Source organism: Miniopterus natalensis, chromosome 1, assembly GCF_054644295.1.
Source record: "Miniopterus natalensis isolate mMinNat1 chromosome 1, mMinNat1.hap1, whole genome shotgun sequence".
In the NCBI taxonomy this organism is placed as follows: domain Eukaryota; kingdom Metazoa; phylum Chordata; class Mammalia; order Chiroptera; family Miniopteridae; genus Miniopterus; species Miniopterus natalensis.
In genome coordinates this window covers 1,797,065-1,858,012 of record NC_142081.1, presented here as the reverse complement: position 1 = coordinate 1,858,012, position 60,948 = coordinate 1,797,065, and the positions used below count along the sequence as shown (strand labels likewise).

At 64.4% G+C, this 60,948-nt stretch overlaps 1 protein-coding gene across 1 annotated transcript; it reads left to right on the top strand.

Moving 5' to 3' along the window:
- The first annotated feature begins 516 nt into the window (after positions 1 to 516).
- On the top strand, positions 517 to 39,861 carry KIF26A (kinesin family member 26A). The gene is made up of 16 exons (XM_087817891.1): positions 517 to 654; positions 3,248 to 3,493; positions 14,838 to 15,290; positions 21,762 to 21,937; positions 27,757 to 27,946; positions 31,459 to 31,671; positions 32,274 to 32,367; positions 32,685 to 32,947; positions 33,052 to 33,235; positions 33,327 to 33,483; positions 33,780 to 33,942; positions 34,517 to 37,271; positions 37,782 to 37,984; positions 38,086 to 38,106; positions 38,447 to 38,597; positions 38,785 to 39,861. Exons 1-16 carry the CDS (start codon positions 517 to 519, stop codon positions 38,964 to 38,966), a joined length of 5,589 nt encoding a protein of 1,862 aa, XP_087674017.1. The 3' UTR covers positions 38,967 to 39,861.
- The last annotated feature ends 21,087 nt before the right edge of the window (positions 39,862 to 60,948 follow it).

Here is a 60,948-nt window from a genome sequence, read left to right as displayed (position 1 = left end):
CAAGGTCACTGTGCTCTGTACACGTCCCCAGGGACTGAGACCCCAAGGCGCCGAGCGCCCCGGCCCACGGGAGGGGAGGGGCTGCGATGTGCTCCCGGTCGGCGGAGGCTTCTCCGAGCCCAGCGCAGCGGCGCGGCCCCTCCTTCCCTGCGCCTCGGGGCCAGGGCACCGGGCAGGGGCTCGCGAGGCGGGGGGTGAGCACCCACAGCGAGGGGGCCCGGGTCCCCTCCGGACCCTCCTCCTCGGGCCGCGTGTCGGGGCGTCTGGCGCGCCGCCAGGGCGGAGGGGGGCGCTGTCGGCGCCGGCGGGCGGGGCCGGAGCGCGGGGACGCGCGGCGCGAAGCGAGCGCAGGTGCCGCGGGCGCGGGCCGGGGAGGATTGGGGGCCTGGCGGGCGACTCCGCGCCGTGCGGGGCGCAGCGGCGGCGGGCGCGCGGCCAGTGCACGCGCGGGCGGGGAGGCGGCGGCGGCGCGGCGGCGGGAGGAGCTCGGAGCCGCTCCCCGCGCTCCGCTCCTCCATGGCGCTGCCCCGGCCGCCCGAGCAGCCCCGCGGCGCGCCCCGCAGGGCGCCCAGCCTGCTGGAGATGGGGGCGCTCTGCCTGGACTCGGAGATCATCCTGGGCTTCACCAGCCACCTCCTGAGGCGGCGAGCCAAGGTGAGCGCCGGGCGGCGGGACCGGGATGGCGGCAGAGGCGCTGTCCCGCGACTTTGCGGCGCGGCTCCCGGGGAAGGGGACGCGGGTGCTGAGCAGCGTCCCGCAGCCCGGGCCTGGGACTCGCTGGCTCACTTTCCCCCATTAGTGCTGCCCTGTCTCCCGCTCCCCTCAAGGCTGCATCCTGAGCGGGAGGCACCGGGCCGGGGCGGAGAGCGCAGCGCAGGGACTCGGGCTCCCACCGCGCGTCTTGCTGGGGTGGGCGAGGCGCGGAGTGGGAGTCTCGGGGCTGAGCCTGAGTCCCTGAGGTGACTCCAGATCCCGCGTGCGCCTCTTGGATCTGCGGGGGCTGTGTCCCGGCCCCCCTCTGGGGAGCCGGGTGCGGGGCGTGAGCGTGCGCTTCGCCAAGCGCCGCAGTGGTGCGTGCGGACGACCGAAGTTGCGGGCGTGGCTGGCCCAGGTCTTAAGACCCGGGCTCCGCGTCGGTGTTTCTGGGGACGCATGTGGGCAGTGAGTGCATGTGCGTGTGTGTGTGCGTGATAGACAGCCGTGCTCCCCGGGCCCGGAGTGTGTCTGGCCCAGAGCAGTTGGGCGGCGGGAGCGGTGCTGCGGCGTCGGCGGTGTCCCGGCGTCCCGGGGTCCCGACATCCGTTTGGGGGCTGACGCCCGTTGTCCTCAGGGAGGCTGCGACCAGACAGGAGATGGGGGTGCTTCTGGCCGTCGGGCCGGGTGCGAAGGGGGACCACAGAGTGCGAGTCCACTTTATTCCTGCCCACTCCCGCCACGTTGCAGGCCAGAAAGGACTCGGAACGCCAGGAGGAGAGGATCCGCCCCTCTTTTAGGAGGAGCCCGTGCATGGGGGTGGGGGTGGGGGTGGGGGTGGGGGGGGAGGACTTTCCAAGTAAAAGGGTGGCGGGCGAAACGTAATGAAGAAGGTAGCTTTGGGGGCCTTAGGAGAGGCGGGGAGCGACTCGAATCTGTGTGAGGGTCTCACCGTTTGCGCGGGGAGCTGCGGGCCGCGTCCTCCGCCTGGACCACCGCCCGCCGGCCGCCCCGCTCGGGCTCCGCGGCTTCTGGTCCTCCGGGAGCGCCCCTGGCCCGGGACGAGCGGCGCCAGGTCTCTCCAGGCGCCGGGCGGCGGTGGCCAGCAGGGGTCGCTCGCGTCACGGGAAGGGGGCGTCCTCTCCCGCCGGCCGGACCCGGGTTTCGGGCCGACCCGACCCGAACGGGGACTCGGAACCTCTCGCCGCCTCGGACGGCGGCGACCCTCGGGGCCGGGCTGGAGCGGGAGCAACTGGTCGCCGGAGAGGGAGGGGGAGACCTCCCGGCCGGAGACAAACAGGCAATTAATTCCCGAGCCAAGTTCCCATCTGCCAGGCCGGCTGACAACAGGTCCCGCGCACACCCCGGGGCCAGCCGCGCCGCCGCCTCCCGCGGCCGCCGCACGCAGCGCGCACACCCCCCTTCGTGCACACGCGCGGCTGCAGAGACACGCGGGCTGCTCGCAGACACGCCTAGACACAGACACACCGCCAGGGGCATTGCACGTTCCGAGGCGCAGACCGCGAGTCATTCACCCACGCGCGACAGTCAGACCCAAAGGGTGGCCCGCGACACGCGGAGTGCACCGGGATTTGCAGGAAAAAAGCGCCTGGGCATCTGGGGGGCCTGGGTTCGGCCCCTTCCTCGTCCCACCGTGGGCGCTGTTGGGCAAGACCTCCGGCCTGGCCTCGGCGTCTCCCCCGCAAGGTGAGGAGTGGGCGGGTGCCTCCCAGGAGACGCGCAGACCCCAGGGTCCCGGCAAAAGAGCAGGAAGGCGCATGCGCGAGCGCGCACCGCGTGGCCTCGAGCGGCCCCCGGCGCCCCTCCCCGCGGCCGGGACTCGCGCGGCAAGTTGGGGTCCTTGGAGTGGGAGGGGCCGCGCCGCGGTGAGGGTCCCCTCCCCCACGCACCGTCCGGCCGAGGGCGGGGGCGGGGCAGCCCCCCGGCGCCGCCCCGCAGGCCCGGCCCCGCCCCGCCCCGCCGCCCGGGCGCGCTCTCCGCGGCGGGCGCACGCTCTCCGCCACTCGCCTCCCGCGCCTCCAACTTCGGAGCGGCCGGCGGGACCATGGGGGCGCCCCGCGGCCGTATCACGTAGCCGCGCGGCCCCGAAGCTCGCGCCCGGCCCTTCCCGCGCCCCGGCCATGGGCGGCCGCGGCGTCCCCCTGTGCGCGGCGCAATCCGCGGTACGCGCGGCCGGGCCCCGGGAGCGAGGCGGGCGGCGGGGGGGGGGCGGCGGGGGCACCGCGGGGCTGAGTCCTAGACCCCCGGGATGGTCGCGGGGTGCGGGGCGCCCCCTCGGGACCCGGCCTGGAGGGGGCGCGGGGGCTGCCGGGCCTCCTGCTGGGAGGGTCGGTCCCCGGACCTACCGGGATGGAAGGAGAGGGTGGGCGGCAGGTCCGCACCCAGCGCTCCTAACTTTGTCGAGCGTCCCACTCGGGGTGGGGGTGGGGGTGGGGGGCGGGACGCGCTGAGTCTGGAGTCACCGGTGCTGGACGTCGGGGCTGTGCCGCAGTGGCCGAGGCTTACTGTCCCCTTCGACACTCCCTTCCCGCAGGTGCCAGAGGGTGGCCCGGCCCGGGAGCCGCTGCAGCTGGTGGAGGTGCCCCCCCGCAAGAGGCTGCCCGCCGGGCCCGAGCACGACCCATGTGGCAACCGCCCTGCGCCCGAGGGCGCCGGGGCCGGCGCAGAGCAGGGCCACTTGGCCGTTGGAGGTGGCTGGTGCCGCCACTGCCACACGAAGCTCGCCGAGCTCAAGCGACAGGCGTGGAAGCTGGTCAGCGGGCCCGGCACACCCCTCCGGGTATGTGACCTTTCCAGTGGTTTTGGCTAGCCCCTTCTCTCTGGGCCTCAGTTTCCCCTCCTGGAACAGTGGGTGTGAGTTGGGGTGGCAGGATTGGAGGGGGTTGGGTGGGCGTTTCTGCCAGAGCTGCAGGAGCTGCAGATGTCCCACAGCTGGAACCGCAGTCTGTTTGGGAGGGGGACGGGAGGGAGGGAGGTAGATGGCAGGGACTCCACCCAGGGCAGGACAGCTCTTGCCCTGCCAGCAGCAAGAGGCTACTTGGTGTGTTGCTGCCCTTGGAGCACCTGGGCCCCCAGCCGGGTGTCTGGAAATTGTACACTTGGCACAGGAGGGCTTGGAAGACCAGAGGGTGGCCCTGCCTGCTCCCTCCTAGCATCAGGGATAAGAATTATGTGTGGGACACAGCCGGGGCTCTGTCACTTTAGGCAAGTGGCCACTCATCTGGGAATTGAGTGGCTGGGCCTCTGGGTTCCCCAGGCTTCCGTCCCAGCTGCCAGGGTGTTTGCCACGGGTGGGGGGGGCGCAACCTCCAGCCAATGGGCTTGCCTGGGTCTTGGAAGGAGCTGGGACTATTGTTCAAGGAACAATGCACCCTGGAATTTGCAGAGCCTGGGAAGGTGGGGGTCTCCAGAGGAAGCCCTTCCCGCCTGACCTTCAGTGTTTCTGAAAGCGTTCCTGGGAAGTCCGCATAATCCCATTGAATCTAAATATAGTTCTCCTAGGAGGCCACGTGGCCTGGGGGTGGGGCGGAACCCAGGCTCTTGGGGTCCCACGTGTTCCCTGTCTGGGGCAGGCAGGGTGGCCTGAGTCTGGTTTCTGCTCTGGGCACTCTGGCAAATGGAGGGGACCTGTGGCCTGTCCAGGGGTGGTGCTGGACTCTCCCCCACTCTGCTGTGATCAGGGTGAAGCCTCTCCAAGCTCTGTGGCCCAGATGTCCTGCATCTGGTTGAAAAGATGCCAGCGGACCTTCAGGCCTCAGGAGGGTGTGGTTCGGGACAGACTCCCGGGGGCCTGTCAGAGCTGCAGAGCTGTCTTGCTTCCCCATCTGGGGAGACTGAGGCCAGAGAGGAGAGGGACTTTATGACAGCTGGGCTTCGCCTGGTTTCACTGGGCATGTGGCCAGCTGGCCGCAGGGGGTGGGGATCCTGGTGGAGAGAGCCGCAGGTCACACCAGTCACTGGTGAATTCCAGGGTCCCTCTAGGGGGGTCTTAGTGGTCTCTTTCTGCAGACAGCTTATCAGGGAAGCCCCCAGACCACTCATCTCCCACCTCCCCTCACCTTTCCCAAGTTTGGTGTTTGACGCTGGATACTTCTCAGTGCCAGGTGGGGCTCACCCCCTTTCCCTGCCTTCCCTGGCACCCAGTGGCCTGCTCACCCAGCATACCAGGGTCCCAGGCTTTGTTCCTGCTTTGTGCGCCCCCCCCCCGCTGCTTCCTCCTGTGTGAGATGAGGGTGATCTCCAGGGGCTGGTCTAGGAGTGCTGTCCAACCTGTAGGGTGCTGTGTCCCAGGGAAGGAAGACCCATTGTCCACTGCTTGTCCAGAGAGGATGGAAACAGGGCCATGGGGGGCTTAGCCACCCTGGGCCATGGGATGTGGGGGGTTGGGCCAGCAGCCCTGGGACGTTGGCGGGCGTCACTGTCCTGTGCGACCTGGACTTCCCCCCGTGTCCTGGCTGACTTGCAGCCTGCAGCTTGGCCCGGCTTGGCCCAGAGCTTCCTCCAGGGAGGCGGGGAGGCGGTGTCCGGATGGACGCACACGCAGCTGCTTCTGCTTCTGCTTCTGGTCTGGAAGGGAGGGCTCTGTGGGGCAGCCGGGGTGGGGAGCTGACAAGGCACGGGGCACACAGACCTGCTGTCTGATTTCCCTAGGGACCTTTTCTTATTTCTCAGCATGAGATGAGCTTCATGAGGACAGCACGTCACAGTTTACAGAGAACGTTGCCTGTGTTTTCTCAGTCCTGGGGGCTTGCTGGGCTCCCACAGCTGGGGTGGAGCTGGAGCTGGGGCCACAGTGGCCTGTGGGGTCCATGCCTGGTCTCAGGTATAGACCCCAGTTGGCTCCTTGCCCACGCTCCTACCAGCAGACAGGTCTCTGCTGAGGGACCTTGGGCAGGTCCTCTGAGAGCTTGGGCCTCAGTTTCCCTCTCTGTACTCAGGACAGCCTTTGTACCGATTTCACAGGTGCATTGAGCAGTGCCCAGCAAGGGCGGCTTGCACACCTTAGCCCCGGTTGCTTTTGCTGGGATGTGGGCTCGAGGGTCACGGCCGTGATGGTCTTTGGTGGCTGGGGGGCGGGGGCGGGTGGTCTGCCAGCTATCAGTCAGCCTGGGTGTAAGGCCTGCCTGTCTCCTGCTGCCCTGTGTTCTCTCCTCCCTGTGTCTGCCTTGGTTTCCCTATCTGGGCAGTCAGGGTGACTATGGTCCCCACCCAGGACCCCACTCAAGATAGGGCCGTACCCTGCCCCCTTTCTGAACCCTGATGCCCTGGAGTGTAGGGAGGGGGCACATGCTCTGCCACCCAGGCTGGAACCTGGGACACTGTCCTTCCTGAACTGAGCATGACAGGTGGGGCTTCCAGGCTGAGCACCCCCCACTGTGCCACCTTCTGATCTTGCCAAGGTCTCCGGGTGACCCCTTCAGGACCCCTGCGTGTCCTGGAGCCACACCCTCTGGACTGTCCTCCTGAGGCCTCTATGGGCCCCTCTCGCAGGCCCTGCCCCAGGCACCCTCCTCCTCTCCCGACCCCCAGCTGCCCTGGGTGTTTCCTGCCAGTTCCTGTCCTTAGCCCTCTGTGCCCCTCCAGGTGCCCCTGCCTCTGACAGGTCTCTCTGGGAACTCATGGCGGCCCCCGCTCAGGGTCCAGAGCCAGGCCCCCTTCGGCTACACCCTAGTGCCCCAGCTTAGCTCCGGCCTATGTCCTCCTGTCCCTGAGCAGAACCTGGCGCCACCCAGCCCTTCTTGCCCCATGTTCTCACCCAACACAGCGGACTGGTCACCAGCTTCCTGCTGACCCCTTTCCTTGTGTCCCCAGCCCAGCCCCCAATGCCTGCCCACTCCTAGCTGCCCAACCTCAGGGCAGCCGGGGGGTACTCGCCCAAGTATGGACCTAGCAGGAGGAGTCTCCGGCCAGTCCCTGGCCCTACTGTCCCAGCCTGGCCCCACCCGACTGAGGGCCTCACTCTCACTTTATCCCATGATGGTTTGTCACAAGCACCCCTTTTGCAGACCCCAACCCCCCTGTCCTCCCCATACTCATCTGGCAGAACCACACTTAGGGTCACCTGGTGTCCCGTGGCCTGGTACCTGTGCAGCTGACTGTGGCGGGGGACTCTGACCCCGCTGACCTGCCTCACTCTGAGTTTATGGCCTGGAGCTCTGGCGCTCCCCACGTGCATCCAGGCTCCCCACCCTCCAGTTCCACCCGCCCCTCTTCCGAGGCACCCCTGGTTCTCAGCCTTTCTCAGCCCTTTCCACACTCCTCGGCCACTGTGTGGACTCTGTGTCCAGGGTGCCACCCCCAGGTGGGAGCTCTGCCAGGGCGGGTGCAGGGTCCAGGTCACCCAGCAATGTTTGTTGAATGACTGAGTGACCAGGCTTTTCCTCCTGAGCCCTCTGTGTTCACCCCAGGGCTGCTGGGCTGATCCCAGCTCTCTACCCCGCCCCCCACCGAGGTGACAGCCCCATGGAGGATGGTGGTTCCTGTCTCCTGGCCGCAGTGGAGGCAGGGATCCTGACCTTGGGGATCTGGTCCAGCTGCCACCCAGATGCCTAATGACAGAGGTGACTGCTCCTCCAGAGACCCATGATATTCGACATTCGAGGTGTCAACACAGGTGCAGAATTGATTAGTGCCCCCGGAAGTGATCAATTCTCATTTAGCTCTTGCAGATCTCTCTCTCACCTCAGCCAGGTGACAGCTTGCCCCTAGTTACAGCTCGGTGACGTGACCTGTCCCTAGGGCTGGAGGCTTGGAGACCGTCCTGTCTCTGGGGCCTGGCTTGGGTGGGGGTGGCCCTGCCAGCTCTCCCTTCCCTGATCATCACCCCCAGGAAACTTTCCCGGCCCTCTGTTCCCACAGCTGCCACTGTGGGTGTCACCGGTGCATGATGGTGGGGTCCTGGGGCTATAGTCTGGCCGCTGTGGCCCTGGGTAGGCAGGGGCTGCTGAGCGCAGCCTGTGTTGGCCTTTGCTGCCTGGGAGAATCCCTGGCCCCAACCCCCCACGCTGTTTGGAGTCTGGCCTGAGCTCCAGCAGCTCCTGGGACCACCCCGAACCAGGGGAACCAGGGCCATGGTGTCTGCCTTGGGGCTCTGGAGGGTGGGGCACTTGGCCCTCAGCAGTGTTCCCCAGCTGAGCCAGGTGTTGGCAGGCTCCAGAGGCAGCCAGGGAGGTGTGAAAGAGGCGGGCACTGCCTGGGGCTGGCTGTTGGGCAGCCTCCCAGCTGGCACGGGACTGGATGACTCAGCCGGGAAGGGATCTGTCTGTGGGACTCCAGGCCTCTAGGCCACTCGGGGGACTGAACCTGGCAGGCGAGAGAGGAGGCTGGGCAGGCCTGGCTTCTTATCCGACCTCTGCGAGACCTCAGCCGGCCCCTCCGCAGCCTGGCTGGCTCCCTCCTTCCTCCCTAGATGGATGGTGGTCTAGTTGGTTCTCCATGTCCCTGGGGACTTACTCGGTCCAGTGATGGAGTGACGGGCTCCTTGTGGTCAAATTTTTGCTGGTTCCAGGGTTTCAGGGTGAAGGTGGACAGTGGGGGTGGGATTGAGCAGGATTGATTACCTCCCGACATCAGCCAGGGCAGAGGTGGGGCATCAGGAGCCAGCGGAGGTGCAGGAGCTTTGGTTCTTGCTGGAGGGGTCCAGCTGCTGTCAGAGATTGGGGCTGAGCAGAGACCTGAGTGGTGACTGACCTCGCTGCCCCTCTGCTGAGAGGGGGGGAAGGGCTACAGGCCACCCCTGAACCTCAGGCTGCTCAGAGGCTGCCTGGGGGTTTGTGATGGGTTAAGGGAACCAGCCTGCGGCCTTCCCAAGGCTCCCTCCAGTGTCCTGAAAGGATCTCATATTTGAGAGTTTGAAGAACTGGGTTTTTTCTCAAATAGTGAGGGAAGTCTAGTTTCCCTTTTCCTTTGCCTGCCAGGAAACTCACAGCTCTTCAGCTTCCACCAACCACATGGGCCCTTTCTCACATGTCTTATGGGCACTGATCACTGTCATGGTTCTAATGTGACTGACTGTGGTCATGTGGTTCTGTCTTTAATTTGCGCTGTGTTCCTGGGAGCCACCATGCAGGTTTTGTGCAAGAAAGTTTGGGGTATGGTAAATAAATGAAGTAAAAGTTGGTTGAGTGTCTGGCCTCTGTCTACGGTGAAGGGGAGTGGCAGTCAAGGCCAGGCTGTCCCTTGTTAGGTTCCTGGTGGCAGCCAGGCTGGGTGGCCCGGCCTCTGGCAGCTACTTCTTTCCTGTCTGCCCCGAGCTCTGAGCTCTGGGTTCTCTCTTCCCTCCAAGTGAACACAGGGCTGACGAGATTCTCCTGGGGGAGAGGAGAGGCTGGGGCACCATCCCATGGCATGGTCACTGCTTTCCAGGGTCTCAGCCTCCCCATTTGTGAGCAGGGTCCTTGGACTGACCGTGTCATTTTCCCTCCTCCCCCAGGTTAGGGCTACTCTCACTTCTGGTGTCATGTTTTGTGGCTGGGGAACCCCTGTGGGGCTGGGTGGCCTGAGGGATGTCTGCAGGGATCCTGGTGCTCTGTGGGAGGGGCCCCTGGCCCTGGCCTCTTGGCAGCACCCCAGACTGTGGGGCAGGGTGGGTGGGCTCCGCCAGGCGCCTGGGGCTGGCAGGTTTATGGTCCTGCCTGCTCGGCCCAGCGCCAGCTGCTCCACGCCCGCTGTGTCCGGTCTCAGGTGGATGTCCTTACACCGCTGCACGTTACCTCTGACCCCGTGTTTCCAGGTGGAGCGTGCCAGGCACCGGCCCTGCCTCGTGTCCTGCTCGGGTGTGGGCTGCAGGCTTGGCCCCTCCCTAAATGTCTTATTCTGGGCTTCCCTGTCCCAGTCCTGCCCTCCACAGCCCAGCTCTGCCTCCTGGAACTCCCACCAGCCATCAAAACTTGGCCCATCCAAAACCCAAGGAACTGCCGGGCAGCCATCTCGGCTTGGCCCGCCCAACAGCTGCCCTTTGCTCAGCCACAGACCCTCCTGGTCTTGTTCCTAGGGCCCCCTCTCCTTGGCCCCCATCCCTTCCTGTGCCTCCCACACTTTGAGTCTCAGCTCTGCTGTGTGGCCTGAGCCAAGTGTCTTAGCCTCTCTGAGCCCCAGTCTGTAAAGGGGGCATGCTCATGGTAGCCAGCATGTAAGGGGGTTCCCAGTGGGGTGGGTGTCTGTGGAGGCGGGTGCCCTGGCACTCTGAGGGGACTTATCCAGCCAGCACAGGGGGCTGCGGGAGCCTGGGGGTGCCTGACAGTGGTAAGTCTGGGTGTTGGGTCTTGAGATAGTGACAGGGGCCCATCCTGCCTGGTGTCTGCCTTCTCTTTGGGGTGATTGTTGAGGATGGCCTGCAGGGCGATGCCCCCCACCCTGGAGGAGAGATCTGTAGCCCATGTTCAGATGAGGAGATGAGCCATGTTCGGCCCACGGAGCTGGGCCGGAGCGTGTCCGGGTGAGTCCAGGCCCCTGAAGCATGCCAAGCCCCTCCTCTGAATGGCGGGTGTCCTGATGGAGCTGCCTCCCCACTACCCCCACCCCGCTAAGGCTGTCCTGCTGGTCTGGCCTTTAGCCCCCAGGGGTCCCTTTAGTGGCATCGGGCAGAGGACAGGGGGGACCATTGACGAGAGGAGGTCTCAATGGACTAGTGTGTGCCCCCAGCTGCCCAGCTGGCTGGCGCCTGGCACAAGGCCTTGGGGACGGGTGCTGGTCAGTGCTGGGTAGCTAGGCTGGGCCCCCTGCTCCCCACCCCTCCCCCCAGCAGAGAAGGGAACCTGGGTCAGCTCCGGGCCTCAGAACTACTGACTGATGGGGCTGGAGTGTCGGACAGGAGAGGTCTGCTGGGGGTCTCTAGGTCCTCCCTGGGAACTGGCAGGCTCAGGCGGGCAGGGCCCTGGGCTGGGTGCTGGGCCCTCGATGGGAGGGAGTGGCCTGAGCATAGTCTGGCAGTTTCTAGGCTGGAAAACTGAGCCCTGATCCCTGACCTACCCCAGTCCCGCCAGGCTGCACGCGACATAGGAATGTCCTCAGTCCTGGACAGCAGTGCTCGAGAGGCGGTGCCTGGCCCAGCAGCCAGGGGTCCTTTCCTGGACCTGTTGTCAACTCCGGAAGCGGTGGATGCAGGGTCACTGCCTGCACAGGGCCACTGCCTGCATGGGGTCACTGCCTGCACGGGGTCACTGCCTGCCTGGGACCGCTGCCGGCGTGCTCTGTTTGGAGGGAAGGGGGGGTGAGGCAGAGGGATTGCTGCCAGTGAGGACCCCAGCTCCCTGCCCACATGCATGCTCACCTACACAGTGTGGCACCCGGGGAGGGGAACCCCGGGCTCGGGTGCTCCTCCAGGCTGGGCATCTGGTCCAAGTTCCCTTCCAGTGGGTGCTGGCACCCTCTTTCTAAAGACGGGGTGATGGGGGCTCAGAGAGGGTCGTCTCATAGTCCTGAGGTCTTGGGGCTTCTCTGAGTTGGGGAGCAGACCCCTCCCGTCCCCCTCCCATGGTGGCCTCAGCTGGGGATGTGGTCAGCTCCTGTGGGACCTCATGGGTGGGCCTGGTAGGCTGGGCTGGGGGAACCTCTCCTGTTAGTGGTGATGGGGCAGCAGGTCCTGGTGAGGTCCCTCTGGGCCCCCAGTGTAGGGAAGATGGAAGGATTACTTACAGTAACTCAGAGACCCCAGAGCTGCAGCGAGAAATGGAAAGTCATCTTAAAGGGGGGAGGCTCCCTAAAACTGGGTGGCGTGCAGGTAGGTGGTATGCAGTGCTAAATTGAGTCAAATTAAGAAAAACTCTTTTTAAGTGCAAATAAAATATCTGTTTAATTAGACCTTAAAGAGGAAATTAAAAATAATATTTTGCAGCCAGGTGATTACTGTTTTTCTGAAGGTGCTGGGCTCCAGGAGGGAGGGGTAGGGGGTAGGCGGGGTGGGGGCTGAGCTTTCAGGGCCTGGCATTCCTGCGATCTGGGCTGTGACCCTGCAGGGGCTGGGGCCTGTGGACCCCCTGTGGCTGGGAGAGACCTGTCCTTTCAGAAGGGATGGGGAAAGATCAGTGGCTCCTCAGGTGCCTCCAGCCTGCTGTGCTGAGGTCTGACACTGTGGGCCTGTGCTGTGGAGGCCCAGAGAGGGCTGCCCAGGGCCTCGCGTGGTGTGGAAGGTGGTGTCTGCCCCTTGCCCATTCTGGGCTTGGCCAATGCCAGTCCCTGGGAGAAAGCCCCCCCCCTCACCCCATCTGGAGTCCTGAATGCTGGGCCAGGGTGCTGGGGTGGAGAGCCCAGCGCTGGGTCTGTCCTGCCCAAAGCTTGCTGGCCCCCAGGCTGGTCAGACAGACTGGAGAGGCCTCGGGTGCCTCAGGTGCAGGGTGCATGGCTCTGAGTGACCTGCTTGCCCTGAGTGTTGCATGCTGCTCAGGGGTCCAAGGTCTAGCCCCAGCTGCCTGGACTGCCTGCGAGGCTTGGGGCAGGGCTTTCAGCCCCACTGGGCACCCATGTGGTGGCCTCAGGCAGGTCTCTCCTGGGGGGGGGGGTGTTCTGCCATCTCCAGTGTGTGACCTGAGACAGAGGTTGGAGAGCTGGCCCCTGCCCCACGTCTGGAGCCCCTACAGCCAGGCTGTCTGCAGCTGTGATTGTGGGGGTCCCTGAGAGGGAGGCTTGGTGGCCAGTGCTGGCTGGGCTTTGATCATGGGGTGGGGCCCTGGTGTGTCTGGGCGGGGCCTCCTGCAGCCTGGAAAGCAGGGCTCCCTCCCCTGTGGCTGTGAGAGAGCAGGGCTGGGCGGGACCTGGGGGGCTGTGAGCACTAAGCCCCCCGCTGTGGGCTCGCTGAGCAGGTGACCAGGCAGCCGGGCTCGTCTTTCTGTGACAGGGGTGCTCACCCCCCAGGGCTTTGATCAGTGCCCCAGGCCTGAGTGGGCCGGGGCCTCCCTGACAGCTGCTGTCTGAATTCCTGATGACACAGCTGGGCGGGGGCTGGGGGGCTCGGCTGGAGTAACTGGGGCGTGCTGCCCTGGCTTCCTGTGGCCTCCCCCCAGCCTCTGTGCCTGGCTGGCTGTGTGGGGTGCTGGGGGTCTGGTGCATGCCCAGGTCAGCCTCCCCCTTCCTGCCTCCTCCTTTGTAGCCCATGGAGGGGGGCTGGGGGCTCCCCAAGAGGTCTGAGGCCCCTAAGACAGGCAGAGGCCCTAGAACAATGGGCTGCTGGGGCCCGGCGGGCAGGGGCTGGGCAGCCTTTCAAGTTGGGTTAATGGCTCTAGCAGGCACTTCCTTCCCCTCATCCCGGCCACCATTAGTGGCCTCCTGCTGAGTGGAAAAACCAGAGTAATCAGAGCCAGGACCTGGAAAACAGGGGGAGTGGCAGGCCTGGGGGACAGGGCGTCTGGATTCCATCTGCGCCAGGCCGGCCAGCCTGCCAGCCCGAGTGGGGGTTCCTGCAGAGTGTTGCCATGGCCCCCCCTCTGCAGGGCTCCCGAGGCCACCTCGGTGAATTCCCGCAGGGCTGCAGGAGGGAGGGGGTTCGCTAATCTGAACCAGGCTCACAGGCACGTCAGAGGCTCAGAGGCCCTCCAGCCCAGCTGGAGAGAACCCAGGCCTTCCGGTGGCCCGTCTCAGGTAGCTGGACTCGGCATGGCTGGGTCACCCTTCCATTTGACCTGTCTGCCTGGGTGTGGGGGGACAGTTCTGTGGCCTACACTGCCTGGAGCATGGGTGGTCCTGGGGACATAGGTGCAGGGGGACCTCTTGCTCACATTGGACTGGAGCAAGGCCACCACTGTCCCTTGAGCCTTCCCAGGCATCTGTGGACACGGGCTCAGCCGCCACAGGTCAGGCTCGGGGAGCTTGGGTAGATGGATGAGATCCGCCTTCTTGTCTGAGAAACGGTTGTGTTGGGGAGGCCTTGGTTCCTTTTGTGGTCAGCAGGGCAGCTGGACTGGAGCAGGCTGCCCCTTGGGTGGTGTGGCCAGCGGTGAGCAGGGCGGCCCGGGGCTGGGGAGGCAGGAAGCCCTGGCTCTACACTCCACACGTTTGCTGCAGGTTTGGGCTGGGGGCTGAGGGAGGGGTTCGGGCTGGCGAGGCGACCAGCTGCTGAGGTGGAGACAAGGGGCCTGCATTTGGGACCTGCTTTGCTGGGTTGGCACTGGGACAGTCCTGGGTGGTCACAGCCGGTGCTCCATTGAGGGGCTGGCCCCAGCTCAGACCCTGACCCCTGTAGGGCTGTCCTGGGAGGTGGCGAGGTGGAGTCGGGTGGGGCGGTCGAGGGGCAGGGGATGGGCCCTCCAGTTAGGTTCTTCCTGAGAATCGATGCCTGCTTCTCATTCCAGGGTATCACCTCCTCCAGGAAGCCCTCTCTGATCTCCAGGCTAGGCAGGGTCCTCTAGGTTCCCCTCGCTCCTGTTCTTAGTCCTTTCTGGACACCAGGCTCATGGTCAGGGAGACTTGTGTGTCCCCCCAGTGTGGGGGAGCGGGCGCTGGGCTGCAGGGGCAGCTACCAGTCAGCATGGCTCCGTGATGGAGCGTGGTGGGCACCGAGCCTTGCCTCCCTCCGCCCTGCTGGCTGGCACTTGTGGCCCCGGACTGCCCGGCTCACTGCCGAGTATCATCGTAGGACATTGATGCAGGACCGCATTTCATTTTCCTCCTGCTCCCTCCGGACTAGGGCCGGAGACTTCGCAGAGGCAGGGAGAGGGTCCCCAGCCGCCCAGGCCCGCATCGGCCAGGGCTGATCCGGGGAGGCCATTGTGGCTCTGGAATAGACGTGGCTTTGCACGGGGGCCCTGGGGTGCGGGCCAGCCCAGCCTTGTGGAAGGCCCTGGCGGGGGGGGGCCTGGCCCTGCTCTGCGGCCTCCTGGCGGCTCCTCAGCTGCGTGGCCTTGGCTGTTCGTGGCCAGGTTGCCGGGGAGCACAGATGTCATGTTAGCATGAGCGAGCCCGGTAGTGACGGCGGGAAGGTGGGCAGTGTCAAGGGCACCGCGGGCCACACTGTTCAGTCCGATAATTATTTTCCTGCTGGGCGCGTGCAGACGAAACCATTTGGGGCTTATTAACCAGTTATGGATTACGCCACGGCCGCAGCAGGCGTTGGCTGCAGCGGGGGATGGGGAGGATCCGGTGGCCGGTCCTGGTGCCTGGGCCCTGACCGCCTCTGTCCCTTGTTCCCCCAGGACCCTTGCCTGTCTGCTCTGCTCCTTGACAAGCTGCCGGCGCCTGGGGCCCTGTCATCGTGCCACCCAGAGGCCGAGCGCCGCTGTGACGCCTGTGCCACCCACCTGAACCAGCTCACACGGGAGGCCCTGCAGCTGCTGCAGACACCTGCCGGCCATGAGGACCCTGACACCCCTCATGGAGGCCCCAGCCTCACGCTGTCCAGCCCCAGCACTGTGACCAGCCCGAGGAATGGACCGATGGTGGCCGGCGCGGCCAGCAGGCAGCCGGGCCACATGGGGCCGGACAGGAGGAAGGGGCTGGCCTGGCCACCCGGGCCCAGCGTCCAGGTGTCAGTGGCACCTGCCGGCCTGGGTGGGGCGCTGAGCACGGTCACCATCCAGGCTCAGCAGTGCCTGGAGGGCATGTGGAGCGTCTCGAGGGTCAACAGCTTCCTGCCTCCGTCGTGCTTGGTGAGTGCCCTGGACGGGGTGTTGGCAGCTGGGTTCCCTCCTGGGGGCCTGTGTCCACCCCTCATGGGCAGTGCTGGGCTGTGGACCTTGGACGATGCCCCCAGCCAGTCCTAAGGCCGCAAGGTCAGTGGTGGGCAGCGTCCTTTCATGTCCCCCGGAGCATCACATCCATGGCACCAGCACATGTGGCGAGGGTGGTGTGGCTTCTCTTGCCTCCTAGGCCACGCCTGGCACTGCGGGCTGATGGAAGGGCCTTATGGGCTCCTGGGACGAGGTCAGATCTTCATCCTCGGGGCTTGGGGCTGGGGGGGTGGGGACATCTCCGAGTGGGGTGGGGCCCCAGTGGTCCCTCCCCTCCAAGCTCTCCTGCCATATCAGGCTGCCCCCAGGGGCATGGCCAGGGTGACACAGACCTGCCCACAGACAGGGGCATAGAGCCTGGAGCACAGGGAGGCCTGTGTTCACTACTCACCAGGCCTGCTCTCAGGAGCCGCCTCTCTTCAGTTGACTACAGAATGCTTCTCCCTTCCGAGGCTCCCCCTCCTCTGGCCACCAGGTTGTCACCTCAGCAGTGGGCATGGCTTCTGTGGAACCAGCCCTGGGCATGGTGGGTGCTGTGGGTGCCATGCACCTGGACTGGCAGTGTTAGCCCCACAGTCCGAGATGAAGCCAGCTCTGGCTGAAGGGGGTCAGGGGACCCCGCACTTTCCCATCAGCCATGGAGCTCAGCTGGTAGGGGTTTCTCTTGTGTGTCCTCTGTGTCCCCCAGTTTTCCATTGAGGAGTACCACCAGGATGGGGTGTCAGGAGAGGGTGGGTTGTTGGATTTCCCAGGGGTTTCCTGGGACAGCTGAAGAAGTTGGTGTGGGGTGGGGCCAGGGCTCTCTCAGGAAGACCTGTCCCCAGAAGGCACCTGGCCGCCCTGCCTGAGTCTTGCATGACCAGGGGACCTCCTCCCGGGGATCACATGCCTTCAGACGCACCCACCTGCTTGGTTGAGGACTGAGAGGGAGAATCCTGCCGTGTTCAGGATAGGGGCTCACTAGAAACAAAGTAGGAAGGACTCTCCAAGCAGAGGGAATAGTCAGTGTGGAGGTCTGGAGCTGTGAGGCTGGAGCACGGAGGCCTCCCTGGAGGTGGGAAGCATGAGGCCGTATCAGGAAACAGGGCTGGGGGAGGGAAGGGGAGATGAATGTGGGGCGTGGACCAGGCCAGGTGGGACCAGGTAATGGTGCTGCACAGGTGTGTGTAGGTATATGGAAGAGCCCACCCCCTGCGTGTCACCCATCCCCACAAAGCCCAGGGACCGGGAGATGGATGGGAGGCTGTGAAGACGTTTGCTTGGTATGTGTTTCAGCCACTCAGCCAGCCGCTCAGGCCTGCCCAGCAAGTGTCTGTGGCAGAAGCGTTTGCCACAGTCTGTGCCCGGTGGTGCTGCAGGGCTAGAGGGAGGGCCCAGCTGCTGGGCAAAGCCCTGCGCAGTCTTAGTATGAGAGACTCGTGCTTGCCCCTACCCCCGGGCTTGTCGATCACTCTGAGGTCAGTGAGATGGGGCTGGACGTTGCCACTTTCATTGTGGCCCTTGGTGAGGTCTTGCCCTTGCTCAGCATTGGCCCCCATGACCCGCTGCTGTCCTTGGGGTCCCCTGGCTCCTGGTGGCTTGGGGATGGGGTGCATGGGGAGCTCTTGGGATGAACTTCTGGACCTGAACTAGTCTCCAGGTGGTGTGATGATGTACCCTGGGCATGGCCTCACAGCTTCCTACTCATCCATGTATTCTTTCTGGTGTCAGGGCAGGAAGAGAGAGGCCAGCGCCCACCCTATCCCTGGTGCTTCCTGGCCTGAGGGCTGGGTTGCTCGCTGGGGACGAATGTGCAGGGGGCAGTGCCGAGGAGAGGAGGAAGCAGCTCAGGAGAGCTGAGCAGCTTCCTGGAGGAGGTGGCATTGATCTGGGCCCAGAGGGAAGTTTCAGAGATGGAGGGCCCAGGGCAAGGTGTGGTGGGGACAGTGGAGGCCTCTGGAAATAGGCAGAGGGCTCCAACCTGGGGAAGGAGCCAAGTGCATGTCTTGCCGGGGCCTCGAATGCCAGGCTGAAAGGGGTTGGCCTTTTCTCTGAGGGTGCCCAGAGCAGAGGAGGGATGCGAGCTGGTGTAGCCGGAGTCTGTGCCTGGGTGGGGTCACTGGCCCCTTGCCGGGTGGCCCTGCCTGCAGCTTGCACACCGTAAAACGTGGGCATTTAAGGCTCCCTCTCGTTTTATGGGTGCATCGATTGCGTCTGGGTGGGTGGGAATGGATTTATAATTAGACGACAGCCATGGTGATCGATAGGGAGATTATTAGAACCGTAAATAGAACTTAGGACTCAGACTAGGTGACTTCCCCTGAACCAGGGCATCGATCATTAGCGGTGGCCCTGGAATGTAAAATACCACGTTAGGTTGTAGAACTAAATGCTTCTACATTTAGTATTCACGGGGATGTGCCGTGAATCTCCAACACAGCCCCATCTGTGGACCAGGGCCTGTGGGGTGGACCGGGGTCTGTGGGGTGGCTCAAGCAGTAGCTTACCTGGTTTCGGGCATGGACAGGAGGCGCAGGAGGGGCAGGATGGGCATGGGACGCTGGAGGTGGGACCCAGAACTCTGTGGGCCCAGAACATTCTGGGAGCTGTGGCCGGGACCCTGCCTGGTGGCCTGCTGGGGGTCATGCTGGGGGCCTGGCTATCTGGAGAGCCACATGTCCAAATGAGGCAGCCCTCAGCCAGCCACAGCCGTAATCAAGCCACAGCCCACTCTCCATGTTGGTGGCACAGAGCTAAGCCTTTTCTGGGTCGTTCCACCTCCTGCATGTCTGGTGAGGCTCCCAACTGTGGGGCCACCCAGCGGGGCAGTCCAGCTTTTGCTTCCCAGACTGCCAGGTGCCCATGGGAGCTGGGCTCTGGCCTGTCACCCATATAGCTACCCTGAGAGTGCTGGGCATGGCCATGGGGATGCCCCAGATCCCTTGCCCTGCCCCATCCCCTGGGACACGGCTGTGAACTGCGTGCAGTGTGTGTCCCCCATGCTAATACAGTGCCGGTCAGATGCTCCCAGGACACCTGCTCTCATTTGACAGCCAGGTGCCAGGATACTGAGGCTTTGGCCTCCTGACCCCACAGTAGGTTGGAGGCAGCACTGGCTGGGGTGGCCAGGGCGGGGCTGAGTGACACGATTAATAGTGCTGTGGCTGGGGGCCAGGCCTGCGGGGCCTGAGCAAACCTTTCCAAGTCCTATGAGCACAGGTTGGGCCCTACCTGGGGTCCCAGGGCTTACAGTCCAGGGAGGATCTGGAGCAGAGGGTTTCTGGCCCGCCAGGGGGGCTGGGCCACTGGAGGCCTGGCCTGGATAGGGATGATGGAGGGCTTCCTGGAGGAGGTGCTGCATGCTGCTTTGATGTGCACAGTGGGAGGCGAGGCCATTTTGGTGGAGCCAGGGGGAGCCAGGGTTTCCTCTATCCTTAGAGGTTGGGTGGCACAGGCTTGGGGGTGTTGCTCCTGCTGCACCCCCATGATAGCCTGCTTTGTCCCCGCCTCTCTGTGAGCCCTGGTGGGGTCCCTGGTGGTTGCCCACCTGTCCTCAGGGACGTAGCTGGGATGGTGGGGTGTGGGTGGAGCTTTGTGTGGGTTCTGGCCTGTCTCTTTAACGTGACCCATTGCTGGTGCTCCCCTCCAGGCCTCAGTTTACCCACTGTGGAGTGGAAGTTGGACAGGGTGGTCCCCTCTCCCTGGTGAGGCTGCAGCAAAGCTGCTTCTATGACGGGGCGGGCGAGGCACCTGCAAGGGGTAGGACATTCCCGGCTGGGGGCCCTCTGGGTGACCAGGTGGAGCTTTGAGGGGGCAGCCGGGTCTGCCTCACTGGCGCCCTAGTGCCTGGTACATGCCCACTGAACGATGTCCCTCGTGCCCTGTGCGGGGTTGAGACTGTCTGCAAGATTTAGCCTGGCTGCCCCGTAGCCCTGCCCCCTCCGGCTCTCCCCCCTCCGGGCACAAAATAGCCCCCAGGGAGGTATTTGACCTGAGACGCTGGCGCATGCTGCCCTCTCAGGCCAGAATCTGACCTGTGTGGACCTCAGGCCCAGAGGGTCCCTAGGAAGTGGGTGAGTGTGGTGTTTCCCAAACTGTGTTCCGTGGAACCGGTGGAGGCCTGTGGGCAAGGCCGCCGGCAGGAGCCCTCTGTTAGCTGTCCCCTCCGGGATGGTGGCCTCACGCTCTCCTCTCGCTTTTCTTTCGTTGCTGCCCTGGCACCTCCATCACGTTTTCTGTTTGGCCACCTGCCCGCTGCTCGCCCCTCTGTCTCCTGTCCCCGTGTTGTGGTCTTCCCTCCTGCCACTCCACCTCCCCTCCCCGGCTTCTTTTGGCGTGCCCGGGTTCTGCTTCTGGCAGGCGTCGGCAGCGGCCGTCCCAGTGGCCGGAGCCGCGGCTCGGCAGCTCGTGGGACGGTGGAGCCGAGGCGTGTGCGGGACACCCGAGACAGGTCAGTGTGGGGGGCTCAGCGCTGCAGGCGTGCCGGTGGCCTGCACCGGCTCTGGCGGGAGGTGGAGGTGCTGCATGAGCAGGTGGGGTGGCCGGGCCGTGGAGGCCGGGCCTGGGGGGCGGGCGCGGCCCTCCGCCCTGCCCGCGGGACGTCGCCTCGTTAAACCCCTGCTCACCAGGCCTGGGCTGCACCCCTGTGCTGGGGCTGGCTGGAGCCAGCGTGGGGACCAGGATCCCGCCCCGGCTGTGCCCAGCTCTGCCCTGAGCAGGGCAGGCCCTGGTGGCGACATCGATGTGATGTAACTTTCAAATTCTTCCCTGCACCTTGTCCTGGGCGAGGGAGAGAAGAACTTTCGTAGGGAGCCCACATTGAACGGTGGAAAAGGAACTCAGCTTCCGCTTCTCGTTGCCCAGCCTCGGCCTGGCCGACCCTCCTTCCGGCATGTTCCCCATGAGCTGTGCCCACTCTGCAGCCCCCTTGTCCTCTGGTGTGGGGCTCACCGCTCAGCAGGGGGCTAGGTCTGTTTCGGGTCTGTGTCCCCAGGCTGTGCGCTCTTGGAGGACAGGTTTAAGGAACACCTGGCACAGGGCTGTGGAAGAGACCAGGTACCTCTGGGGCCTCTTGTTCCCAGCTTGCTCTGGGTGCCCATGAAAGTGGGCAGGATGGAGGATAGGGCTGACAAGTTGAGCTTGGTGGTCACTCTGGGTGAGAAGCGCTAGACAGACAGACTGGGGGAGCTGAGGAGAGGTCAGAGGGCTCAGGGAGGCCAGGGCAGGGCACCTGGGGCCAGAGCAGGGAATGGCCTAGGTTCTGAGGGATGCATGGGAGTCCCTGCCCGGTAGGCAGTGAGAAGGTAGGTGGCAGGGCCTGCTGTGCTGGCACAATGCCCAGTGAAGGCCTGGGCTGTCCCAGGTGTGCCCTTCTCTGCTACAAACCTTCTTGCAGCCCTAGGGGAGCAGCCGGTGCCCTGGGAGCCAGGTGGGGGTGCTTGGCTTCCTGCAGCCTAAGGTTTGAGGGGCTGTCTGTGAACGTCCTGTGCAGAGTTGTTTCTTCTGTGCCCCAAGAGGGGTTTGGAAGCTGACTCTGACCACAGGCTGGGTGGGGTGGAATCCGCCACCACGGTGAGGAGTAGTGGTGCCCCGAGGGGGCAGGACCTCCTTCTAAACATTCCTCCTGGGACCCATGTGTCTTGTTCTGCTGAAGTGTCCCCCTGGCCTCTGGCTGTGTCCCTGGGCAGAACCTGAGGATGCTGGGCCCTCCAGAACGTGGTGCCACCTGGGTTCCTCACCCGCAGGGTCCCTGCCAGTCCTCACAGAGGGCATCCCGGGCAGTGGCTGTCACCAGTGCTCGGGGCTGGGCCACGGTGCCCGGGAGCCTGGGAGGCTGGGCACGGGGGCCTCTGGGGCAGGCGCTGGGCTGGCGGTGGCCAGGCTGAGGCCTGGGGCCCAGGACTGGACACGTGCACACAGACGTAATGCACGGCGGTCGGGTCTCCAGTGAGCCGGCGCCGTCCCCGGAGCACGTAATCACATTTGTGCCTCATTACGAGGCTGTCCTCCTCTCTGGGATTTATTTTAGCTAATTAGCGGGAAATGCCAGGGTAGTATTTCAGACATGGGAACCTCATACATTATCATATGTGGGGCAATTAGCGCTCGTGACAAATATTTATTGTGGTTCTTCTCTAATTATGCCTTCGGGTGCTCCCAGATGGACAGCTGGGGGTGAGGGGCACAGGGTCCCTGTCCATCTGTCCTGACCGCTGTGGCCACTGTGTTTCTGGGCCTCAGTGGGGGAGGGGCTGCAAAGTCAGGCCCCAGGGTGGGCATTTCCCACCCTCCCTGGGGCAGAGCACCCAGCACCCCGAGCTGGCAGGGCCCTGTGTGCAGGGCCTGGGAGTGGGCTGGGCAGGTGCCCGAGCAGCGGCGTCTGTCCCTCACGCAGTTCTCTCCTTCCCGCAGGCGGAAGCGGCAGTGGCCGCGGTGGCGGTGGCAGACACAGTCCGAGACGGCCCTCCCCCCGTGGGCCCTGATGGCGTGTCCAAGATGTGGGGTCGCAGCGGGTCCTGCGCAGCAGCCCTGGTCTCCCCGGCTGGGGGCTCCACAGGCCCGTCGGCTGCAGCCTCCTTCTTCGTCAGGTACACCGCCTGGGCCCTCGGTTTCTGAGGGTTCGGGGGCTGACGTCTGTGCAGCACTGAGAACAGTTGGGCCGGCATGAGGGAACCCAGCTGTGGGTCCCAGGGCCTGTCCTGGGCCAGTGTGGCCGACACAGGCCTCAGGGCAGCTCCCCTGCCGTCGGGGAATGGGGACTGGGAGTGGGGGTGGAACAGGGCCCAAGGGAGCATTTCTGGGTGACAGGGAGGAGGTTGGGGTGAGCAGGGAGGGTCTCGGAGGTCAGGCCGCACCTAGGACCCGCCATCGTCATCCCCCTGAGCAGCTGCCAGTCCAGCTCCACAGCCAAGAGCCCAGTGGGTCCCTGTGCCAGGCCTGAGCTCTGGTGTGTGGGAGTGACTGGAGCTTAGGGTTTGCTCTCTGGGTTCCCAGGGTGTCTGGCTGTGACCCTGCAGGCACCGGTCTTGGGGATGTCAGCTGGGAGGCCTGCCCAGGGGGGGCACTGCGTGAGCCAAGGTATGGAGGTGGGAAGTGGTGTTTGGAGCAGCAGGGCTGGCTTCCATCCCGCAGATCCCGGGATGGAACGGTGGGAATGAGCCATATGGGAGGCCTGGCCGTGGGTCACTGTCCCATTAGCGGCCCCGTGGTGCTGATGAGCTTGACCATGAATCATGCATGGTGGCAGGACTGGTGCCTTATCGGGGTCTGGCGGGCTGCTTGGCCTGATTGGGGGGTGGCGGGGGTGGTGTGTGATGGGGGTGTTGCTGGGGTGCAGGCCCCGGTGTCCCAGCTAGTGGGGCCCACTGCCCCAATTAAGTGCCGAGTTTGCGGCTGGGACCCTCTGGCTGTGGAGTGGGTGGAGGCCTGCCCGGCGGGCCCAGGAGCCCAGGTGGGGATAGCAGGGCAGGGACAGGCCAGCAGCTGGGAACGTCCTTCCCGGTTAGTCTCTGCCTGGCTGTGGGCAGCAGCCACCCTCTATCAGGCCGTGGTTGCCGGATGAGTCCACACCCGAGACCCTCTGGAAAGGAAGCGGCCCGGCCCCAGGGGTTGGTCCCACGTTCTGGGGGCCACACTGGCTCATTAGCGACCCCCTGGCCCCGCAGAGTGAGCACGCCACCTTTTGTCTAGAGCCTGGTAAAGCTACTTCCGACCTTGGGAAGTTACCATGGAAACAGGCACGCTGGCTGGGATGGGGAGGCAGGTTTTCCGGGGGTCTGCAGGGAGGGCGCTGTCAGCTGCCATTACTTCCAGCCTGTTGAACACCCCGAATCCCAGCAGCTTCTGAAGGGTTATGGGCCCAGTGGGGGGCGTGTCCTGGCCGGGAACACAGTCCCCAGCTCCTGCCTGACCTGGGCCTGAGACCTGCTGTTCTTTGGGGCTGCAGCACCCTTGCCATCGGGTGAAGTGGAGTGCTCCAGAGCTGCACCCCCTCCCTCGTTTTGTGGAGCCTGCAGCTCAGAGAGGGAAGGGGCTTGTCCAGAGTCCCCAGGAGACGCGGGGCTGCTAGACCCTGTCAGAGGCCAGAGGTTCCACCTGAGCTATGCTTGGTGCTTCTGGGGACTGGAGGGGCAGAGCTGACCCCAGCCCATGACTTGTCCTGCCCTGTTTCTAGCTAGTGGGGGGGTTGTCTGGAGGTGTCCTTATGGCAGCATGGGATCTGTGAAGCAAGTGCTGTCCACAGTGCTGTGTACCACAAGTGGGCTTTGAGGGTTGAGTAGGAGTCTGGTGTTTGCCAAGGGGAGGCAGAGTGGTGTGCAGGTTAGGAGTTTGGATTCTCCACTGATCCCTGAGCATTCCCAGCAGATCTTCTTGAGGACCTCTGGGCTCCTTACCTCTGTGCCTGGAGGCTGAGGTGGGGAATGTTTTGTGGGTGCCTCGGAGCCCAGGTGTGAGGCCCAGCGCCGTGCACCCCTCAGCTGGGTCTGGGTGGGTCACTCGGGCACAGCGGCCACAGCTGCAACAGAGCTCCGTGCGCCAGCCCCCACCAGAGTTCTGGAAAGGCTGGGCCTTGTGGGTCAGGCACCGTAATTACATTTTCTCTGGAGGCTCTGGTGACCTTGATTCCCCCTTCCTGCATACTCCCTCTCCTGCTAGTAATGTCCCTGTCCTTCCTGCCTGTGGAGCCTCCCCTCCTCCCAGATGCCTCCATTAGTACTCTCTCCTGCTCGCCTGCCCATCTGGGCCTTTCTGGGGGGTCACCTTCCTGAGTCTAGCAGGTGTGGAAGAAGGGGAATGCTCTCCAGGTCCCCTCCCTGCCCCAGTGTAGCCTCAGGGCAGCCCCTCCCTGGAGTCTGCCTGCACGCCCAGCCCCGGAGCATCAGGCCTGGCACCGAGCTGAGGTCCAGAACCAGAGCTGGTGCTGCCTGAGGCACATGGGCTGCTCTAGCTGGGCGCCCAGAGCAGGAGGGCCGTGCAGGGAGGGGTCCCTTACCTGCATGGTGGGGCTGAGGATGGCTCCCAGCCTGTGGGTGACATGGAAAATGCCAGCCATGACAAGGGCCAGGGTTTGGGGATGCTGGGAACTTGTCCCAGCTTCAGGGGTCTAGGGCCCCTTTAGCAGCTCTGTACCCATGAGTCCCTGATGGGCAGATCGTGGGTCTCTCAGGGCCTGTGGGTGGCAGCTTCCCGGGGTGGACACAGGCGGGTGCTTTGGGCGTGGCCAGGTTCACCAGCCACGTCACTGGTCAGGTAGGAAGCCTTGGCTTGCCTGTAACTGACCTCACACATGTCTGAACAGGCCTGTGTACCTCCTTGGGGTAATTGAGGGCCTCACCATGAAGGCTGACTGGTTGCCTACAAAATTACCTTCTTGTTGGTAAGAGGTAATTTTTCTTTGTAAAAACGCAAAATATTTCTCCTTCCATTTATATGAATCAATGACCAAGGCTGGTGAGCCCAGGAAAGAAAGGCCTCTGGATTTGCAGTGAGGGGCTGGTGGATGTTCCAGGAGCCCACTTATATACTCACTCATGGCTGTGTCCTGAGCTTCCCCTGTCCAAGGCCTTGCTTGGCAAACACCTGCCTGCAGATCGGGGGAGCACAGCCATGTCAACCAAAGTCTCAGGGCAAGGAGAGTTCCAGTAGTAGCAGGAATCACATGGCCTGGCGTGGGGGCACCAGGGCAGGCTTCCTGGAGGTGGTGTCCTCTGAGGAGGAGGAAGGCTTTGTATGTAGGTGAAGTTCCTGCTTTTTCAAGTCTTCCCGTAGAGCCAGACCGTTCAGACTTGCCCATACTCCCCCTGCATGTCTCTCCCAGCATTCCTCAGCCCTGCAGGCCCTGCCTTGGGCCCCCCACTCCACAGATGTTCAGTGGACATTCATGGTCCTGAGTGTGGCATTGTGTGTTCTCTCAGTCTCTTTGAGGCCTGGTGTCATCGCAACCCCCATCTTCCCCTCCGCTGTTCAGAAACCAGATCTGTGCCCCTAAAAGGCTGGGGCCCTCGAGGGCAGAGCAGGCCTGGCCCCCCAGAGAGCCCCCCAGAGTCCCCTCCCCAGGCCATGCCAGCCGAGGTGCACGAGCCAGTGGCTGACAGGTTTGTCCCCGTTTACAGGGGCCTGGATTTCATCAAAGGAGAGAGTGCCGTCCCGGGGCCTTGTTAATGCGGTGATGTGCCTTTGAGTCATGCCAGTGACGCGCGCGCCTGTGAGAGCAGGGACCTGGGGGCTGGGCGGGCCGGGGCACAGCTCCTCAGCTCCCAGCCCCTCAGGCCTGACCTGCGTCAGGCTGGGATGGGGAGAGAGGGCACCCAGAGTTAGGTCAACCCTCGCAGTAGAGAGGCCTGGCCAATAACATCCCAGACTCCCGGGGCTGGCAGGACCTCAGAGGATGGGTGCTGGTCTGTACAGGTGGGACCTGGGTGTGTTCAGTGGGGAAGGACACCTCCCTGTGTTCCACTGCTGGGGCCCGGAGGGTGGCCCGGGTGGAGCTGAGGTCTGTGCTGCCAAATCCTGGCTCCTGAGAGGGTCACAGGGTTCCGAGCCCTCAGTGGCCTCGCATGTGTCCCACAGGGCACAGCCCTGCCCTCAGTCTTGGCCTCTGCAGACTAGAGGCTCCAAACAGTCACTTGGTCTCCTCAGGCACCTCACCCACCCGCCAGGGGTCCCCGGCCTCCACACCCCCAGAGGCTTGGGGGTGTGGGTTCAGGATGCTCTGCCCCCCACAGCCTCGGGGTCCCTGGCTGACCCTGTTGAACCTGGGGTGCAGGGAGCCAGCTTTGGGGTTGGGGGGCACACATCCCCATGGCTGTTTGCTGACCTGTCTTGTCCACCTGGGGGCCACGCCAACACGTTTTAGCTCAGGCTGGTGCCCGGCAGGCCCTGTGTGCTGTCCTTCCTCAAATCCCAGGGCCAGGTGCCACTGTGTACACGGGGCTCCTTGACCTTTGCAGGCCAGAGTCAGGCCCAGGCCCCGTCTCCCTTTCACAGCCTGCCCCACCCCATCTAGGCAGGTGTGGGGGGCTCCACCTGCACCTGCAAGCTCTGTTCTCCCGTGTCCCCCTGGGGCAGTGCCAGGCCCGTGGGGTGGGGCTGCCTGCTGAACTCTGTTGTCCTTCCTCCAAGTCACACCACAGCTTCTTTCCCCCAGGTGGTTGGCAAAACCCACGGTGGTTGGGGTCCCGGGCAGGAGGCCAGGGCTGGGCCCTGGGTGGGGCAGGGGGAGCCCATGAGCTGAGGCTCTGAGGCAGAGTCGTTGTAGTGGGGGGTGCGGTCCTGCCCAGCCCTTCTCAGGGCTCCCCGGCCCCGACCTCACCCTGTGCTCAGGTGATGCTTGTGGCCCTGTTCTGCCCGTGACCTGTGTGTGGCCTCCCAGCAGAGGGGGACGAGGGGGAGTGAAGGGGGATGAGGGGGACAAGGGGGGACGAGAGGGGTTTGGGGGGACAAGGAGGTCTTCTGTGTGGAGGCTCAGGCAGGAATCGGGTTGATATCTGCTTGTGGCCGAGGGCACCCTGCGTTGTCCGGGCGCCTCCTGAGCACTTGTAGGGTCCACTCCTAGGATCCCCTCCTGGGACCTCACCCCCACCCCTGCCGGCCCGCCGTGGCCCCACCACCGCTCTATTAAGGACCCGCTGCGCATCATAGATTACTTTTATTTTCCACGATGACACCTCACCGGGAGGAAAGCCATCCCTGGGGTCTCTTAAAAGACAAGTCCTATTAAAGATGAGAGGAGTTAAGTAAAGCGCCGGCCGTAGATCTCGCCGAGCGGGAGGCAGGCGAGAGGCTGCGCCGCCTGGCGGCTCAGGCCCGCCCGTGGCCCTGGCAGGACAGGACAGGACAGGCTGAGAGGTGAGGGGCTGTGGGGAGAGGTGGCGGGCAGCATGGGGTGCAGCAGACGTGGGGGCGCCTGGCAGGCAGGCTCTCCACCCTGAGCCAGGCTCCTCTCCCTCCCGCCCTTCCGTGGGGGGCCCACCTCTGTGAAGGGTGCACTGGCTCGTCAGGGCCACACTCAAGGGCCTCTGGTGGCCATGTCATCCCACGTTAGAGATGGGGAAACTGAGGCACGGAGAGACTAAGTCAGCATGTCGGGGTCACATAGCCTGAGTGGCTGGCCTGTTCTGCTCCCCCAGCAGCTGCGGGATTGGGGACACAGGGCAGGTAGAGGTTGGTGGGAAGATGAGGCATCCAGTGCAGGTGTGGGAGGGGCACAGGCCCTGGGCCTGCCCGCCTGTCACCCCGCCAGGTCTGCACTGGGCAGAGCCTCCAGGGACCAGACTCGGCAGCCCCAGCTCAGCCCCGGGGTCCCTGCTTCGAGCGGGTAGAAATGAAGTTGGGGCTGTGCAGATGCATTTAGGGTGGGGGGACCACTCTGAGCGCCCCGCCCACCTGTCTGTCCTTCCCTCCCCAGGGCTGCCCAGAAGCTCAGCCTGGCCTCCAAGCGCAAGAAGCCACACCCACCGCCGGCCCCCGCCTCCCGAGGCACCTCCACTTACCCCACGGACTTCAGTGGGGCCCTGCAGTTGTGGCCGCCCCCTGTGCCCCCCTGCCTGCTCAGGGCTGCCTCCAAGGCCAAGGACAACCCCAGCAGCGTCGGAAAGGTAGGCCCAGCCTGGATTTGGGGGTGCCCTCCCGGCGGGGTAGGGGGCATGAGTCCAGGGGTGTTTGAGCAGGTGTGGGGAGGGGGTGCAGGAGACAGACCTCTGCTTCCTTCCCCCAGGTTGTACAAGGTGGTCATCGGGGGTGCAGCTGGGGGGACTGAGACCTAGGCCAACCTTGTTGGCTCAGGGTGTCGGCATGGAGCCTGGGAGACTGGGGGTGGGGTATAGGAAATGGGTGGGGGGTCCCAGGGCCATATGCTGGTCTCGGTGTGGGACGGGGCGGCCAGGGCTTCCTGGGACTAGGGGTTGGGGTCTGACCCCAGGAACCCCTTTGCCTTGCCTTTGCTAGTACTCAGCCCTCTGGTGGGTCTGGGGGCAGGGGTGGGACCCCCAGCTCCCTGGATCTATGGCAGATCCCAGCTGTAGCCCACAGTGGAAAAAGAGGGAATGTGTTTTGGTTCCGATGGGAAAACTGAGGCCCACAGGGGTGAAGGGCCTTGCCCAGTCACGACCAGGCTGGCTGGGTCCTGGCCACCCTGGCTCTGACCCCTGGCCCGTGTAGCCTTGTGCTGAGACTGGGTTCCGTCTAAGCCCTGTCTGGGTTCCCGGTCATGGCATTGGAACCCTGTTCAGGGCCCTGTGTGTGCGGGATCTGAGTGTACACTTGGGTTCATGGGCCCGTTCAGTGAGCTGGGCTCTGAGTCCATGGAGGCATCGCATCAGTGGCCCCCAGGAGCCTTCTGAGTGGCGACCTGAGCTCTACCTGGGCCAGTGGGAGGACACTGCGAGCTGGACAGAGCAAATGGGCTTGGGGAGGGCCTGGCTTTGACCTTGGCCTGGTCACTTGGCCTCTGGGTATTGTCTGGGCTTTGTCTGCAGACGGGGTGGGCAGGGGCGGGCTGGTGTCTGGGGTGGGCAGCTGGAGGGTTACCCACTGCAGCATGCACCCTGGGTTCTTGCCGGGTTACATGAGGCACCGGGCCCCCCCTGGAGCCAGGCTCCCACCCAGGGCGGGTCCCTCCTTCTCTGTGGGGGACTCTCTCCCTCTGCCCCTGGCCACCAGTCAGTCCGGTCACCGCCCACCCAGCGCCCCTCCCTGCCTCCCCGCCTGTTATTTGCACTAACATCACCATCAGAAATGCCTCCTGAAAGGCATTTAATATTGTCACAGAAGAGAAGTTAGATTACGCTTGATTCCTGACATTAACGTGCTTCTTAGGGTAATTCATCATCTCCCTGTATTAAAGAAGACATCCCTGTGTCACGTGGGTGCAGCACACTTCCCCCTGCTGCCTGGGCCACAGCTTGGGAGCCAAAGCCCCTTTTTTATGCAAAATATGTTTTTTTTCTAACCAGCAGCTATTTGGTGGGGCTTTGTAATATCTGAACATTCATGTTCGGAGACATTGTCATTTCCCCACGGCAATTGACAGGATCCTTGCAGACAATGGCTGGTGCCTTTAGCTGGATGGCCGATGTCCCCCCGCCCCCCCACCCCTCCACCGCGGCTCCTTGAGGGCTCTGCCCGCCAGGAACCCTCTCCTCTGCAGAACCCATTTGGCTCCTGAAGTGGCCGGGGAGTTCACGTTGAGAAAAATGGCCCCAAACGACTGGGCAGAGCACATGTTCTCCGCTTGGCAACGGCGTTTGGAAATGAAATAGTTTTGTTCGGTGGCCGGGGAATAAAATAATCGATTCTGGGCTAATGGAGCCGGTGGAGGAGCACAGTTGCAAAGTGCTCCGCGTGTCCCCGAGGATGGGGCACGTGCTCCTTCCAGGGCAGGTTTTGCATGTCAATGTGCCACCCGCCGAAGGGGCGGAGATAGTGCCCTCGTGAACTGCCCACGGTGGGCCATTTCTGGGGGTGTTCTGTGTCTGTCACTTACAATTAAGTCCGTGAAAAATATTGGCTGTGAGATGAGTGTGGTAACTTGGTTTTTACACCGTAATGGAGAAATCGGGCTGTGGACGAAGGTGCCTTTTCCCAGGAAGGGCTCTGGTTCAGGGGGGCGCCCCCACCGGACCCTGCCCTGTGGTCCTGGGCTGTACGCAGGAGGCGCTGTCTGGGGGTTGTTTTGGCGCAGGTTTGGGGGCATCTTGGTTCTTGGCCACCCCTCCCCTCCCTCCAGCCTCCTGTTCCCTTAAAGGCTAGGGCGGTGGGGCCGGACCAGCCTCCAGGAAGCCGAGTCTCCTGCAGGAGGGACACATTTTTGTGTCTGTTTTTGTGTTTTTTGGAAACAAGAGCGGAGTCTGCCTGGTCCCGGGCTGGCTGAGCTCAGACTACCCTCCTGCTCTGCTCTGTCCCTTCCCTTCCCCACTTTGGCCCCCAACCTGGCCTCCCAGTCTCTCCCCTACTCGCCCCACCCGAGGCCTTCAGGACTCGCGTCTCCACGAGGACTGTCACAGTCTCTCCCCAGTGTGTCCTTCTGGCTTCCTGCAGACCCGAATCCTGCCAGCGCCTGGGTTTCCAGAGCCCACTCTGGGCGTCTGTTTCCAGGACTCGAGGTGGCAGCTGCGCTCAGCACCCTGAAGGACTCAGGGCCTGGGGCTGGGAGGAGGGGCCCCAGGGGAGAGGAGGCTGCATTGAGACATCTGGGGGGCTGGGGCCCCCCTCTTAGCCAGGAGTGAACTGTGCTTCGGGGCCTGAGCGCCCCTCTGCCGTTGGGTCCCAGCCCCAGTCCAGGGACGTGCCTCCTCCAGCTGCGCTTTCACGGAGCTGGTCCCCAGGTCGGGAGTCGGAGGGGCCCAGGGTGGGCTGAACAGCCCCCCCCACTGGGTGGAGCACAGGGGGCAGGGCCCAGCTGGGAGAGGCCTAGGCCAGTGTCTTCCTGTGGGGGGGGTCTTGCTGCCCCTCTGCTGGCCTCTCTCCCTTCCTCCCTGTTCCCTCAGATTTAGGGTTTGGGATTTCAGGAGACCACTCTCAGGCTGTGTGACACCAGCAGGACAGCCGACCTCTCTGAGCCTGTTTTCTCCCTCCTTGAGCTGTAGTGGGCCCGGGTGGGGTGGGGTGGGGGTGCCATGTGGCTGCTGCACCCAGGAAGCTGGCAGAGCTGTGGGTGCCTGTGAGGGCGATTTGCTCTCAAGCTTTCTGAGCCTCTGGGGTCACCTGGTCTTGTGTCAGAGTCAGCGAGAGGGTGTGGATGGACCCCACATTGAGGGCAGGTGGGGACACTTGGGTACAGTCCCTGAACTTCTGTCCCTCTGCCCACTGGGGTGCCCAGAGCCTGCCCCCTGCTCTGTCTTCCCTCTGTCCTGTGGTCCTGTCCTGCCCAGTGTTGACGTGCCTGGCACAGCCCAACTTTCCTCCAGCCTTGCTCCCCGCCTGCCCCGCTGACCTCATAGGGGGCCCCTCCGGCCCGGAGCAGGGGCGCGGGTGCCTGCATTCCTGTGGCGGATCCCGTGCGGGGCCCGGCCCGCTGTCCCAGCTCCTTGCGCCCGGCTCCCCCGCCCTGTAATTATCACAGCGGGGCGGGTGGGCGGCTGCTTCCACGCCTCTCCCCCTGTCTCCCCAGGTGAAGGTCATGCTGCGGGTCTGGCCCGCCCAGGGGGCCCAGCGCTCAGCCGAGTCCACGTCCTTCCTGAAGGTGGACCCCCGGAAGAAGCAGGTGACCCTTTATGACCCGGCTGCCGGCCCCCCGGGCAGCGCCGGCCCCCGACGGGCTGCCACCACCTCGGTCCCTAAGATGTTTGCCTTCGACGCCGTCTTCCCCCAGGATTCCGAGCAGGTGAGGGCGGTGCTGTCCTGGGGCCTGGGGGCTGCCAGCTCAGGGCCAGGGGGTCAGAGCCAGGAGGCCCAGAGCTGCAGTGCAGAATAGGCCCTTGATGTTTCCTTTCCGCGTGCCCCCCCCAACCTCAGGGCGTGTGTCGGCCCCCTCCCCTCCTGGCCTGGTTCTCAGACTGTTTCCGGGAAGAGCCCGGCCTCTGCGGGAGCTCTCTGACCCGTCGAGCTCTCTGACCCGTCGTGTGTCTGGCCCTGGATGGGTGTGAGCTCTGGGAGTGCTCCCTGCGTGTCCTGTACATGCCGGGACCACGTGTGTGCTGTGGCCTGGGTCCTGCTGTGCCCACAACGGCAGCGTGACCTTGTGTGCCTTGCGTGTGCCTGTCAGTCATGTGACTGGCCGGTTCCTGCTGTGTGTGCTGTGTGTATCCATGTCCTGTCTGTGTGCGCTCAGTGTGCACGTAGAGATCTCTGTGTCCTTGGTCATGTGTGTGCCAGCCTGGCCACCCTGTGAGCTGCCTGCCTGCATGCGATGGGGACAAGACGTGATGGGGGCCCGGAGACGATCCCTTGACTCTGGTGCTTGATGACTCCATGTCCCTCCCCCAGGCCGAGGTCTGCTCCGGGACGGTGGCTGATGTGCTCCAGTCAGTGGTCAGTGGGGCTGACGGTTGCATTTTTTCCTTCGGCCACACGAGCCTCGGTGAGCACCCCCGTCGTCCATCTACAGTCCCTGGGCCCCATTTCTGGGAGGGGAGGGGGACAGGGGCATATCCCACATGGGCAGTAGGGGGGGCACTTGGGGTTGGGGACTCTTAGAGAGGAAGCCGAGACCCTGCAGGCATGGAAGACAGGGTGGCCTTGGAGCTCGTCAGAAGAGGCCCCTGTGGTCTCAGTGGCCCCAGGTTGGCCCTGAGAGCCCCAGGCGAGGCCAGAGAGGCAGCTACTAGGTGAGCTGGGCTCTGAGGGCTGGTCAGGCTGATCGTGGGGTGGGCCCTGACCCGTTTGCGTGGCCCTCAGGCAAGTCTTACACCATGATTGGGAAGGACAGCTCGCCCCAGAGCCTGGGTGTCGTGCCCTGCGCCATCTCCTGGCTCTTCAGGCTCATTGACGAGCGCAAGGAGAGGACTGGCACCCGCTTCTCAGTCCGCGTCTCGGCCGTGGAGGTGTGTGGCCGGGACCAGAGCCTGCGGGACCTGCTGGCCGAGGTGGCCTCGGGCAGCCTCCAGGACGCACAGTCTCCGGGTGTGTACCTTCGGGAGGACCCTGTCTGTGGGGCACAGGTACGCGAATGCCTCCCCAGTCGGTCGTGCGGGGTGGGGGTTGGGGTGGGGGGCTTCATCTTGGCCCCGAGCCACTGAGGCATCGTTTTCCCCTCCTGGCCCAGCTCCAGAACCAGAGTGAGCTGCGGGCACCCACAGCCGAGAAGGCGGCCTTCTACCTGGACGCAGCCCTGGCCGCCCGTAGCACCAGCCGGGCCAGCTGCCCGGAGGACGCCCGGAGCAGCTCCCACATGCTCTTCACTCTGCACATCTACCAGTACCGCGTGGAGAAGTGCGGCAGGGGCGGAAGTAGGTGTCCACTGCGCCCGCGGCCGGGGTCGCCGTCGGGGCAGGGTCACTGTCCCGGGCTGCGCCTCACCCACCGGCTCTCTGGTTCCAGTGTCCGGAGGCCGCAGCCGCCTGCACCTGATTGACCTGGGCAGCTGTGATGGGGCGCCCAGCAGGAGCGGAGACGCCCCTGGGGGCCACCTGAGTCTGTCGGCCTTGGGCAGTGTCATCTTGGCCCTAGTGAGCGGAGCCAAGCATGTGCCCTACAGGTGAGCAGTGGGCTCCTTGGTGGGCACTGGACAGGTGGCCCCTGGGGACCAGCCAGGTGCAGATCGGGCGGGTCCGTGTGTCTGGCTCCCGAACTCGTTAGTTCCGTTTCTCCACCACCTGAGGGCCTCACTACCCAAGGCCTGTTGGGGGTCCCCAGCACCCAGGGAACAAAGTGGGGCAGCAGACCTGCCCCTGGCGATGCAGGCACTGCCCTGGTCTGGCGAGAGGCCTGCCTCCCCCACCGCAGCCCTGCACCCCATGCTGGCCTCGTGTCCTGACCCCCCTTGGCCCCCAGGGAACACCGTCTCACCATGCTGCTGCGGGAGGCCCTGGCCACCACCAGCTGCCACACCACCATGATCGCCCACGTCTCGGACGCGCCGGCCCGCCATGCCGAGACACTCAGCACCGCGCAGCTGGCCGCCCGCGTTCACCGCCTGCGCAGGAAGAAGGTCAAGGTAGGTTCCCTGCCCTACCTGCCCTGCCCACCCCAGGGCCCAGGGCCTTCTGTTCTCCTAGGGTCTCTGCCCCGCATGCTGGGGGAGCTGGGACTCCCTGTGTCACAGGAATCACAGGACTGGGGTCACAGGACTGAGCCTACCTGGTTTTGCCCAGAGGCAGGGGCCATGCCTGAGGTCACCCGATGTCCCAGCAGAAGTGGGAGTTGCTCCCGGGGGCCTTACGGTGTAGTGTCATCCCCGTGGCCTCCCTACCTCGCCAACCAGCAGGGCACTTCCTGGGCAAAAGGGCCCAGGGCACCCTGGGATCAGAGGGACCTGGGTCTGGGTCCTGGATCCGGAGTCTTGGGCACAGGGCCATGGGCTCGTGTTCTCGCTTCCCCTGATTCAGTTCTTATTGTTTCCTTGGAAGTTGCTGAGGACTCGGCTGTGCTTAGTGTCCGTGCTGGGTGCCCGAGGCCGGTGGCTGCTGCTGACACGCCCTTCACAAGAGTGTCCTGTGCAGCTGGGGGTGTGGGGGGCAGGAGGAGGAGGTGGGTGGGGATTGGTGCTCACACGCCTGCTCTGCCCCTAGTACGCATCCAGTTCCTCGGGCGGGGACAGCTCCTGTGAGGAAGGCCGGACCCATCGCCCCCCGACCCTGCCACCTTTCCACCCCCGCTCCGGGGCCCTGGACTCCAACCACCTGGCCCCCGGCTCGCCTGGCGACCCCGACTACTCATCCAGCAGTGAGCAGTCCTGTGACACAGTCATTTACGTGGGGCCCGGCGGGGCAGCGCTGTCAGACCGCGAGCTCACGGACAACGAGGGCCCCCCGGACTTCGTACCCATCATCCCTGCTCTGAGCCGCCGCCGGCCCTCCGGGGGCCCGCGGGACGCCGACCACTTCCGCTGCAGCACCTTCGCGGAGCTGCAGGAGCGGCTCGAGTGCATTGACGGCAGCGAGGGCCCCTCCGGAGCCCTGGCCGGCCCAGCCCGCGGGGGCAGGAAGCCCTCGCTGCCCGAGGCTGCGGCCCCCAGGATGGCCATGGGTGCCCCACTAGCTGTCAGCACACCTCACAGCAGCCCCGGCCCAGACACCCACCGGGGCACCCCGGAGCCCTCCAGGGCCACCGGTGACCAGAGGGAGGATGGCAGCACCAGGCCTGAGCCGCTTGGGCCGGACAGTGTCCCAGGGGGCGGAAGCAGGCGGCCACTGCCCAGCCCAGCCCCTCTGCCACCTGGGCAGCTGGATGCTGACCGAGCCCCAGATGAGTCCGAAGGTGGGGGTGCTGACAGCGTGGTCCGCACCCCCCCGGCGGGTATGAGTGGGCAGGTGGGCCACCCCCGCCCGTCCGCACGGGGCCGCCTGGAGCGGGGCCTGCTGACCACCACAGTGACTCTGCAGCAGCCTGTGGAGCTGAATGGCGAAGACGAGCTGGTGTTCACGGTGGTGGAGGAGCTGTCCCTGGGCGGGCGCCCTGCCAGCCTGGCCAGCTTCAGCAGCGACTGCTCCCTGCAGGCACTGGCCTCGGGGTCGAGGCCCGTGAGCATCATCAGCAGCATCAACGATGAGTTTGACGCCTACACTGCGCAGGCTCCTGGCTCCGTCAGCTCCTGGCTCAGCGAGGTCAGCGTCTGCACGGCCAGCAGCCTGGGCCCCGCCCCGCAGCCGCCCTCAAGGGCCAGCCCAGACCCTTTTAGCCCTGACTCACCAGCAGGGCCTGGCCCTCTGGGCCCCCCAATCCTGGATGGCTCTCCAGAGGACCGCAGCTTGGGGTTCTCAGAGCACAACACACAGGACAGTCCCGGCCCTGTGGCTGCAGCGGCCTTTCCCCGACCTGGCGGGGAGCCCCAGGCTGCGTCCCCACACAGGGCAGCCCCGGCACAGACCATCCACTCCAGCCTTCCCCGGAAACCCAGAACTACCTCAACGGCCAGTCATGCCGGCTGCCCTCGCCTGGCCCTGAGCCCGCCTGGCCATGGAGGCCTGTTGGAGGACCCCTGGCTGCTCCAGGGAGATGAAGGTGGCTCCCTCCAGGTGGCCTCTGCCGGAAGGACCCCCAGCCCAGCCCCAGTGCTGGCCTGTGCCCGGAGGGTGGTGGATGGCTGTGAGCTGGCAACCAGGGTAGCCCAGAGGCCGGAGGCCGTGGCTCAGATCCCACCGCTGCGGAGGGGGGCCACCACGCTGGGTGTGACCACGCCTGCCACATCCTGTGGGGATGTCTCGGCGGAGGCAGTGGCCTGCTTGGGCAGCTCGAAGGCTGCCCCCAGCAGCAAGAGGAGTGTGGCTTCCAAGGGGGTCGTGTTCCCAAGGCCCAGCGGGTCAGCACCCCCTGCCCCGCCCGTGCGCAAGTCCAGCCTGGAGCACAAGACCAGCCCCGTGCCCACCCCTCTCCCGGTGGGGGGCCTGACCCGGACTGGGGCTGCTGCCTTCTGCCGGGGGGAGGAGGAGACCAGGCCCAGCTGCCGGGCCGACCACTCGGTCTCCAGGGCCATGTCCAGTCTGAAGGCCCGGGCCGCCAAGGTGGAGGCCGTGCACCGTCCCACCACCCATGGGTCCCTGGAGGGACTGACGCAGGGCAGCAGCAAGGCCAGGGACACCGCCGGGAGGCCCGCTCGGGCCGTGCCCAGGCTGGGTGTGCCGCCCACCAGCCCTGCGCCCGGGCCCACTCCCGTTTGTAGGGGCAGCCCGGCCAAGGCCGTGGGAACCCCCAAGTCCCCAGCTGGTGGGGGCAAGGGCCGCAGCCTGGCCGCTAGTGGGTCAAGGGCTTTGGGTGCCTCTGCGAAGCCGCTGGCCCCCGTGGCAGGCAGGACCCCCGGTGGCCCTGTGGCAGGTCCCAGGGCAGCTCCCCGGGCAACGCCTGGCCTTGGGGCCAAAGCCAGCCGGGGCACCATCATGGGCACCAAGCAGGCCCTCCGGGCTGCCCACAGCCGCGTGAACGAGCTGGCTGCCAGCGGATCCCCTGGCCGGGGCAGTCCCTGCTGGGGCTCGGCCGACTCGGACAGCGGCAACGACAGCGGTGTCCGCGCGGGAGAGGAGCGGCCGCCCGCGGGCCCCGTCCTGCCCTCCCCCTACAGCAAGGTGACGGCCCCGCGGCGGCCCCAGCGCTACAGCAGCGGCCACGGCAGCGACAACAGCAGCGTGCTGAGCGGGGAGCTGCCCCCCGCCATGGGCCGCACGGCCCTGTTCTACCACAGCGGGGGCAGCAGCGGCTACGAGAGCATGATGCGCGACAGCGAGGCCACGGGCAGTGCCTCCTCTGCCCCCGACTCCATGAGCGACAGCGGGGCCGCCTCCCCGGGCTCCCGCTCCCGCAGCCTCAAGTCCCCCAAGAAGAGGGCCACGGGTGAGTGTGCCCGCCCCCCCGGGCACAGCCCCCTGTAGTCTATAGACACACCTGGTGTGTCTGCCTCAGAGGGTCCCCGTCCCCGTCGGAGTGGGCGCCGGTGGGCCGCGTGGGTCACCCTGATGGGAAAGGACCGGTGCCCAGCTGACTGAGGCCCCTGCCTCCGTCCCTGGGACCCTCTGCCTCTGGGGGCCTGGGTGGGGTGGGCCCGTTCCTCACCCCGTGGGTGGCTGGGGGGACCTGGCCATTGGCTGGTGTGTGGGAGGGGTCGGCAGGTGGGGAGAAGGGGCCTGGCGCCTGGCTCAGGGCCTGGCGGGGTGGTGAGTTAGGATGTGGTGTGGCCGGTTGGGGCCAGTCATTAGCAGCTGGGAGACTGAGGGTGCATCTGCTCCACGGGGCAGGGGTGGCGGGCAGCTCTGATTCGGGCCCTGTGCTCTCTCGCGTCGGGACCCCGGCCGGGGGCTCGGAGGCTCTGGCCTCTGCTCACCCGGGGCGCTGGCTCTGTTCCAGGTCTGCAGCGGAGACGGCTGATCCCTGCCCCACTGCCCGACGCTGCTGCCCTGGGCCGCAAACCCAGCCTCCCCGGGCAGTGGGTGGACCTGCCCCCGCCCCTGGGTGCCGCGCTGAAGGAGCCCTTCGAGATCAAGGTGTACGAGATCGACGACGTACAGCGCCTGCAGCGGCACCGTGCGCCCCCTCGGGAGGAGCCGGAGGTAGGGGAGGGCGTGCGTGGAGGGCGTCCCTGGCATGGCAGGTGGGCCCCCAGGGCAGTGGCCGGCAGACCTCTGACCTCACCTTTCCCTCTTGTCCACAGCCCTCCCAGGAAGTGGAGAAGGTAGGAATAGGCCCTGAGCCCGTGTTGGCCCCGATGCCCACCGTGGGCAAAGAGTGGGTGGCTGGAGGGGTCCTGCGGCCGCCCCTGTTGTTCCCTGGAGTTGCACCGGGTTGGGGTTCCCAGCACCGTGGCCACCCATCCTGGGCCCGGGTTCCTGGCAGGCTGCTCGGGAGCGTCACCTGGTGCCAGCCTGACCTGTGGGCCCAGGTCCTACCCCTGAGGCCCTCGTGTGCTCGCCCAGGCCTGGAGGATGGAAGGAGATGCATGGGCGATCCTGGGGGTGCAGGGAGCCCCTTGGAGCCCTTCGTGCCTGAGTCCACCCTCGGTCCTCTGCACCCAGGGCCTGGCGTGCATCAGCGCGAAGCTGCGGCTGGCTGAGCGCAGGCAGCAGAGGCTGAGGGACGTGCAGGCCAAGCACGAGCTCCTTTGCGCGGAGCTGGCAGAGACGCAGGGCCGGCTGATGGTGGAGCCCGGCCGCTGGCTGGCGCAGTGTGAGTCCTCCCCTCTGCTGGTGGCGGCAGTGAGACCCCCCCATCCCCCCCCCAGGCACAGGCTTGTGGGAACCTGACTCCACCCCTGCCCTGGTTCCTCTTGGCCACCCTTTGCCCCGAGCACCCCACTCTCCTTCCAGAGCTCCAGGCACCCTGCCTGACCAGCTGTCTTCTGTCCCCCCGCCAGTCGAGGTGGACCCTGAGCTGGAGCCCGAGTCGGTCGAGTACCTGGCAGCCCTGGAGCGAGTCACAGCTGCCCTGGAGCAGCACGTGAACCTGTGCAAGGCCCACGTCATGATGGTCACCTGCTTCGACATCAGCATCACCACCCCGGCCGCTACCCCGGGGCCGCAGGAGGTGGACGTCTGAGGCTGGGCACCGGGACTTGGGGGTGGGGACGTGTAGGGCGTGAGGTGGGACGTGGGGTGGATGGAGGATGTGGTGGGGGTTGGAGGGACGTGAATGTGGAGGGCCTGGTGCAGGCCGGGGGGCTCGGAGGTGGTGGAACACGAGGGAGCGGCGTGGACGGGGCCGAGTGTGCACAGGACTAGGGGACCGTCCCACCCAGACAGCAGCGCAAGTGCCTTTACCTGGAAATGGATTTCTCTTCCTTTTACGTTTGGTGCTAAGGACTCGACACCAGCAGCCGGTGTGCGTGGGCGCGGCCGTGGTCATCGGGAGGTCCGTGGGCTGCGGCCTGGGCCCCCGGCCCTCAGGATTCAGGGTGGTTTTTCCCTTACGGCTGTGTCCGGGCCGAGCCTGCGCTCTGCGGGGTTTCCTCTGCAGGTCGCCCCAGCAGGGGGTGGGTCCTGCTCCGAGGACACTGGAGGGCAGTGCCCAGGGCCCAGCCCAAGTTCACACGGCACCTTCTTCCACGGCAGGAATTCTTACCAAAACCACAGCAAAAAGCAAAAACCAACACACAAGAGACGGGGGATAGGGTTTTGTACAGGTTCTGTTAGGTTCGTATTTTTATATCATTTTGCCTATAAACGTGGTATTTGCAGGGGGAATTTGAAGACAGAAGATCTATGTTTTTATGGTTTTCTACGGAAGGCGTCCCTGCGGCTGGGCTCGCTCTTGGGGGTGCCCTGGGCAGGGCGGCGACCCGGGGGAGCCTGCTGGCCGGTGTGTGGCATTCCAGTCATGATGGGCTGTTCTCTGGCCGTCGGGCGTTTTTCTGAGGGTGCCCACACCTTGTACAGATGTGTAGGTTACATCTTTCCAGGGCTTCTCTTTGTGAATAAAAGACGTGTTGACTGTTCCCGGGGCTCCTGAGTCACTGGCGCTCTGCTCTCCTTGGAGGGCGCTGGCGAGGGCCGCAGGGTGGTCGAGGGATGTGTCCAGGGGTCTGGGCTCTTGGGGACAGCAGGGGACTCATCCTAGGCCCACGAGCCTTGCAGCGCCCATGTTGGACCAGCCTGGCAGGCGACCCCCCCTTTTCTGTCCCCCTTCCCCAGCCACTTGGGGTCATGAGACTGAGGCAGGGGGTTGGGGACTGGGCTGTTGGGAAACTGCATTTTCTGGTAGACCCCTGGCTCCCTTCCCAGGGGTTATGTTATCCAGGGAAATCGAGGCAGGGGTGCCAGTGTGCCCTTGGAGGCCCCTGGTCCCCTCCCGTAGTCCAGGAGATAGACAGCAGGCACGGCTGGGACACATCCAGGCCCAGGACCCTGGGAGCTGGCAGGAAACCCCACCCAGCTCAGCTGGCCCCTGTTGGGGACTGGGGTTGGGGCTCATCCCTTGAGGACTGGGCCCCTGCTTTGTGTTGATACAGAGCCCATGCACCCTTTGGGGGTCACTGCCCCCAGCGTCTGTGGGCCCTTGTGCTCTGCGTCTCCCGGCTGCAGCAATTAGCTGCTCCCCAAGCCCGATTCTCTGCCCCCCATCCTCTGAAGGCTGCACCCGGTGCCCTCCCCGCCCTGCACTCCTCTCGCCTCAGGCTGCTCCGACCGTGGCCCTGGCCCTCGCCACCTCGGTGCTGCCCACACCCCGGCTGGGTCTGGGCCCCCCTGCTCCAGGCACCTCAGTGTTGCCCCCCCAGCCCTGGGCCCTTTGCAGCCTGTGTCTGGGACTCACCCTCCAGGCAGTGAGTGTGGGGCCCCTCCTTGGTGGCCCTGCTGCCCTGGGCCCCCTCCACCCAGCACGTCACACCTTGTGTGGTCTAGCCTGTCTCCCACCTCGATGGGGCACCCAGGGGTGGGGCGGGATCTGAGTCATCCCTGCACCCCCCATGTGGGGCACAGGGCTGGGCTTCCTTGGTGGCTCGGGTGCTTGCTGGAGGGGGGAGGGAGGGAGGGGGGGACGAAGGAGGCTTCTCCTGGGAGGGTTCCAGCTGGGAGCTGGACCCCCCTTGTCGGCCTGAAACAAGCCTGGTCCTCTGTATGGCCATGTGGCCCCTGTGGGTCAGGCCAGAGCCCCCCACCCAGGCTGTCTCCTCACTGGGCTGCCGGGGGCACCAGGCCCCCAGCCTGTGGGACTGGGTCATGTCAGCTGGGAGGCACTGGGCAGGACTCCACCCCCAGGCTCTCCTTCCCTTTCTGATCTGAGGCCAGATGTGGTTCCCAGCCAGATGCCACCCACGCCTGCTTCCCTGTCACTGGGTTTAGGGGGTTGGGGGGCTGGGCGGGTGTGACGGGACTCGGGGCGGGATGGATAGATCCTTCCAGTACCTCATATCTAAGGGGATCCCACCTGGTCCAGCCAGCTGTGACCCGGGGTCTGACCTTGCCTGGCGCAGGGATCCCCTTCCATCCTGAAGGACTGGGGGACCCAGGTGGATCAGGGCCCCATCCTCAGGGACCAGGAGGTCTGGCTGGGGTCACACAGGAGGCTGGGAGGTTTGCCAGGGAGCCCAGCTCCCCTGCGAGGGCTTTGGGCTTGCTCCCAGCCTGCCCTGCACTGTCTCCCCCGGCTGTGTGGGGGATGGGATGGTGCGTGGGGCTTGCTGGGTGGGTCTCTTCCTTCTGCAGAGACCACCCCTAGCTCCCTCCCCTTCCCCTCAATCACTGGAGTGGCCCAGAGCCTGCTTCTGGCTGGGGGCCCCCTCCTGTCCTTGACGCTCACTGACCCACCCCCAGCACCAGGACGGCTGGGGTCTCTCTGCTGCAGACCCTGGCTGATCTTCGGACTGGCCTGTGGAGCCCACTTCCCACAGCCTGGGGGAGGCTGGGAGGGTGGCGCCTGCTTCTGGACGGGAACCCCCTGTCCTGGGCCCCCGGAGCCGGGACTGCCTTTCATCTGGGACATCAAAGCCCTCAGCCCTGTCATTACAGGCTAGGAACCCAGCTGAGAGCAGCCTGGAGGACCAGGACGCCCATTTTATGGATGGGAACGGTGCCGAGACCCAGCAGGCCGCAGTCCAGGGAGGCCCGTGTGGTGCCTCCTGCTGGCGAACATTTGGGGAAACTGAGGCCCAAAGCAGGCACTCTGGTGCCCCTTCTCCCTGGAGGAGGGACAGATTCAGAACTCCCAGGGTCCCAGTGGACGGCCAGGGTCAACCAAGCCCCGGGGGGGGGGGCGGGAGCAGTGGCCTGGGAGCCCGTGGGAGGAAGCTGCATGCCTGCCTGGGCCATGCAGGGACAAGGGCATGAACTGGCCCAGGCGGTGTCTCTCACGGCCAGCCTGCTCCCCGGGCACCGTGCCCATCTGACTCACTGTGCGAGTCCAGGCCTGCTCTGCCACCCTGCCCACCCCGGCCCTGGGCACCAGGAGGCTGTGTTGGGGGGCAGGGCCAGGTAGGAGTCAGTCTGGGCTGGACGACCAGGGACGGGGGTATAGAGGGCCGGTGGGGGGGCATATAGAGGGCTGGAGCCAGGGTGGTGGCAGGAGCCGAGCTCCTGTCCGACAGGCCCGAGCTGCCCCGCCTTCCCCGCCTCAGGTGCCCATCCTCTCGCTCCAGAGTCTGGGGTCCTCCCTCCCAGGTCTTATCTGGGTGAGGGGGTGTCCGGGGCCAGGGAACAGCATTGAGGTTTCTGAGTGGGGGTTTGGCCCTGAGCCTCCTCTGTGGTCACTGTCACATTGGTGGCAAAATTGACCCACAGCAAGGGCGGTGGAGTGGGTGACGTTCGTGTGGCGTGGTGACGGTGGTGGGGATGGTGGCAGCAGTGATATTGGGGACCGGGCACAGAGATGGGTGAGCCTGGCAGACAGCCTGCTGCCCCCTGGAGCCGGAGCCACGCTTCCTGCCGGCCTCAGTGTCTGCTTCCCCTGGGCATCTGTCTCCTGGGCTCCAGCCCCAGGGAAGCCGGATGTGGGGCCTTGTCCTCTCCTGACCAGGCCCCCCTGGGAAATGGGGTGGGGTCACATCAGCATCTCCGTGGGGCTCCCCCTGGGCTGAGCCCTGCAGGTGTGGGGGGAGGGGCCCGGGAGCCTGAGGTGAGGGGTCAGCCCCAGCGACCACCTGCCCTGCCCTCCCCTGGGGGCACCTGGCACTTTCCTGAGGTGAGGCAGGGGATGCGGAGGGCAGTGGCCTCAGTTTCCTCCTCCGTCCCCGCTGCAGAGTTCGAGAGTGTTCATGGCTGGGCGTCTGTCCCACCTGCCACCTGGGGTGCATGCCGGCCTCGGGTGCTCACTGATGTCTCAGGGCCCCCAGCTCCACGGTCCCAGGGGAGTCTAAGGGCCCAGTCAGAGCTCCCTGCAGCTCTGGGGTGGAGGCCCCACTCCTGGGACAGCAGCCCCACCCTGCCCTGCCCCAGCTGGGTGCCTGGGAGCCTGGGGGAAAGGGGGGTGCTTGGCCCTGGAGTCTGCTCCCAGCAAACAGGAAGCTGGAAGGGTGATTTCTCCCTCCTGACATTGTGTTCACCAAGGCGGGATCCAGGCCCCATTTCCACACAGGAAACCCGGGCGGCTGGGAGGGGGCGGGAGGAGTGCCCCGGGCAGGCCAAGAAGCCGCTTCCTGCGGGTCAGGCCTGCGGAGGGGGATGGGACGGGGTGGGGCAGCCAGGGGCCCAGAGGGTCCCGTCCCACTCAGAGCTCGGGACTGGGCGGCCCTGGAAGTCCTTGTGCCCCCCACCCTATGTTATGGTTGGGGACTCTGAGCCCCAGGCCCCGGGGACCATCTTCCTACCAAACAGGACAGGGCCATGGTGTGTCCCCTTCCCAGAGTCCAGGGTCATTTGAGGTCTCAGGGAAGGTCCTTCTGGGAGGGGTGGGAGCAGAGGGTGAGGCCAGGTGGGAGCCAGCCGAGGCGGCCACAGAGTCTTCCCCAAATGCCCCTCCGACCATGTCACCCCTCCCAGGTCAAAAGCCACAAACGCCCTCCTCAGTCTGCTAAACAAAGGCAGCCCTTGGCCCAGCCTGGGGGCCTCAGGCTGTACCCCCCCTTCACCTTCTGAAACGCCCCCTGTAGGGACGAGCAGAACTTCATAGGCACCCACCGCCCAACTGCGCGTCTTTGGCGTCTTTTAAAACTAAGCTTCCTTAGGTTGACAGGAAGCTTGGGAGGACTGTGCAGAGGCCCCGGGCACCCACAGCCAGGCCCCTAACAGCAGCGTCTTCTGAGAGTGTGGCCCGTGGCAGGTTTGTCTCCGCAGCGAGGCAGCCTCCTCACGTATTAGCTGGGAGCCCCGGCTTTATTCAGATTTCCCGGGGTCCTTTCCCACCCGGGGTCTCCCCCAGGCCCCTCGGGGAGGGCGGGCACCTACATGAACTCGCTGGCTTCTCCCGGAGGCCTGCTCTGCCACTAACCCTTCACCGTCTCTGCCAGCGTGGGCTCGTGGGCAGCTGTTCTGTATGCGGGGTTAAAACCCAACACCACTTAATTTTGTTATTAGAACCGGCCCAGTGTTGGCCACGGGGAGCCCTCGAGGTTGGCCAGAGACATTTGAAAGTCCTTGTGGTGTGTGGAGGCCCCCGTGTGCCCTCAGGGTGGCCTGGAGTGGGAGTCCCACCCCCCGTCCCACAGCAGATGCCGCCCCCGTGGCCTGGCCTGCACGTCACATCCCAAGCCCCTGGCCCTGGGCCTTCAGCACTGGGGAGCTCGGTCTCCGAGTGACAGGTGGTGGGAAGCATCGGCCTGGCCTCTCCTGGGGCTCCCTGAGCGGGGGGAGCTCGGCCCCTGAGCAGGGTCCGTGCCTGGAGGCAGCCCTGGGCAGGTGAGCAGGGACCCCCTCCCCACCTCTGAGCGGCCCTGGAGACTGGGAGGCCGTAGTTCTCCTGGGGCCCTTGGGGGCTGCCAGAGACTGAGTGGGTCCCCTCCATGGTCACAGATCTCAGTGGCAGACAGTGGGGGGTGGCTGTGCAGGAGGTGGCCTGCTGGCTGGGGGGCAGAGGGGCCGTGGCCACAGTGCTGACTACGTCACAGTAACTGCCAGTGTGACCTGGGGTCCAGCCCAGCCCCGCGGCTGCAGAAGGGGCACTGACGTCCCTGAGCACCCAGAGGGCGGCTCCAGGATGAGGTCACCCCATACCTGCCTTCAGCCGTCACCACTGGGGAACGTTAGGTCAGGACACGCCACCTGCCCCCGGGCAGCCAGGCCTCCCTCAGCCTCCCAGCCGTCTCTCCAGTGACCGCCATCGGCCCCCACCCCCTTCCCAGGAAGGTGCCGCTCCCCCTGCCGGCTCCTGCTTTCCCAGCCATTTGGGAAAATACGGTCCCGATTAATGACATGGCTTCACCTGCCTCGGAAGCCCCCCAACCCCTGCCACGGGAGCCCCACACAGCTGGGGACAGGGACCAGGGGATCTGGGGATGTGGGGGATGGACTGGACCACTGGGTGTGGGGACTGTGGGTCCTGACCAGGTCCCCGTCCTGTGCCTTGATTTCCCCTCCTGCAGAAGAAGGCGCAGCCTGTCTGCGTCTGAGCCGGCCCCCGACACGGGGCACAGGCCTCTCTGGTCTGGAATAAATCTCTCCTGTTGCTCCAGCGGAGCGGCCGTCGGCCGTATTTCTTGCAGCCCCCGTGGCCGTCGGGAAAGCTGATCCTCCTGGCGGAGGGGCGACGCTCTAAATCCAGCGCCTGCGCTGATTTGTGGGCCTGCCTGCGCCGGGCCCAGCCCGCTGGCATCTTTACGAGGCGGGATGAGCCTCAGCTGAGGACCTGGGATGGGATGGGGTGATCTACAGCTGAGCCTCCCGCCCGCCCCAGGCCCCGCCTTCCCGTGCGCCGCTCACACCACGTCCCAGGCCTGGCTCAGGGGACGCCGAACCAGGAACCTTAAAATTTAGCTTCAGGGAGGGATTTTCACGGGACACAGTCCTCTGTGGGGACTTCCCGAGCCCCTGTGTCCAGCCCCGGGCTGCGCTTAGCCAAGGGGGACAGATGAGGGACAACCAGGCTTCCTGGGCACAGGAGGTGACACCTGTCGGCTCCAGGGGAGGGATCCGGGGTGCTGGCCCAGAGGGTGGGCATCCCGCACTGAGCTGCTGAAAGTGGCCGCAGCGGGCACCCGGGCTCTGGCTCTGCGTGGGTTCATAGCCCAGCTCTGCCCCTGGGGTCACCTCAATCCTGTGGGGCAGACGTGGGCTGTGCTAGCAGTTCTTCAGACGTGTAGAAAGCGTGTGTCGTGTGTGCTCAGCGCGTGCCGCCTCTGTTCCAATGCCAGGGCCGCCTGGCGATCCCGCCCCTCCTGTAGAGCAGCCGCCGGAGGCTGGGGTACCGGGAGCCCCTCTGTGTCCCGGGCCCTGCTGCTTCCTTCCCAATAGCACAGGCCCCAGCTCCACTTCCCGGTGCCCGCTGGCTGGCCATGTGGTTGCCTAGAAGTGGGCACAGTTCTAACAAGGTGCTGCGGCTGCCACCCCTACAGGGATGGGTGGGAGCCCAGGGGGAGGGGAGGGGCCTGGCGGGGCGTGGAGCTAGAGGCAGGGCCCTGGGGTCCGGCCGCGGGGGCAGCATCTCAGGGGGGCCCTGCGGGTCTCCTGAAGGGTCAGGCAGTGCAGCCCACGCAGCTGAAAGGCCGTCCTGGGGACGGAGACTGACCTGCCTGGGGTCCTCTCAGGTGTGGTCCCCTGGGGCACACACTTGCTCTTGGTGCCCCAGCTGGTCACTGGAGAGAAAGCACCTGTCCTCCACAGAGGGAGTGGGGAATGGGGGGTGGGGTGGCCGTGGAGGAGTGTCTGGGACCAGCCGAGGTACCCTGCCTGGCCTGGGGGTCCCTGGGTGAGCTGAAGGTGACCCTCCCACACTCAGTTCATTGTTCCTGTCAAAGGCCTTGGTGGCCCTGAAGGCCTGTCCTGAGCACCCCCAGTGAGCTTTCCCCAGGGGGTGGGTTGGGTGAGGGGAACCAGGCAGTTCCCAGGGGTTCCCAGTCCCCCAACAGGCAGCAGGGTCTGGGAACCTGGCACAGCTCCGAGCCCTCAGGCTCAAGGCTCAGCAGTCCCATGGTGGGGCCCAGGGGCAGGGTGCAGGGCCAGGAGGTGGCCGACTGGGGCAGATCGCGCATCCCAGGGTTTACTTATCTCACATTATGCTGACCTGGGGGGAGGTTTAGTCTCAGGGAAGACACGTGTGAGGCCGGCCAATCTGTTAATAGACCTCGGCCCGAAGCCTGCCTCCCCCAGAGGGCCAGTCCTATTACACACACGTGTGCACATGCACGCACGCACACACACACGCACACACACACTCACATGCATTCTCACACACAGACGTGCACATGCACATGACTCCTGGGCCCTTTATCCCCAGAGCAGCACAGCATCTGAAATCAGGCAGCCAGAGGACCTGGGTCCTGCCATCAGATAGGGGCTGGGGTGTGGGCTTGAGACGGGGAGGGGAGGGGGCCAGGGAGGCTGAGAGGGGGAGCTAGAGGGTTGGATGCAGGGGGAGGGAAGGCTCTGGGATCTGGTGGGGTGGGGTTCCCACCCATGGGAGTGCATGGGGTGTGGTCCCACTGTGAGCTGTGGGAGGTGGGAGGCGGAGGTGGGAGAGTTCTGCCCCCGCCCATGGTGGGGCCCCTCCCTCCGGCCCCAGTCTGGCCTAGGCCCTCCTCCCACCTTCCTGCCTAACCCTGGGGTCTCCCCCGGAGCCAGGGCTGGGGCTGGGACAACCACCTGTGCTGTGAGCAGGGTGAGGAGGGGGCCGTACTTGTGAGCTCATAGATGGCAGCTCACCAAGGCGGCAGTGATCTCAGTGCCAATATATGGGGTGTGAAGGCAGGAGCTGGGGCAGGGCAATTAGACTTGCAAATGGACCCACAGCCCTGCTGGCACGGAGGCACCCAGTGGAGGCTGCAGGGTCCCCAGGCCTTTCCCTCCTGCACCCAGGTGGCTGAGAGCTGTGCTCTCCCAGCTTCAGACGAGGGTGCTCTCCCAGCTTCAGACGAGGGTGCTCTCCCAGCTTCAGGTGAGGGTGCTCTCCCAGCTTCAGGTGAGGGTGCTCTCCCAGCTTCAGACGAGGGTGCTCTCCCAGCTTCAGGTGAGGGTGCTCTCCCAGCGGCGGGTGAGGGTGCTCTCCCAGCTTCAGACGAGGGTGCTCTCCCAGCTTCAGGTGAGGGTGCTCTCCCAGCGGCGGGTGAGGGTGCTCTCCCAGCTTCAGGTGAGGGTGCTCTCCCAGCTTCAGGTGAGGGTGCTCTCCCAGCGGCGGGTGAGGGTGCTCTCCCAGCTTCAGGTGAGGGTGCTCTCCCAGCGGCGGGTGAGGGTGGCCACGCACTGCCTCCTCCGGGAGTCTGGGGCCCTCCTCCCTCCCCTCTCCTCCTGGAAGCGCCTCAGCCCCCTGGCATCCTTGCTCTGTCCCTTTGGTGTCCCTCCTCCCTCCACATTCTCCTCCGGGACACCTCAGTCCTGCCTGTGACTTCACATCCCCTCTCGACACTGGGGCCCCAGACCCCACATCTGTGATTCTGTCAGCACCCCATCTGGCCTGTGGACTCCCCAGACCTGTGGGATCAAAACCAGAGCCCCCTCTTCTCCACAAACCTTCTCTCACTGTGAGACCCTCCCCAAGGTCTTCTCCCCCTCCCAGGCCTCCACCCCAACCCCACAGCCTCACTGGGTCCCGACCCCCAGGCCCTTAGGCCTCTGTCCTGGGGAGGGAACAGTGGAAAGGGGTGTCTGTCAGCCACACGCAGGTCAGAGGGTCCCCTTGCTCACAAAGGCCTTAGTTCCCATGAGCCCCACCTGCCCTGTTTGGTGTTTGGGTGGCTGCTGTCTGCTTGCTGAGCTGCCCCCTGACGTGGACAGCGCCGTCCTGGAGTGAGTTTTGTGGCTCCGGGGCTCTCCGTGGATCCCCGCAGTGGACGGCCTGGCAAGGACACAGCCCAGCACAGAGCTGGCGTCCAGTGCCCGGAGCCCGGTTCAGGAGGCCTGAGGCGGGACTGCTGGGCTGCCAGCTGTGTTTGGGGGCCTGTTTGCCCTGAGGTGCTTTAGATGGCCCGAGGGACACACTGCTGTGGACGGAGCTTTGGGCCGAGACCCGGAATCTGTGCTTCACTTGCCCAGCGGCGCAGAGGTGGAACCGCCCTGGGAGCCAGAGGTGAGTTTCCAGGGCTCTCGTGAGCCAGTCGGTGGCATGTTTGTCCTGAAGGGCCGGGGAATGCCATCCGGTCCCGTCACCCTCAGGGGACGACAGCCAGGGAGAAAGCCGGCCGGGCGCTGAGGGCTTGCTGTTGAGTGAACAGGATTTGCCCTCACGTTTGCCCGAGGGCGAGGTTGCCCGCGTGGGTCGCGTCAGACTTCAGGTGAGGAGCTGCCTGGGAAGGGTCCGCGTGTGGCGTGAAGCTTCATTCGTCCCCTCAGGAACGGCGGCTGTGGGGTGGGCTGCAGGGACTCGCGTGGCCGGGTCGCGGAGCGTGGGACGGGCTGGGCGGAATCGCAGGAAGGGCGTCGGGCACGCCCTGGTGTAAGCTGTGGGGTGCGTCCTTTGTAGAGTGAGGTTTATAATAAACTGTGTGTGTGTCTAAACCGTGTGTGTGTCTAAACCGTGTGTGTGTCTAAACCGTGTGTGTGTCTAAACCGTGTGTGTGTGTCTAAACCGTGTGTGTGTGTCTAAACCGTGTGTGTGTGTAAACCGTGTGTGTGTATAAACCGTGTGTGTGTGTCTAAACCGTGTGTGTGTGTAAACCGTGTGTGTGTCTAAACCGTGTGTGTGTGTATAAACCGTGTGTGTGTATAAACCGTGTGTGTGTATAAACCGTGTGTGTGTGTATAAACCGTGTGTGTGTCTAAACCGTGTGTGTGTCTAAACCGTGTGTGTGTGTAAACCGTGTGTGTGTGTGTAAACCGTGTGTGTGTGTAAACCGTGTGTGTGTATAAACCATGTGTGTATAAACCATGTGTGTATAAACCATGTGTGTGTATAAACCGTGTGTGTGTATAAACCGTGTGTGTGTATAAACCGTGTGTGTGTGTATAAACCGTGTGTGTGTAAACCGTGTGTGTGTGTATAAACCGTGTGTGTGTGTAAACCGTGTGTGTGTGTATAAACCGTGTGTGTGTGTAAACCGTGTGTGTGTGTATAAACCGTGTGTGTGTATAAACCGTGTGTGTGTGTAAACCGTGTGTGTGTGTATAAACCGTGTGTGTGTATAAACCGTGTGTGTGTGTATAAACCGTGTGTGTGTAAACCGTGTGTGTGTGTATAAACCGTGTGTGTGTGTAAACCGTGTGTGTGTGTTTTCTGAGACAGCCCGCTGTTACCTTTACCAGCACACGTGTGGGGAAGGCTGGAGGGCAAGAGGCCCTGAGGGGGATGGTGAATTAAGGACAGAGCTCCCCCAGGAGAGGGGCCAAGATGTAGGGGGGGTGATCGTGGGTGTGGCTGGGTGGGGTGGGTGGGGGCGCTGGGCCCCCGAGCTGGGCAGCGGTGGCCCTCTGGTCCAGCATCTGACATTTCCTTTGTGAAAGGGAGGGTGGCTGTCTGTCCAGTTTCCCTCCAGGCCATTTCTGTCCACCCCTTGTCCTTTGGTGTGACAGGTGGCAGCTGCCAGCATCCCCTTTATGAGCACCCAGCCCTGACAGGCCGCCGGCCTGCCCCAGCCCTCCTTCGCCTGCCCCTGTGGTGACGGGAGCCCCCTCGAGCACCCTGTTGTGAGTGGGACGTCTGGCCTGAGCATCGTGGCCTCTGTGAAACTTTCCTGTGCTTGTCGGTCAGCATGGGGAAGCTGGCGGTGCTCCCTGTGGGGTGGCAGGGATCAGGCGGGCCCCTCGCTTGGGGCTGGAACCTGGAGGCTGAGGAGGGTGGGTGAGGGGTCCCTGCCCCGCTGACCCCAGGAGCTGGCTGCACTGAGGGCAACCTGAGTCCCAGGAGGGGGCAAGCAGACAGAGGGGCAGGGCTGGGCGAGGACCAGCTGTGAGAGGTGGCAGCCCCTCCCGGTGGGGCCTCCTGTCCCGCTGGGTGACTGCTGGGTGCTGGCCCTGAGCTCTGTCCCAGCTTTGCCTCCACAATGAGCCTCGATCCTCCTGCCATCCCAGTGAGGGAGAGGGGGTGGAGCTGCTGTTCCAGTGCCCGCTGCCACCTGCTGCCTCACTCACCCACCCACTCACCCACCCGCTCACTCACTCACCCACTCACTCACTCACTCACCCACTCACTCACTCACCCACTCACCCACTCACCCACTCACTCACTCACTCACTCACTCACCCACCCACCCACTCACTCACTCACTCACTCACTCACCCACCCACCCACTCACTCACTCACCCACTCACTCACTCACTCACCCACTCACTCACCCATTCACTCACCCACTCACTCACTCACTCACCCACCCACCCACTCACTCACTCACTCACCCACTCACCCACTCACCCACTCACCCACTCACCCACTCACTCACTCACTCACTCACCCACCCACCCACCCACTCACTCACTCACTCACCCACCCACCCACTCACTCACTCACCCACCCACTCACTCACTCACCCACTCACCCACTCACCCACTCACCCACTCACTCACTCACCCACCCACCCACCCACCCACTCACTCACTCACTCACCCACCCACTCACCCACTCACTCACTCACCCACTCACTCACCCACTCACTCACCCATCCATTCATTGGAACTAGCACAGGTATGGTCTTTGCCCTCAGGGGCCGCTTCCTCCCATAAGCCCACCTGCTCATCTCTCCAGCCATCCTCCCTTCCTCTCATTCTACCCCAGTCTGTTTCTCCTTTGTTTCCTAGCTCCTCAACACCCAGTGGTATGTCCAGCTATCTACTGTCAATTTTCCTTACCCCCACCTGTCTATTCAGCCATTGCTGCATTCATCCTTCCATCCATCCACCCATCCATTTTCCACCCACCCACAGACCCATCCTCCCACCCATCCATCATCCACCCATCCATCTATCCATCCATCTTTCACCCACCCACTCATTCATCCATCGATTCATCCATCCATCCATTTATCCACCTATCCACCCATCCATCTCCCCACCCACTCGTCCATCCATAACACCTAATCATCTGCCCACCTATCCGTCTACCTGCCCACTCACCGTTTTATCCAATTGCACTTAGAGCTACTTGGTGCAGGACTCAGGGCTTGGGTTGGGGTGCAGATATGAGGTAGACATGGTCCCTGCCCTTAGCCACCCCCCAGCCTTCAGGAGAAGCACCTGTGGGGAGTATGTTTGCAGGGTCTGTGCAGATCTGAAGATGTTCAGGCCACTTGGGTCTCCATGGAGCTGGGGCTGGGTTCTGGCCAGCCTGCACTACAGGGGAGAAGCTGTGATGGGCATGGCTCCCCAGCGGGGCAGTAATCTGTTGTTTCCTTTGTCGTCAGTTGAGGCTGCATGAGAGGGGGGTTCCTGGCCCATAGCCCACCTCCCTGTCACCCAGCCCAGGGGACACTGAGGGTTCGGAGAGGCACTTAAAACCTGGGAATAAGGCCAGAGAGGCGAGGGCCATGCCCAAGTCTGCTCAGTGAGCCAGGCTCCTGGCACCTCAGCCCATAAAGCCAATAGCTGGCTGCCACTTTCTATTCAGAGTAGATTTCCCTGGTCCCCAAAGGGGCCTGAAGTGGTGGCTGCACCCTGGGCTCCCTGCCAGGCCTCTGGGGCCCTGGTATTGTGTCTGCCTAACCCTGCACGGAGGCCAGACTCTAGAAGTGGCTGGGTCATCCGAAGAGGGGCAATCAGTGTGGGCAGCCCTGGACCTGGCTCAGCCACCCAGGTGTGTGACCTTGGGCAAGTCCTTCAGTCCCCCGAGCCCCAGTTTTCTTATCTTTCGAATGGGGTGGCAATCCTGAGTCCGTGTGCACACAGCCCAGGTTCCCTGGAGCTGGCTCTGTGTGTGCTGGGGGCACAGAGGGGATGCTAGGGGCTCGGGGAGGCTCCAGAGTAGAGGTGCAGGGAGCTTGGGGACTGAGGCTCAGAGAGGTCGCTGGGACTGGGCCCTGTGTCAGGTGGGGAGTCACGAAGCCAGTGCCGGGCCAGGGTGGGGCCATGGGTGTCTGTCCATGAGCCTGTGGACATGGAAGGGGCCAGCACCCCAGTTGCACATGTCAGCTCAGGGAACACTTCCAATAAGAGGGAAACAGAACCAGGAGCAACTATTTCTGCAGAACCAGTGACCTAGGTTCCCACAGAACCAGAGCCACGTGAGGACCAAGGTTCCCCGGCAGAGGCCATATGCCCAGAGTCCCAAGGCTGGCAGGTGGCTGAGCCCCTGCTGTCCCCCTGAAGGAGCCCTCTTGGGCGGAGCCAGCCAGTCCTGGGTGTCGGGGGGCAGGCAGTCGGGTGGGCATGGCCTGGCCACAGGCTAAGCCGGTCAGGGCCCTCGGACCCTGGCTGGGCACTGGTTTCGTGACTCCCGCCAGACGCAGGGCCCTGTGGAAGGGGGCGGGAGCTCAGGCCGTCTGTCTCCCAGGTGATTTGTGGGGAGCCACGTGTTACTGGTCCTGAATCACGTCCTCAGTGTTACACGTGTGTCTCGAGCAGACTTGCTCCTAAATTATCTTCTATGATCACCAGCGACTCGGCGGGCGGGGGACGTTCGTGCCCAAACGCAGGCGTCGTCGGTGGCAGCAGACGCGGCATTCATTATTGACGCACTGCCCACCGCCTGCCTTGCCATCTCCAGTGAAAATTCACGGTCCGGCCACTCGGCAAATATCGATTCTGACCCAAGTTGATGTTTCCCCCTTAACGTTATTATAATGAGGGATAAAAATCCAATTGCCTTCGCTGAAACTCAATCATCCTCTCGCCCGTTCCTCATCGATCTTTCTTTCCCCAGGTTTTACCATAAATTATTCTATTCAATTAAGTAAACTCACACATAATGGCATTTTGCAAACTGAATAATTTATTGACTGTGTTTGGCAAAAGGCTGGTTTGCGGGGGGGCCTGGGCTGGTGGAGGCCGCTCTGGACAGGGGCTCCAGAGGCTGGGGCCCCCAACCCTCCCGGAGGGGCTCCCGGGTGGGAGGAGGGGGCAGGACGCGGAGCAGCGAGAGCAGGAGGCTTTGAGGGCAGGGCTGGACCGGGTGGGCTTCAGGAGGTGAGGCAGTGGGAGGGGCCGGCTCAGGCCCAGGGCCTGGGTCCGGGCACCTGGCAGCCAGGCTCCAGAGTTGAGAGGTGTCGCCCTGCCCCTCTGCGTGCCCAGCCTGTGCCTCGGCCTTGGCCTTGCTTCTCAGTACACTTGTCTGCGCTGGTTTGCTCACCTGCCCCGTGTCCGGGTGGGCAGCTTGGACAACAGACGCTTTCTCGCTGTCTGCGAGCTGGAAGTCCGAGGTCCAGATGCTGGCAGGGTTGGTGTCTCCTAAGGCCTCTCTCTTTGGCTGCAGACAGGCTGCCTTCTCGCCGGGTCCTCGGGTGGCCTTCCCGCTTGCAAGTGACCCCTGGTGTCTCTGTGTTCACATCTGTTCTTCTCCCAAGGCATCTGCCCCAGGGCTGGGCTCGCAGCTCTGCCCACCCCAGGGTATCTCAGCCTGGGTCTCTCCTTGAGATAGGAGCGGGGTCGCCCCTCATGAGTCCAAGGCCAGAGGAGGGTGTAGAAGGACCTTGAGGTGCAGAAAGTGCTGGTGCACCTGGATGAGGGGTGTGGTAGGGAGGGGCCGCACCCCATGTGGTTGGTGGGTGGTGGTGGGTGGTGGAGCTGGTTGGGGGTGCCCATGGTGGCAAGGTGGAGCCTCAGCCCTTCTGGTAGACACCTACCTTGTCCCCCTTTCCTGCATAGAGAGTCCAACCCCCAAAGGACAGGGGATCTGAGGCCAGAGAGGGTGGAGACCTGCTGGCCCCCAGACCACAGACCAGGCCCTGCTGCCATCTGGGGAGATGGCTTGCGGCCCTGCCTCTCTCCTGTGTGGCCGGGGTGTAGGCCAGCGGATTGGGGATAATTACGGTTAATTGCTCCTGGCACCTGCCCTGACAAGGCCTCAGAAAAGCTGCTGGTGCTAATCACAGAGCTGATGGGTCTGAGTTTGGCAGGACTCCGAGGCTGGCCTGGGTGGGATGCCGGCGTTTCCAGGAGGGGGCGCTCTGCTCTCTGCCCCCCCACACTGAGCTCCCACAGCCGACTGCTGGCCCTGCACACAGCCCTGCCCTCGTTGGTGGTGAGGGTGTGATGGGCAGGCCCTTGGGGGAAACTCAGGATGGGGCAAAGCCTGCGAGCATCCTGTCCCCAGGGCCCCTGCCGTGGGGGGTGTCCTCGGGGGACCCTACTCCTGCCCTCAGGATGAGCAAATGAATGGAGTGAATGAATGATGGGGGCCTGAGCATTGGGGGAGACCCACAGGGTCATGGGGCAGAGGGGAGGGCCATGCTTTTCTAGTCTCCACATTTTGCTGAGGAGTAACCTCAAGTTCGTGGGCACTGTGAACCCTGACCCCTGACCCGCTGGGGAGCCCACGGCATCGGGGACACTCAGGCCTGGAAGCTGTTGGTCGTGGAGGCAGGGCTGCCCCTCCCGCAGGGCGGGTGTGGAGCAGCGGGCGGGGCCCCGTCTGCCCGGGGTCTGCATGCCCTGGACCTGGCAGCCGCCAGCCCTGGACCTGGCGGGCATGGAGCGCAGGCCGCCGCGGGGCTGGGCGAGTCGGCCGGCTTCCTGTGGGCACGCGTGTGCGACGCATCGCACACCATACGCTGCTCAGGCTGACAAATGTTCGTGAGACACTAATTATATAAACACCAGGCCTCGGAGCCACTCTTCTCCCGGGAGCAGACGCGGGGACAGTGACGGGGGGAAGCCATCTCCCCGGTGGGCCCCGCAGCCCCGCAGATGCTGATGACCAGGGACGCTCTTCATCCTGACGCTGCTGTGTCCTCCGCAGCCTGGGGCTGAGCCCGGCGACACGCTGGCCAGAGGGCCATGTGCAGGTGGCCCCGTCAGGCGGGCGCAATGTGTGACTGGGCAAGCGTGCGGCCTTCCTCATCGGTGGCTCCCTGCGTGGCCCCGGCCTGGTGGCCTCATGCAGTGGGGACACAGGGGTCCCACGCTGCTGGGGCAGAGACCTAGGTGGCCCCTGTCTCCGGGGCTGGCCATGGATCCGCTGTCCCCACAAGCTCCCTGGCCTCCTGCCTGTGCGGCTGAATTTGCCGGGACTGCGCCAGGTCCCCGTCATTTGCTTCAGGTGCCCAGGCACTTTAGGTGCTGCTCATGTACGGTACAGTGGCCCCGGTGTTTCATTGTGTGACGACCCAGGATGGGGACTCTGCCACCCCCGCCCTGGGTCCCAGGGTGCAAGGACCACGGGGGCCTGGGGGTCCGGGGACATGGATGGTCTACCTTCATTTCTCTGTTGGTTGGATTTTCCACAAGGACCTTGAGCTGTTTGGAAATAGATGAAAAAAAAAAGAAAACTATATAAGTGTAAGGAATTGCACCTAAATATTTGATTTTAAAAATAAGGTTTCATTTCTAATGCCCAATAACACCGCCTCATCTCCAGGGCCCTGGCAGGGGAAGCCTGGTCCACTCAGCCCCCAGGTGGCACCCAGACCCCTCGAGTAAACCCGCTGTCCCCCACCGTCACCCACGGCCTCGTCACCCTCGGGCGTCTGACCCGGAGCAGCAGGTGGGTGGACAGATGGAAGAGGGGTGCAGGGTGGTGACAGGGTTGGAAGGGACGGCTGTCAGCGCTGAGATAGCCACACATGTGCTTATCAGCGGGGGCCCCTCTGGATCCCAGCCCCCCAACATTTAAGGTCAACATGGGGACACTACCCAAAGGAAGGCATGTCCGTGACTGTGGAAGCCGGACATGGGGCCCAGTTGTGAGGAGTTCATATTCCAGCCGGGACCCCTGACGCCGGCTGAGCTCCGGCTCCTGGTGGAGGGTCTCAGGAGGCTGCTGCAGGGAGACGAGGCCGGCGTGGGCCTCCGATACGCAGCCCTTCCTTCAGGGACTCGTCACTCCATGAGGGGGGCTCAGTGCAGGCCGGGGGGGCTCCACGCAGACGGGGGGCTCAGTGCAGGCCAGGCTTGTCCTTTATAAGACTGAAGACACCCTGTGTCCCGATGCAGGGGGGCCCAGGAGTGAGGCTCTGGCTGCTCAGGGCTGGCCCACCAGGGGTTGGGGGTGATGCTCCAGCCACCCCACCCTCCTGCCTCCCTCTGGGTATCTGCTGGGGAGACAGACACTTTGAGGGAGTGTTTATTTTCAGTGTCAAAGGCTGCCTGGGTTGGAAGCCTCCTGACTCCTGGGATGGGGTGACCCAGAGGGGGTCCCCCAGCCAGACCTGTCCTGGTGAAGTGGGTGAGCAGGGAGCCAAGCGACACTGCTGGTTCTGGGCTGGCCTGGGTGGAAGGCAGGGGACTCCACAGCATGGAGTTCCGGGGAGACCGGGGCAGACAGGGCTCAGTGAGGGGGTGCTGGGCTGGGGGTGGCTGTGGGCACCTGTGGAGACAGAAGACCGGGAGGCAGTGGAATTGTGGAGTGGTGGTCTTGGGGTCAGGGGCCTGAGGCTGGGCAAGGGGTGGTGGGTGTGGGAGCTCCTGGCCCGCGGGCAGAGCAAGGATGAGGGTTCCCACGAAGCCACAAGGTTCTGGAATTCTCTGTCTCCTCCCTGTGTCACTCAGGGGCCAGGGGGCCAATTGCAGCCGTCTGTCAGGTGTGACAAGGGCTGGGTACCAGCCTGTGCGGAACCGGGGTGCTGGGCAGAGGGCAGGCAGGGCTGGCCCCCCTGGGTGTGTGGCTAGCCTGCAGGAGGCGTGCCAGCCTCCACACCCTGCCAGGCAGCTCTGGCATGCCCATCTGGGTCATTCCTGGGCTGGGCTCGGAGGACAGTCCCCGGAGGACCCCGGGATGGACTTCCAGGGCAAAAGATTAAGTCGTTCATGCAATCAAGCCCAGCAAAGCCGTTAAGTGAATTTTACTGGTGGATCAATTGCGTAATAGCTTCCGGACTGGCTGGTGGCCGGGCCTCCTCCCCATGCCCCCCGCCAGGGCCCCCCTAGCTCTGCCTGGCGTTTGTTCCACTTTGGGGAAGGTGCGCTGGGGGGGGGGGGGCGCAACCCAGGAGGCGATTCAGGGGAACCTCCTGGCCAGAAATATCATTAAAGAAAAATGGGTCTTGGGCCATCTTTTGGTTTTTCCATTAAATCCTGTTCGTTTCCATTTCATGAAATGGTTTTCTAATCCTATTTGACATGCCTGTAAGCCGCAGATAAAAACGGGACATTTGCATCGGGGGAGTGAACGGTGTCGCCAGCCCGCGCCCCTGAAGAGAACATTAGGGCTCCGCGAGGCACCCGCACTCCCCGGGTCACAGGTCTGACGCGGAGGCTCGAACATTCAGAGCCAGGTGGGGCTCGGCCTGCTGACCGTCGCGGACAGATTGCCGCGGAGGAGCTTTCATTTGTCAGGTTGTCGCCGCATTAACGGGGAACGGGTGGCCTTTGTCTTGCCGCATGGGGCTGTCTGGGTTGGCAGTGGGCACAGTGGACAGTTTACTGTCTCGGCTCTGCCCGCATGCCCACCACCTGCACCAAGCCATCAGTTACCTCGGGGCACCTTCCCTGGGGGAGCACCTCGCCCACGGGAACGCTGGGCAAGGCAGTGCGCCCTGGGGGGTGTTCTGTCATCAGCTTCCCCCAACACCCGTGTGGGGACCCTCAAGGGAGGGGACTCATGCAGGTGACAGTCGGGGTGGGGCTGGCCCCGGGCATCCATCCAGGGCTCTGTCCCGTGCGCACCCCGGCAAGCAGGGTGTCTGATGGGGAATGCCAGCCGTGTGCGCATGTGCAAATGCATGCATGTGGCACATGTTTATCTGCGGGCACACATGTACAGTGCAGTGCATACGGGGTGCACATGCATATGTGCACGTGTACGCCATGTGTGTATATGTGTGCACACGCACACGTGCATGTGTGTGCGCACGTGTATGTGTGCGTGTGCATGTGCATGTGCATGCATGTGTGTGCGTGTGTGCACTTGTATGTATGTGTGTGCCCTGGAGGGGCTCTGCTCTTGTTGACCTGGGTGGGTGGCCCTTCTGGGGCCTGCAGCTGGGCCCCTGTGCTGTCACTGTGACGAGGGGCGTGCGTCCTCAGGCGCCTGGAGGAGGCCGTGTGGCGCACGCGGCTCCCCTAGTGGGGCAGCAGTGACTCCACGAGGGAGTCGGTGGGTGACAGGGAAGGGGTGTGGGAGGGCTCCGGTGGCCTTCAGGGGCTGACGGTCGGCTCTGGGAGGAAGGGCTTGAAGACAGGGTGTGGGGCGGAGGTAGCAGGAAGGCGTAGTTGGGGCCCCTTTGAGGGACTAGGGGAGTCCTGAGATTCTGACTCCAGTGGGGGGTCTTGGATCCCCACCAGTGGAGTCTGGGATACAGTCTCGCGTCCCTTCCTGCGCAGCACCCCAGGTGTCAGGACAGACAGGCCACAGGTCAGAAAGGGCCTCGGTCTCCCCACAGACTGGGGGTGGTAGGGGCTCAGTCTCCCCACAGACTGGGAGACAGTGAGCGCTCAGTGCCCAGGACGTCGACAGAGCTGCCCAAAGCCCCTGCCTGTGCAGGGAGAACAGCAAAGCGTAAGCCATCCTGACCCTTGTTTGTCAGGGCCCCATGGGGTGCCGACGGCCCCCACTTCTGGTACTGACGGTCCTGAGCAGCTCTGATCCTGGGTGCACAGCAGACCCTCCCGCTCCAGACAGGAGGGGCCCCCAGCCCCAGCTCACAGCCCCCCTCTTCCACCTGCGCCCTTCCAGTGGCCCTGGGGACCTGCCCTATTGTGGGCCGACCAATTAGAGCCTCTTAGGGAAGGTCTGGCCAGCTGGGCACCTGGGCACCCTCTGGGGAGGGGATGGGAATTAGGGGCCCAGGCCCAGCCTGATCTTGGTTGGGGACCAGCGGAGGGTGTTTTGTGCCCCGGAGCCTCCAATGACAGCCCCCCTTGGGAAGGCGACAGTGGGTGTGTAGGAGTCCTGGGTCTTTGCCTGGGAAGAGCTCCCCAAGCTCCCTGGATGCACCCCTGGCTGGAGTGTGAGGCTGAGCCCTGTCCTGATGACTCGGGGTCTCCAAGTTGCAGGGAGGCCTGGGTGGAAGCTGCCCCTCCCCAGCTGGTGCTTCTGACGAACTGGCCACTCAAAGGACGGGTAAGTCCACTGGACACGCAGGCCAGGGTTCCTCCCATTGGCTTTTGCGTCCCGAGGGGCCCAGGAGCAGGTTGAGGCTTACACTCAGTTTATGCTGCGTGGATGGGCACCGAGGGTGGGGGACGTGGGCACTGAGGTAGCCAGACAGGTGGAGCGAGGGGCCCCACACCCACCTGCCTCTGATGCCACCCGAGATGTGCCTGGAGAGCTGTGCATCAGCCCCCTGCACCCCACACAGGATGCTTCAGGGAGGTCCTGACTGGGGGACCTCAGCCCTGCTCTGTCCACTCTTTCTTGGCCTTGGGTGTGGACAGTCCAAGGCCATAAGAGGGGAGCTGTGGCTGCAGGGGACAGCTGGTTGCGATCCTCTGGATCCACACCACCCACAGCGGGTCAGGGTGCTGGCCCAGGTCACCACATGCCTGGGGCACTGCCACCCCTGGAGGGCTGGGGGGGGGCGGGGGCTGGGAGCAGGGAGGTGGATCCCCCAGGGAAGCTGACCAGCCTAGGAGCCGTTTTCCTACCTTGGTTCAGGGGGGGTCTCTGCCTGGGAGTTCACCAGCTGACCCCTGATGCAGGACAGGAGCAGCCAGGCCCATCCTACTCTGTCATCCCGCCTCCTCCATCCACAGCCGGACAGAGAGGGTGGGGACCTCGATCTTCCTGCTCCGATGGAAAGGATCTCCATAGAAACCCAGCAAGGTCTAATTAGACATCAGTAAGTGCTTCCCAAAAGCGTTTTAATTACAGCTCTGCCGAAGTGAATGTCAGACAGGGTTCGATTGCCGTGTGCGCTGAGTGGGGCCTCTCCCTCCCAGCAACCTGCCATCCCTGGCACTGCTTTCTGTCTGGACCCGTGGGACCTCAGGCGTGTGCAGGGAGGGTCCCTGTCCCTCCCAGATGGGCAGTGGCACTGGAGGCTCAGGGG

Excerpts from the sequence above, each read along its gene's own strand:
- KIF26A (XM_087817891.1), top strand. The coding sequence starts at position 517 with ATGGCGCTGCCCCGGCCGCCCGAGCAGCCCCGCGGCGCGCCCCGCAGG. Across the intron at positions 21,938-27,756 it reads GCAGCCTCCTTCTTCGTCAG|GGCTGCCCAGAAGCTCAGCC; the intron begins GTACACCGCCTG and ends TTCCCTCCCCAG. Across the intron at positions 37,272-37,781 it reads CCCCAAGAAGAGGGCCACGG|GTCTGCAGCGGAGACGGCTG; the intron begins GTGAGTGTGCCC and ends GCTCTGTTCCAG.